The 72,089-nt window shown below is 40.7% G+C and overlaps 1 protein-coding gene across 1 annotated transcript; it reads right to left on the bottom strand.

Annotated features, from left to right (window-relative positions):
* Nucleotides 1-28,584: 28,584 nt before the first annotated feature.
* ZBTB10 (zinc finger and BTB domain containing 10) lies at nucleotides 28,585-59,092 on the bottom strand. The gene is made up of 5 exons (XM_059815339.1): nucleotides 58,148-59,092; nucleotides 50,044-50,941; nucleotides 35,650-35,823; nucleotides 33,350-33,525; nucleotides 28,585-30,580 (listed from the first exon to the last, which is right to left on the bottom strand). The coding sequence occupies exons 1-5, from the start codon at nucleotides 59,090-59,092 to the stop codon at nucleotides 30,275-30,277; spliced, it is 2,499 nt and encodes an 832-aa protein (XP_059671322.1). The 3' UTR covers nucleotides 28,585-30,274.
* Nucleotides 59,093-72,089: the final 12,997 nt, after the last annotated feature.

Below are 72,089 nucleotides of genomic sequence, written 5' to 3' on the forward strand. Positions count from 1 at the left end.
TATTTAGGGTGTAGGCTGGTAGGGGCCATGCCCCCCCTAAATCTGATTGCTTACCAACTTTTCAGAGGGAAAAAAAGTCACTATTAATTAGGTCCTAATTTTATTGGGAGATCTTGCAACAGTAATTGAGAGGTCTGCCTGTGGGCTAAAACAACTCTTAGAAAGTTGCAAGTAAGAACTTGATACAAAGCATTAGTATTGGAGAAAAATCAGAATTCCAGACAGGAACTGTAGACTTGCACATAGATGACATTGTCAGTTCTGTCCAGGAGCTCACAAGCTGGTGTTGCAAGTAACTTTGCTGGAACTGGAAGGCAAGGGCATGTCAGCTACTGGCCCAAAGACGGTTTTTAAAATCCATGCGACTGTAGCAATTTTTGACCTGGATTATAAGATATAAAGCTTGTTACTCAGCAAAAGGCCAATAGAGCAAAAGCAGATTAAACAGTTGTTAAGGCTTTTTTTTTTTTTTCCCTTTCCTAAATGAGTTATACACATCTGGGTTTAGTCCCTTTGTTCTGGGAGCAGTAACAAGTATTTGTCACATGAACAGATTCTCTACAGACTTCAGAAAGATAGTCTGTATTTAAAAAAAAATGCTTTTCCTTTTGTCTCTGCAGACAGACAGGCTCTCCCAAATCCATTGGAGCAGAGAATATAAAGAAGCTAGAGAAACAAGTTTGCTTACTGGAACTTGAGACATCATTTCTATATCCTTTTGCAAAATCAAAACTGAAAGCATAGGAACTTCAAAATGCTGAAGTGAATGTGTTCATCTAGGAAAGTATACTTCAGTCTCTTCTAGGGGAAAAATTATTCATTTGACTTACAGTAGGAAAAGAGGATGATTTCCTTTGTTTAAGACTCCATGGAGAATTCCTTATTTGGAGACTGTGTGCAGTTCCCCGTATTTGGGAGAATCTGTTTGCTGTTTCCTAAGGGTGTGTTCCTAACTGTGAGAACAGCCTGGATTTTAAAGGCAGAGGACTTTCTTCCCACTAGGAATGCAGTCTACCAAGCTGCTTCAGCTGCTTCTCTGTCCAACTGAACATTTGTCTTCCATTTGGATATTGAATTTAGTTATCTGTTTGGAGAATACAGATTGAACAACCATCATGTTATTACAACCCCTCTGGATCCTATACTTAAAACAGGCAGATAGTAGTTTTAGCCATCTATCTGAAACAACAGGTGGTTTGATTAAGAAAATAAAGGACATAGCAATAGATGAGAAATTATACAGCTGGAATAAATTAAGTGTCTCCATGCAAAAGTCTGTATTTGCCATGGCTCCAAGAGTGTTTTGCATTCATTCACAAAAGCGACAGGATAGGATTTTGTAGAATGGGGGTTTTATGCATGGCAGCAAACTAGAAAATGTCAGAGTGACTGGGAAAATTCCTTGGGATTTATGTTTTGAGTTAATGCTTTATCAGACTTTGCAAAAGCCAACCAATCTGATAGAGTGGTGAGATAGGAGTCAAGTCAGACACAAAATCCCTATTATGACATCAGTAATAACATTATAGCACCATAACTAGTAGCTTTGTTTTCAAAGTGGGCTGTAATTGTGCTCTGGGTTGAAATATAGTGTATGTAATTAGATTTTCCTGCAAAACTTGTTTCTGGAGGGCTAATATTCCCAGCTGCTCTGGGCCAAAAAAAAAAGAAATTCAGAGAAAAGCTATAGAAAACACGTCAGAACTCCATGCAGAAGGAAAAAAATTAAGTTGGCATTTTTCACGGTTTCATTAACCTGTAGGTATTTCTGACTTTTTCATTTTTGCATTGTCAGAGTACAGCTGCATCTCACTGCTCACCAAAAAATTGCTGGGGTCACATGTGAAACAACTGTTTGATCTTGCCTGAATTGCACTGAATATTGGCATGTTCTTGCTTTAAGATTTATATTTTCTCCTTGTGTGGCTGTGGCATTCCTTGGAGGGGATCTACGTGCCTAAGAGCCAGGTGGTAGAACCTGGGCAGATGGTATCATCTGGAAGGGCAGAGGGAAGTCATGCCAGTAAGTGGACTAGTGCAGGATTTCTCTTGCTAGTACAACAGTCATGGTCAAATGTCCTCTCCAGACATAAAGAGCTTATGGGACAGAAGAAGAGAAGTTACAGCTCTTCATCCTGTTCTGGTACCATTTTACCTGCAAAAAGGAAGCTGTAGGCCTTATTTCCACATTCTAGATGTGGTCAGTACCTACATCTAAGAAAGACACAGTATGGAGGCTGCGCATGGGCTGCACGTTCTGCATCCGGGCAAGTTTCTCCTAGTGAAATGAAGAGCCATTCCTGAAACAGCTGGGGGCCGTGCTGTACTGTCAGTCCCCGAGGACTGAAGGGGAAATTAGTCATCTACAGTGGAGGAGTAAAGATGATAAACAAAAGAAAAAAAGTCACATGCATTTTTTTTGTCTTTACTTCTAAACCTGAACTTTCTCCCGATGGAAGTAATGCAGCAGCCAAGGATTTTGAAGGGAGGAAAGACATAAAATCATTATTGTAGCTGACCTTAGCTCTTGCTTCACTCCTTTTCCATGGAGTATTGCTACTTCTTTTTTTTTCCTGTTGGCACATCAGATCAAGAAAACCGAAGAGTGTCTGTACTGCTGCAGAGAAACGTGAGACGTAAGCTACTGCCTCACGTTACCTGGAGCCCTGTGCTACAGGCCCACCCCATCATTTGGCAACCAGGCAGAGTAGGGCTGTAACCACCCATGCTAGGGGCACCATTTTGCCATTATAACTCTGTAGTTAAAATATAAATATGTTTCCTAGATTCCTCCTTATGATAGCATGAAAATCTCTGAAACTTTGCAGTATCTAACTGATACTTAAGTAGTCTGCTGCTTCCAGTAGGCAAGTCTCTTCATTACTAGTTCTTCCATTTTTTCACGCTTTCTCACTTTGGGCCCTTTAAAACACTTTTGTGATTTTGTTGGTTTTTAATGACAGCTATTCTTTTCCTTCCAAAGAAGTTGCATACATGAATTCAATGCAAAAAATCTCACGATGTAAATCAGTGTCATGGGTTTTATGAGTTTGTAGTTTTGGCAGTATTGGTGATTTTTGAAAAGATCAGAGACTTTCAAGTCTTTAATATACAACTGTTAATTAGATTCTGCTGCAATTAAATCTAAATAAAGATTTGCTGTCTAAGCTATTTAGCTCTGTTAAGACTGTTCAGCCATCAAATAAACCTGCTTTGTTGTTATACCCAAACAGCCCATATTGCAAAGATTCAAGAAAGCCTCTGGGACCATTGTTTCAGCTTTACACCTAAAAAAGAAAGCTAAACTTGTGTTATTCATCCAGTTCTGATCAAATCAACGTGAGCCTGAGCAGACAGTACTTCTCACGAAACAAGGGCTGAATATTCATTTTCCAAATTTAACAGTACTTCAGTCAGAAGTAATTTTTTAAACAGATATTTGTAATCTGAAGTGAGAAATGTGAGATGGCAATTAAGTCTGGCTGAACCGTAAGAACAAGCATACTGTCATAATGCTCCTCCAGCACTCCAGAAATAGCCCCCATTCAATTATTTTCAGAGCACATATTTGTGTGTGTGCTCTATTAGGTCTACTCATTTGGTCAAAGTTAGGAGTGTTAATTATTTGTCCATTTAGGCCAGTAATTCTGACATATGCTTAACAGTTTCCTCAGTGTTCATATGATCATCGTCTTTACCCTAACGTACCATCTTGAGATTGAAATGTTACACGCCAGCGCTAACCCAAAGAACAAATATAAAAAAATAATATGACATTTCCTGACAAGTTTTGGCAAAGTTGGCTTTAGCAGTTGCTGTGAGTATGAAAGTGTTTAGGAGATGAGCACATTTACTTGTTACCAGCTGTCATCATTGTTTTATCCTTAGTCTTGCACCATGGGTGTTTTTTTTCCCCATAAAACCATAAACTCCATCGTTGGAGTTAAGATTATGCAGGAATTCCACCTTTTCTTTTCTTTGCCATTGACAATTCTAATGGTTGTAAAGAAAAAGAAGAAATTGTATCCCATAAAACATTAGAATTTAAAAAGAAACAGCAATGCTTGAAGTTTCGTAGTGTCTGATTTAGAGAGGCCTGACTTACTGTGACTGCTCAGTACTGCATATGGCTACACGGGCACGATGATGGCAGAGAAGCCATGGAAGGAAGTTCACTAGTAAATTTTACAACAATTTGCAGTGTTTATATTTCTCTATATGCAATTTTCGTAGTAGCTAATTCTTAGGTTAAAATAAAGTTGTTGGATAAACACATTCCCAGGATTTCAGTAGAAGGTTTGTTTGGCATTTCAAGTCACTTCTCTGAGAAGCACTCACCTGTGACGGATTGCTATGACTACTAATTTATGTCTCAGCCTGTTCTACATTAGCTTGTCCTTTCCTGACTCCAATAATGATTTGTTTATTCAGTTTGTGGCAGATGTGCCAAGCTTGAGGATTAAAAAAAATGAAGAACTTCTCCCCCACACACCCCCCAGTCAGGTGCCCCCACACTGTGGTTATTTATTTTGGGAAACATTGTTAGGTTCTTGTATTTGCTTTCTGGTTTGTGAGCTTGAGGGTGGACCTGACTCACATTTTCCAAGCGCTATGCAAGCTGTAGGGCTTATTTTATTTTTTCTTTAGAGAAGTTCTCTTCTATTGCAAGCCCTCAATTCCTGCAACTCAAATATTGAGAAGGGAAATCTATTATAAAATGAGCTGCAACAAAACCCACAGAAGCTGGCATCTGCCCATTGTGCATTCCTTAAACAAGACAGAGAGTTCAGAAGCGGTATGCGGTGGTCTGTAGCAAGATGAGAACAGTAGGTATCCATATTAATTGTTGCATCAAAATACAGTGTTCTAGCCAGAAGTAAGAAAATTGCAGTTAGTACGTGATTCCAGTTATCATGTGGTCTTTGGAAAAAACAAGCCCATACTGCTCTATGACCAAGCCAACAATTCCCGAACAGTAATTTATAAAGAGAGCAGGCCAAAAAGACTACCGCCATCCAACGAAAACCCACCACTCATGCAGAACAAGTCTTGCAGAAGATGAAGGTAGTTTTCTAATTCTAAATACTTACAGCTCCCACTTGTACTAAATCTCTGAAGTGTAACTCCATGGCTTACCGGTATGTGACCTTCTTCCCCTCGAGATACACGTTCTGTGGTGGCTGCCCTCTGCTACACTGCACCCTCCTCCCCAACCAGTCTGACGAGGCAGTACAGTATCACCTCCAGTCCCTCCAGTCTGACTGGCCTCATTTATTCAGCAACTGTTACAGTTACTGTTCTTACAGTTCTGGCTACAAAGCTATTATTCTGTAAAGAATTTGAGAGCAAAAACTTTCATCCAAGCATACACAGTGAATTTCCACTCCCTTGGATGAAATAGCCTAGTAGAATTCATTCTCTCCCTTTTCTTGAGGTGCAAATGGGAAAAATACATTGCAATCTATCGCATTCAGGAAAATTGCTGGAGGAGATAGAGATTTTCCCTCAGCCTGATCCCAGTTACGTTTATTTTCTATTTTAAATGTGACCTTGTGTGCTTATAGCAGTTTCAATGCTTAGACAGCTCTGCCATGGTCCCAAATAGAGCTTTATATCTCCCAACTCCATTTTGTGATACTGACAAGTCTCATATATGGGCACAATTTTTATTTGGTGTCAGACACTCAGAGCCTAAAAAAAAAAGGTGCAGCTCAAAACCAAGTGAAAGGAGTGAAGCCTACATTATATTTGCCACCTGCACAACTAAGGCAGAAAAAAATCACAGAAAGCTCTGTGCCATGCAGCTCTTTTAGACTACAGCTCCACTAGACATGTTTTATGGCACACAATATGGATGAAACTTGGCAGAACCCAAAGCATTAAACTATTACAAATCCATTAGAAGTTCCATTAGAACTGTCATTGCTAAATCAGTTATTGTTTTCCATTTGCTACATTGATCTAATTCCGTGTAATTGCAGGTATTTTTTGTGGTCCTCCAGTATAAAGCCACATTAAAAAACAACCCTGTATGAACTGGTCTGTACTTCACATGGTTATGCCATAGAGCCATGGCATTAGGCATACGAGCCCATATGCTTCTTGGCATTTAAAGTAGGACTGTCATTCCCCATGCTTGAGGAGAGTAAATTTGTCTGTGTCAGCATGCAGAAACAAAAAAACCAGAAGTACAATACTGAGCATTGACTACAAAAAGAACAACTAGCCCGGATTTGGCTAACCTTCTTGAGCCTCCCAGCCACATACAATCTTCATACAAATCAATAGCCACAAGCAACATACCATATTTAGCTTTGCAATCAGGATGGAGAATGTGCTAGAAATGGCTCATGGGAAGGAAGTGATAGTGCTCAGGAGTCCTGTGACTCCACTGCAGGAGGAGCCAGGCTGGCGTTGTAGCTGGGTCTGGGTGCGATTATGCAGTGTGAGCTAAAGCCGGCATGGCTGATGCACTCCTTCCTGCAAGGTGTCAAGCAGTCTTGATGCTGCACAGGCCTGAGCTACAGCACGTGTTGGCCCATACGCAGGAAATGTTACAACTGCCTCTGGGTGGATTAAAGCCGATAAAACGTGTTACCAAAGACATTTTCCTCCATTAGTTGTTTTTCTTTTTCAGGGTAAAGCTTCAGCTTCGTATTTGTCTGTATCTTTCCCAAAGAACATGAACTAGATCACATTAAGCCCAAGTGGTCAAGTAGAGACATTTCATTAAAGAGGAGCTGCCAGTTTTAACATCATATGTTATATTTGCGAGCATTTTGAGACAGAGTATTTAGAAAATCCGTGGAAGTTCAGATATCCTCCTGGAAAATATCAGTTGGTTAAATTGTTTAGAGGTAAAAAAAAATTTTAGCACATTGCGATGCTGAGGTACTAAAAATATTTAAGGCATTTGAATAAATAGTGAAAGTAGAGGATTTTGCACATGAATGAAAAATGAGAAAAGAGAAATTATTAATATTCTAAAATACAGCAACAAAGCACATTAAGTAACTTAAATGTCTGTAAATGTAATAAGGACTAGATGCAAAAATAATAGGGTTTTTATGTCTTTAGAAACAGAAGCAATAAATGTAGATCTCTGTGATAGTACAAGGGGGAAATCAGAAAAAGCTGCTGTCTGCAAATCTGCCTCCCGCCTTTTGGTCTCCTCTTTCTAGTGCTAAAAGGATTTACCTATGCAGACACATACACACAGACATGTACGGTGACATGTTTACAGTGACTGCATGTTTAAGAAGTTACCGTCTTGTTAGCTGAGTCATGATACTTGTGCCTGCCTCTAAGTCATTGCAATAAAATTTAGTGAGACGATAGCATCACTGAATGTAACTTACCATCCCCTGATTAATCTTCTCTAAAACTCCTATGATATTTGCAAATAAACTGTATTACCCTCTCCCTGGTGGTTGAACTGAGCAAGTCTCGTTGCAATGCATTTTGCCTACTGCATGGGTAGCGGCAGCAGTGAATATCGGAAGCAACGACTTCTACACACGCATGTTCACCAAAGAAGCCAGAATATGAACCACAGTTACTGAGGTCTGCACATGCTACGCAGTTTTAGCTAGCACAGGCATGCCTACTGATGCTGCTGAGTGCTCCTTTCTTTGAAAGTTAAGCATACGCTCCGGTGGAGACTTAAGGCACCAGCAAACTGGTTCTGTAGTATCCTAAGAGAGTACAGTAGAAGAGATTGCTTTACCCTCGTGTCTGCAAAAGTTGCTGTCTGCCTCTCCCCAGAACAAGCAGAGCAGAACGAACTATATATTCCTGTCTGAGCTACTCCCATTCCTGGCTCTTTACATGAGTTTAACCTATTGTCAAGGGTGAGTTTATGCTACTCATGAGGAGGTGGCTGCAGCACAGCCATGAATCTGTTGTAGCCTGATATTCTCTCTGCTTGCTTGGGCAATACAAGCGCTCTGCTGACCTTAGCTATGATGTCTACCACCACTATGGTGTGATTCAAGAGAACTCATCTGCCACCTCAAAGCCCCTTAGCATAGGCTGGGCAGTTTGTGCCAGAGCTAGCATTAGAGCTGGGAGGCTCCTGATTGCTAGCCTGATCTTGCTTATGCCCAGACTGGGCCTATTGTGCCAAACTGCATTGTGGCTGTAGATTGGGGAAGCTCAAAAGATTACCAGTCATTTCACTGTGACACGGGTAAGGGCTTAGATCTCTAAAAGCACTTTTTAATCCCTTGGTGTAAGAGTTTGGTATTTTTACTGCAGAACATACTACTAGTACCAATGACAATGTACATTACAAACCTCAAGTTTTTCCCTTCCAGCAGTTATAGCATCTACTCTACTGATGGGAAACGGAAGCGGATAAGGCAATAATTCCAGTTCTGGCTACCTAAAAGCTGAAGTGACAAGATGTAAGCATTCGGGCTAATTTCTGACTATATATAATGCCACTGCTGTCCGAATCTGTTCACCTCTAATTAATTTTTGACAAAAGACAATTATCTTTTATAAAGCTTAAGCCTTTAAGCCTTCTTCAAAAGCAAATTTTTCGCTCATCAGCAGAATACATATTCTCCTTTGAGATGGGGACAAGATCATTAGCAGACAATAGCAGTGCACACAAATGGCAGACTGTTTTAAATTCACTGTGGTATTGTGAATTTAGAAATTTAGAAATAGTGTATTTAGAAAATAAATTACGAAATTGAAACTGAAGCTCTGATGGAGTTTGTGGTGGAACCAATATAACCAGCCCTTTTTAAAAATTATACATCAGAAGCTCCAATAAATATGTGTACTTTCATGCACATGGTTAACATGTGCACTAGGAAAATTGAGCCCTTCATCCAGATTTGGAGACAGCCACAGCTCTTTGTCACTGTTAATACAACTTTATAACAACACAATTAGGAAGATAAAACACCAGCATTTCAGATACCAATAATTCAGTGTATATTGCTTTTTATGGTACTGTAGCTAAAACTTAGAAAAGTGCGCAGGTAAGTTTCAAGCTTTGCTCCAATAATGGAAGCATTGTGAAAAGCTAAGAGGGAGCCTGGGCTTTTCTTTTATAAGTACTTGGCAGGTCATAAATAAAGCATGAGAAAAACAAAGGAAGTAAAATCGTGCCAGCCCCCAAAGCACCTGAAGGTTCATTTAATTGTCAGAAAGATTTTCCCAGTGAAGGGAAATTGCTTGTATAACGTAAGATGCAAAGCAATTGATATTGGCAGCATTCAGTTTGCCTGTGTATCTTGGGCATTTTGTTTTATTCTACTGTATCACAGGTTTTTATAATGTTAGCAGCTGCATACTGGAAAAGTTCACATTAGGTTAGTAATGAACACGTCCTTAGAAATTCTACAATTTTTACTGTTGTGGGGAGTCAAATGCATTATGATCGAAGACATATTGGCTAGCTAAGCAATTCTAATAAAAAAAACAGATGTTGCATAAGATACCTTGAGTTTGAAGTTGGAGTAACCTACATTTTTGTGAAAGGTACTTACTGTTGCAGTATGAACTGTTCAGCAACAGTGTTCCCCCCCAAAAAAAAACCCAACTCAAAACTGAGGAACTTTTCATATCAGCCAATTCAGCCACTTCTGCACTTGTGATATGTCTATTGGTTTTAATCCCTTTTAGTTTTACAAAAAATCCTCCATGTAGTTTATTCAACGTTAGGAGGAAATACTCAAGGCAAAAGATGTTTGTAGTAGCCTATTGTCTGTTGTATATACCTTGCAGAGCCTGATTCTGCAAAAATATCAGTCAAATGAAACTAAAACGAACCCTCCATTGTTAGTCCCTGAAAAAAATGCAAAGTGTTTTTAGCAAGTTAGTTTGCATAAAGACCCTAGATCATCTGGTAAGATAATTGGAAATTCAGATAAACAGAACCAAAATCCATACTCAGGCTACAGGTACAAAATTTTGTTGACTTCCAAGTGCAATGGAGAGCTAAACTAAATATCCTAGAATTGAGTCTGTTCTGTAGGCTTGTATTCTGATTTTATTTTTCTTACTGTGAATCTGCTGGTGTGCCTTCATTCATCAACAGCTCCTCCATGTCTGTCATGAGGTATCTGTGTATTTTGTACAATACCTGATTGGATCTACTTTGGATCTACAAGATCCAATAGAAAGACCATGTGATAGTTCAGGGCTCAATACCTTACAACATCTGTTTTCCCTGTGAAGTCCTAGGATTTGTTTTCTGGCAACGGGACAGAAATGAAACTCAGGAAGAAATACGAATGCCAGTAACCAACAATTTCAGTTCTCAGTCTAGAGATCCTACATAAAAAAACCTGACATTTTTGCATGGTCTTGGCTAAGCCAGTGGGACTTCTTTCTGGTGGGCCTTGAATGCCTTCCTGCCTTTAAAAGATGGAAGCTGTAATAACAACTTCAACTTGAAAAAGAACGAAGAGCAAAAATTAGATATATTTTTACAGTTATAATTTGATATTCCAGGACTGCACTGTTACCTAGCACACTTTCTAGAAGAAAGGCATGAGACTGTGCATGTGTAAGCTTCTTTATTAAGCATTTTATGAGCAGGTATGACAGACTTGACAAGAAATTAATGGCTAGATATGATTTTACAGCTACATGTATTTTTATAGTTTCCTGAAAGTTAAAGTTTGTACAGACTTGCTTTAATTACCTAATTATAAAACAATTCATAATGCCAACCAGCTATCAGTTGACATTATCTGTGTATGTCAGCACCAGTTTGTTTTGCTGAGCTTTTGCTTAACTCATGACTCCCTTTAATTATTGTACTCTATGAATCTATCAAAGGTGAATAATACAGCTTCTCCCACAATAGATATTCTGATATTTTCTGCACGTTACAGTGTTAAGAATCTAATTATAAGCAGCAGCCACTTCTAAAGAAATTCTGATCTAAAGAATTGGATGCCAATCTGAGGATTTCCTTGGCAGATGTAGCATTGCCTGACTTTGTGGCACTGTTTGCCACGGCTGACTCATACACACGTGAAAGTTGCTGTACCACATTGTTTTGTGAAATGAAAAATAAAGGATAGATAAAAGTCTTTCTTACTCTTTGGCCCAAGTAGATAACAAAAACCTGGAGTCCTCTAGATTGCTGAAGACAACTGTCAATTAGCTTTTCCATGCGTTGCTGCATACTTAATAAACCCTGTTTCCCTCAAGAGAGAACAGGAGGGACCATCACTGTACGTACCAGCATTTAGCTGGCACCAACCTTTTTCCAGGCCTTTCTCAAGACTGCACACCTGATGTCGCTGAGGGTCTTCACTAGGGCTCACTTGCAGCTTTCATCTCTCAGCTCCGCTGCTCTTTTGCCTCACGAACTTTCAGAAAGCAATAGATGCATCAAGTGAAACTGTTATCTGACCAAATACAAGGTGAGCTTTAGCTCCAGATTAAGACACCTCAGTTCAGGTGTCTACCTGTCTAAATAGGCTCAATGGAGTCTACAGAGTGATTCTGTTTACCCTAAAAGAGGCTCTCAATAGTTTGTCCGCTAAATGGCTTTTTAGTCTACATCTGAGCTGAGCTTCCAATGCAGTCAGTGTGCTGACTAGCTCTCCAGTGACTAATGGATGTATACCTTAGATGTAGATGCCTGCATTGGTTTCCTGGCATCAAACCAAACTCCATCCTACAGAATCAATTCAGCTGAAGTACCAGTTCTTCAAAGCATCTGTATAGAACTGGCAGATACCATACAGGATCTGTAAGTCACCCACACACTTTCTGACCAACAGCTGAAGACCAAGTGAGACACCCTAAAACATCTGAAACTGGGCAGCTGAACTGAGCCCTAGCTCCCATCATGCGAAAGAGGTTTCTTTTATAATTACTAAAAGAGCATAAGCACCTGCTGGTTAAGTTCATCTTGTTCTAAAGCAGGTATGTGAAATGGATGAGGTGAACATAGACTGTCAAGGTGAGGTGCAATCTGGTGTTGACATAAGTCTTGCATGTGCCTTTCTTTGGGTTGAAAGGCATGCCTGTGTTAAGGGTAGAGATTGAGAATGTTTCATATACATCATCATAAATTAAGTCTAGCAGCTACATTCCCCAATTCTAATGAAACTTGACTATTTCAGTCTTCCTAGAACATGCAGTTAGGTTCTTTTTACTTTAATTAAAACTGTTGCCTGCATGCTTTCTCTTTGTTCATTTTACTGAAGTTTATTGTTTGTTAAGAAGCCTGGCCCCCTTCCAGAAGGAAGCTTTGATGCCTCTCCTGATGGCACAACTTGGAGAAACACACAGAATTTTTATTCTTCATTTCCATCTTAGTGGCAGCAATCAGAAATAAATAACCTCCAGCTAAAACTTGGGAAGAATGACAACCATGGTAAGGTTTTAGGGAGAGAAAAATCAAACTATGTGAAAATGTCTGCAAAGTCTGTCAAGGATGTAAACATCATTCTGCAGACAGCACTTACCTGGGGCTGTCACAAATGCATTTTATTTATCAAGAGGATCGTTTTTTATTTATATGAATGTGCATATTAAGTAACATAATTAAGTACAGAGAGGTGAAACTGTTTGAAAACAGTCTAGCACAAGACAAAAGCTCAAAATCATGCTGGGCACTGTAAGACTAAGGCCTGCCATACTGGCTCAGACTGAAGATACAGATCTTCCCTAGTGTCATGCTCTCCAACAGCAACCAAAGGCAGTTGCATAGTTACAAGTGTAAGAGCAACATGGTATACGCCGTACTTCCCTGAAAGCAATAGCGGCTCGGACTGGAGAGTACGAGACAACACTGAATAGAAGACCACAATAGAGTGATTCAACAACATAGGTAGCTTTAAAATCAATACTGACATTTGATGGAAAAGTAGACTAAAGATAAATGGACTTTTTCATAATTTCAGCAAGATCATTTATAAAAAAGGGTGAAGGACAAAGAATTGGGTCTTGCTGCTACTTCATTTCAACACATATAACTGGGTCCATGCAGATTCCTGCAAATCAAATCTAATGCGCCTACTTCACTTCTTGACAAGGATCTAAACCAAGTGGGTTCTGAGGAGTTGCCTGGAAGCGAATAGAGTGGGAATTCAGGAGGATATTTATCTCTGAAAAACAACTAATCGTTCAATAAAAAGTCACTCTTAAAAGCGACTTAAAAAGAAGGCTCTGTAACATTCTTTGACACGTTCTAATTTAACTGCAAACACTGTGTGTTTTTCTTTCCCTCCCTTTCATTTTCCAAAGTGCTATTGAATATAGCAATTTAATAAAAATTAAATTTGATAATTCCTTGTGCCAATCTAAAGAACACAGATTAAAATCTATGCAACAGCTATCTGGATGACTCATTATTTTACACAAATGCAAATGGCAGGAAAGCTGTTATTAATGGAAGATGTTACACAGCTGAAGGTGGTTGATATTTCCATTCAATACATTTCTCAAAGAAAGAGAACAGCAAGAACTACACAAAACCAGTGACTACCAAAGAAAAAAAGAACACAGCATCCATCTTTTCAAAAATGAAGGAATATAACCTCTTTACCATAATTCCTAAATTAATTTTCATGGCTTGTTATGAATTGGAAATAGGATGCTCAATCTGAGGTCTACCAGCCAGCCTACTTGGAAAGCATTTGGAGAGCAAAGTTTTTCACCGCATCCTTTGACTGATTCCTATAACTATCTTTTTGACTAGATTTTTTTTTGTGGTATGGTATTAAAGCCTTTGCAAACACTTAAGACTGTCAAGCAATCCCCAAAACTCTGGATGCCTTGAGGTAGTAAATATTTCAATAAAAGTTCAGCATTCAGGTCTATGCACTAAATTTCTTTCGAACTGGCCAATATCTTTGTGTACTCAGTGATTAGTATCACTAGATCAGGCCCTCAGATGTTTACATAAATTAGGACCTGGATTTTTGAAGACACTTAAGATAAAAAACCTATACTCAAGTGCTTTGAAGAATCAGGGCCTCTAAACTGAAGTAAAACTTCAGGAAACTGTTCAATATATATTCATCAATGACCTGGATGAAGGGATAGAGTGTGCCCTCAGCAAGTTTGCTGATGACACAAAACTGGGAGGAGCGGCAGACACACCGGAAGGCTGCGCTGCCATTCAGCGTGACCTGGACAGGCTGGAGAGTTGGGCAGAGAAGAACCTTATGAAATTCTACAAAGGCAAGTGTAGGGTACGGCACCTGGGGCGGGATAACTCCATGCATCAGTACAGGTTAGGGGCTGACCTCCTGGAGAGCAGCTCTGTGGAAAGGGACCTGGGAGTCCTGGTGGACAACAGGATGACCATGAGCCAGCAATGGGCCCTTGCGGCCAAGAAGGCCAATGGCATCCTGGGGTGCATCAAGAAGAGTGTGGCAAGCAGGTCAAGGGAGGTTGTCCTCCCCCTCTACTCTGCCCTGGTGGGGCCACATCTGGAGTACTGTGTCCAGTTCTGGGCTCTCCAGTTCAAGAAGGACAGGGAGCTGCTGGAGAGGGTACAGCAAAGGGCTACAAAGATGATTAGGGGACTGGAACATCTTTCTTATGAGGAAAGGCTGAGGGACTTGGGTCTTTTTAGTCTGGAGAAGAGAAGACTGAGGGGGCATCTTATCAATGCTTATAAATACTTAAGGGGTGGGTGCCGAGAGGATGGGGCCAGTCTTTTTTCAGTGGTGCCCAGTGACAGGACAAGAGGTAACAGGCACAAACTTGGTCATAGGAAGTGCCATCTGAAGATGAGGGGAACTTCTTCACTTTGAGGGTGGCAGAGCACTGGAACAGGCTGCCCGGAGAGGTTGTGGAGTCTCCTCTCTGGAGATATTCAAAACTCACCTGGACCCATTCCTGTGCAATCTGCTCTAGGTGAACCTGCTGTGGTGGGGGGTTGGACTAGATGATCTCCAGAGGTCCCTTCCAACCCCTATCATTCTGTGATTCTGTGAAACATTTGATGAAGCTTCTTCAAATCAAAGAACTAGCATTTTAAGAAGTTGAAATGCATGATTCAGAATTAAATATTTGCTTTGGATTGTTTGCTTTGGATTTGACAATTGTCAAGAGTAAGTGGTAAGAGTAATAAATCTGTATAATATTGTACATGACCAGACAAACTAAAAGTGGCATATAATGAAGGGATGAGTGGCCAAGGCATATATAATTAATATAATGTGGACTGAGTTGTTGCAAAATCTCATGGCAATATTAAAAAACACGTGGGTTTAAGTTTTACAATTCTGTTACGAAGTGAGACAGTTCAAGATCAAGGTTTTTGTTTTCAGAACATCCCTTTGTACACGCTGCTCCTGGCTATCGCTGCTTTACAGTGACAGCCACCTTTCACTGGTCTACGTGGGAACCACAGATTAAGTTCTATAGGTTCAAAAAGATGACGATATCTAATGCTTTTCCATGCAGGCATAAAAAAACACTTCTGTCACATCCAGAGGTGCATAACTAAACTAAGCCACCGAGGCTTAACTGGGCATGCCTTGCTGGAGCAGGCTGGGGTGCAGGCACTATGACACAAGTTCTGGGTTCCCAAAAAAAAAAGCCCAGACCACTCTTCCCTCAGCTGAAAAACCTGTCAGCAGCGACACCTTCTCCAGCAGCGCCAGTCACACTTCCACAATTAATTCAACATCTGTTTGCCACTTTCAGTCAAACCTAACAGATGGGTGACATCAGCTGGGGGAAAAAAAAAAGAGACACCTCATCAGTACCCTGACTGAAGCACTTTGTGACGTATCACAAATGGCTATTATTAAAAAAAAAAAAAAAAAAAAAAAGACAGCTGTAGGGGGAGGTTATCTTTAAATTACACCCACTGATACTGTGCAGGTAGGAACAAACTCAGACTTTGTCTGTTTTTAATCCTGCGCCCCAAAGTTGTCCCCTTCCCTCTCCCCCTTTCTCCTCCCACCCAAACCCACTCCGTTGGCCTGGCAAAAGATACCAGCCTGCTTCCTGCGGCTGTAGGTATTCCGCCCTCTGTAAGGTAGGCATGATTGCTACCCGCTTTGCGTTATCACAATACAATCAATGTGATCTCTGGAAGGTGCCTGATTTGTTGCCACACGTTTAAAATATGTTTATAAAACCTGGTTGATGAAGTTTCCCACTTTGCATGATCAAAGTTTCATTAGTGATTTTTGTGAACACCAGAGTAATTAAAAGGCTGGTTTCCAAGCTAACCCTTGTTATGAGGACACACAATTGCATTTTAAGCAACTGGGTGCAAGAAAAATCAAGTATAGCTTAGTTTCTCACATTACCACTCATCTTTATTTTCCACTCTCAATATGCTTCACAAACAATAATGAATGCCTGTCAAAATGTAACTTTTACAAACGTGATGAAGATTTAATCAGATTGAAGAAAGATTACAATCGATGCTATTTTGAGAACTTAATGTGACAGAAAGATGGACAGTAGAAGGTTTCTGAAATGGTTTTGCAGAATATAAATGCACTCCCTTGTGTTAGGTGATGATTTATCAAAGTACCTTAAGTAGCTTGTTATCCTTTCCAGGACAAAACCTTTCAACTCCCAGAATAAGGAAGAAAATGGCTTGGCTTGAGACATGGTGCTTTTTCCAAGGGAAAGGATATAAAAGCTAACAGTTACGTGGCTTTTCTTCAAGAGATTTTTAAAATAAATAAATAAAAATTGGATTCTAGGCATGTTCAATCGAACATAGGGGCCTAAAAAGCCACTGAGTTTAGTCAGCTTTAGCTGTGACTACGATTTATTTTGCGATTGTTTCTGTCCACCTTCCCCAAATTGGTCTGTGATAAACAGGAAAGCAGGCACTCAAGTCACGCTAGGCAGCTCCTTGTGTGCACGACTCACCTGGACACTGCTTGCACTGCTGGCAGAAGGAGAAACCAAAGGTGCGCTCTCTACCAAAATTATGACAGCGGGGCATGAAGAAGTATCATGATTTGGTACCGTGTTCAGTCAGCGCAATTTCCAGAAGTATTTAACATACAGCAATGGAGAATGGCTAAGCAAGTATTTCCTTGGTGATGACAGCCGTTGCCTAGACAGCCTTCTTCAGCAAGATGCTCAGCAAACAGAGCATTCATAAGTGGACGCAATGTCGTACTTAATGTTTTTCAGAGGAATATTGGGACTTCCTACGAAAGCAGAAGCATCACAACACCCCATGAATAGCAAGGCATCTGGAAAGCTCTAGGACAGTTTTTCCCTCCACCATGTTAGAAAAAGGTCGCGATAATCACATCCACAACTTAGAGAGAACTAATCCTGCTATCAGCCCTGTCACTTTTCCCCTGCCTTAGTTACTGTCACTACTTCCAGTAAAGAGACTATGCTGCACCAGAAGAACAGTTCTAAAAGGGACTATAAAGATTTTAAAATGTAAAGAATCTTTTTTTGTTTCAGCTTCATAAAAAAAAAAAAAATTAAGCAACAGCAAGACATTGAAGCAACGCAAAGAAAATAAATGAAAATGTGCAAGACTGGAGGTACTGCTTCATCAGCAGGAAGAGAAATACTCCTCCAGCTCCCAGGCTGTGCAACATCACACTGCTAAAGACCTTGGGTGGGAGAAACTGCCAGTAATTACCATGGTTTGCAAATGACTTTTTTCGGTAATTACTTTGGAATTTAAGAAATTCTGTGTGTCCTCATTTTGGTCTTTGGTACTGTTGATGCAAGCAAAAGCAGCACAGCTCTAGGGTGACGTTGATTTGGGGCCATTTTAGCCATGTATAAGTTCTGTGACCCCATAAAAGCAGATCTGTAAACAGTGGTCCAGACTATACACATTTCAAGGAAGTTTTCCTTTGAATTAGCTCTCATTTGGTCCCATGGACAGCGAGGCATTGACAATTAAAGCATATCAGGACCACTCCTGAAGTCTGTCTTTGAGTTCAGTTTCATCCAAAAGGAATTCAATGAAGTGTTCAGAGAGGTCTGCAATATAAACTAAATGAGGGTAAGTGGGGATGATGGAGAGTTCGGCTTCTAAAGTGGCTTTCTGATCCAAACTAACTCACTGACTTGGATGCATTTACTCTGTTTTTGACTGACTGTACTGGAAAGCCATGCCTTTTCTGTATCCAAACATAGACTTAACAAGCTGAAATGTCTGCACCTTGATTCCACAGGAGACACAGGATAGCTCAAGTCTTCTGGTCTCTTGTCAGCCCAGAAATGGTACATGGCAATGCAAAGATGAGTGTTGTGTGCGATGTGAACTTCTAATAGGAGCTGGATGGAGGGTCTTCATTGTTTCTCCCAATGCCAGTCTCGGGGGGTCACTTTTTTTTTTTTCCCATAGACAGAAGACACCTGGAGAACTAAATTGCCTTTGCCTCGTCATCCCTTTGAGTTTGGGTGTTACTAACATGCAGATAGGGCCCAATTTATTCAGGAATACTAGCAAAAATGCCCAACCCTAGGGAGACTTTTTGTTGCTGTTTTGTTTTTAAAAAGACTGAGTGAAGTAATGAATAGCACTTCCCTGTTGCCACAAGGTGAAAAAATTGGATCCAAATGTGAAAGTTTTATAGTTTAATGAGAGTGTGATTCATGCAATGTTTCAGAACAATACATCATTCAGGTTTATAATTAGGTTTATATATATATAAAACAATGAAGATGAAAAACCTCAGAACACAGCTCAAAGAACTTTCCGCTGATGAAAAATTTCTATGCAACAACACGGCAAAAGATTGTAGATACGTAACAAAATAAATTGGTCTTTCGCAGTCTCAAGTACTGCAAGCCAGAAGGCAACTTGACAGTCCTTTTTTAAAGCAAGTTCATTCAACCCTCGGGGGGGGGGGTGTCATGGAGGACACTAGAGAAAAATAGTTTGAATTGTTTTAGCTGGAAAACAATAAAAATTGATCACAAGTATGTGAGAAACTAGGCATGCATAAATTTTCAGAAAATAATTTTTATTATTCTGAAAATAGATGTTTCAGTAATTTCTAAACAAGCTAGACCTGAATAAAAGCAGACTTGTCTTTTGCATAGCATCCGTGCCGATTCCCTCATTTTCTTTTAAACCACGATGATCTGACAAGGCTGATTTGTACTTAGATTTAACAACAGTAGTAGCAAACTGATAAAGCTTAAGAGTAAAGTAGCTTATTAGCACTGGCAGCTTAGCCAGCAAACATCATAAAAAGGATTTAAATCACAAACTGAATCCCCACCCCTTGCTTTTATCTGATAACAGCAGAAGATACAGGATACCAATGAATCAATCACATCAGTCACCAACTCTGCTAAAACTGACAAGAAGCAATAGTACAGAGCCGACAAAATCTGTCAATATTGAGTGTGTCATCCCCATCACCTACATAACGTGTTATCTCTATGTGCTGCTTTTGGCTGGGGTAAATTGTCTTCATAGTAGTTAGTATGGGGCTGTGTTTTGGATTTGTGCTGGAAACAGTGTTGATAAAGCAGGGATGTTTTAGTTACTGCTGAGCAGTGCTTACACAGAGTCAAGGCCTTTTCTGCTTCTCACACCACCCCACCAGCGAGTAGGCTGGGGGTGCACAAGAAGTTGGGAGGGGACACAGCCGGGACAGCTGACCCCAACTGACCAAAGGGATATTCCATACCATATGATGTCATGCTCAGTATATAAACTAGGGGGAAAGCTGGCCGGGGGACCGCTGCTTGGGCTGGGCATTGTTTGGAGGGTGGTGAGCAATTGTTTTCATTTGCAGCACTTGCCTTTCTTGGTTGTTGTTGTTATTTTCCTTTTCATTACAATTTTTATTATTATTATCATTATTATTTCCTTTCACTTATTAAACTGTTTTTATCTCAACCCACAAGCTTTTTCACTTTTACTTTTCTGATTCTCTCCCCCATCCTGCTGGGGCAGGGGGGGAGTGAGCAAGCGGCTGCGTGGTGCTTAGTTGCCAGCTGGGCTTAAACCACGACCCTCTATTAAAGGGTAAGAGAGAGCTTGGGATCAGCCTTGAAAAGCTGAACATACACCACCTTTCATGACAGAGTTTACCTGAAGCCTCAACAGCTGTCACACTCTTCCCTACACTATTTAAAGAAGGGTGCAAATTCAGTAACAGCAAGCTGAAAAGAATAACCCTCTCCCTGAAGAGAAAGTGGGACACCTGATGTGCTTGCATTTTGTCCCTCAGTGATGATGCTAAGGAGAAAACCAAAGACTACAGAGGACGAGCGTTGCTTCTTGGCAGAGAGCAAACAAGGAGGACACCACTAAGCTTTCAGAAAGCTTTCTATGTCACAAGGCTGGCTGGCAATGCTTTGCACCTTAGCAGCTCAAGCTTTAGCGATACCTTGATTTCTTCCACTTCACCTGCCCAAAAGATCTGCTGCACTTCTCTAACACAACTGCATTCTGTACCATGTTTTATTCATAATTACAGTTATGCCTGAAGGCACACACTTTGGCATGGAACCAGCAGAGATTGCTTCGAGGCAAGGCTGGTATCACATTATTAATATTAAATGCATCAATAAGATACTGCTTTGGCCATCCTGAACACAGAGAGGTCAAATGTTCGGGAATGACCTTTATTTTAGCACATGAAAAACAATGAGCAGCTTTTTTTTTTTTTTGAAAGAAGTTATGTAGAGTGTAAAAAATACCAAGTTTCAAACTATGTGCTTACCAAATAAGCTAAATATTGTATGAGTTGGACGTTTGATTTCGTACAGGAAAAACAGCTGAGAGAGGTGGAGAGCAGCTGCATTTCAAAGTAAAAATTCTGAGCTAGCCTCCATACAGGAACAAAGGAAGGCAACCTGAGCTCAAGCTTGCTTATCTGAAGTACCAATTGCAAGATGAAAGACAAAGCCCTTGTTGCATGTGAAAAGGTACTGCATATTTTATCTTTTATGTATCAATTGCATTAAATACTGACTACACACAGGGTGTCAAATAGTAGATTCTCAAATGCTCATGTGGAAGCAGCTTTAAAAAAAATGAACATAAAGTTGGGAATTTAAGACAGTTTAAAAACAAAATCTGACTTTCACATGGCAACAACAGGTTGCAGGCTTAATGCTACAACATATTAACAAAGCTCTTATATACTGTTAAAAGGGATGCGGTGTAAGCTCAGACTTGAAATATCTAAGCGCCCTAGCACAAAAGTTCAAATTCCAACAGGGCTGACTCAGTCCTTCCGCCTTCCAAAGTACATAAATCTAATTCCATGCAGTTTTACTGTGAAAGGAATTCTTAAAAGCAGGGGTCCTCCTCCCTGCTGTGCCGAAGCAGAGGGTTCCCTCTCCTGTGGTATTTTCTGTTGTTTCCTGCCATTCTTCATTAGAGAACTGACTGGCAGGCTCTATGTCAGGACCAGTGATCAGGTCGTTACTTGTTGATATTAAACATATTGCTTTGAGAGCCCGGTATCAAGTTATAGAAATACAAATGATTGCAGTAATTTACAATTAGTGCAATATAGTTCCAAATACTGGGTACATTAAAAACCCCGAACTACATTTTAAGGTACTTCACCTAAAGTGTTTTAAAAGAGTCCACCAAATCCAAAATTAAAAGCTATTGTTTGTTTGCTTACAAATAATTTATTAAGTATTCTAGCATGCTAGCAATCTTTGGGATACACCAAATTTACAGGCAATTTGTAGTCAGAGTTGTTTGGCCGATGTCCATGATGCATTCACTTTAAATATTTACTGTAACTGTTCTACCTTCAATAGGCGTGGGAAAGCCAATCATCTTCATTAAAAGCAAGGCAGCATCACAAAAAACCCCACACCTAGCCCAGTAGAAGGTACTTATGTTACATAATCTCATGGTTCTTTTTCCATTGTTTAATGTTTAATTATTATGATCACATTGAGAAAAGTTGAGTGTGTTTTGCAACTATCAGCTCATGTTGAGCAGACCCAGTTCTCCCTAACTCCATTGGAGTTCTTCCTACAGAACTCCTTTCCAGAGTTTTTGTGTCCAGCAAGGAAGTCAGTCCATGGATCCAGAGGGACAATCACTTCAGAGCCAGGTAACTGAAGTAGAGAAAGGTAATTACATGCTCAACTGAAGCATTCCAGCCTGTGAATAGAAAAAAAAAGAGTATCTGGTGCAAGATAAACAGGTAGAATTGTTTCTTAAAGAAGAGTTGTTTGAGATTTTAGCCTGTGATGGTAAAGAAGTGAGTCATCATCCATCACAATGAATACACTCTAAACATAAATCATTTGATGTGGTAACTTAAAACCACATTCAGTTTTAGATTCTTTTCTAAACCTACATCAAAGAGGAGGAACTTCAATAATTCTCATTAAACACCACATATTTACACAGGTACTCCAGTACTCAGGTTCTTGAATAGCGTTTTTCTCAGTACTTCAGAAGAGCTTTATGAAGCATCTCAGCAAAAAAGAAAAAGAGACAACAATGTAACTGGGGAAAGACATATATGGGGCAAAATAACCTCCCCAAGATTACCCAGCAGGCCACACCACAAATGGACAACAAAAGGGCTTTTAAAAAGCCCTATCAAACGCTGTAATCGGACTACACCACTTCGATGGCTACCGTTATTAAAGCAGTGCAAACAGTAACAACTGCAGCACTACCGTGAGATCATATTTTATTAACTTAAATGGTATATAAGCACCAAAATTACCATAGCAGTTCAGACTGACTAGTGGTCTCTTTATGCTACTATTCAGGTTTCAAAACTAAAACGCTTCAGAGGAAGGTGCAAGAAATTCCAAGGAAAAAGTCTGCTTCCAGTATAAATACATATAAGCCTTTTTCGCAGATTAACAGGTTTTTTTTCCCTACAAGTGTACCATGGGCACCATGCCCCTTTCCACATCTTCCAGACAGTAAAAACCATCATTCAATGAGGAATCCAAGGCAGAATAATACCTTTCAACAGAAAGAGTTATTGACAACTTCACAAACATTGTATATTCATATCTCGCTGTTTCTAGAAAGTGAGTAGATCCTCTGAAGTTTTACATTACGTTAAAGGAATGACAGTAAAGATGACTTTGAGATTACAACTCCAATAGTTTTGAAAAAATATAATTAAACATGGCAATGGTAATTTTTGCAAACTTAAGCCAGAGTAATGTTATGTATCCCATGCAGTTTATAAACATCTTGGCATATCAAGTCTCAGTAAGGTTTAAAAGCAAGCATCTTCCTAAATTCCAGTTACTCAGAGGTTAAAGATAAACCTTCCTACTCCCCCCTCTTTTCCAATTACCTCGATTTCTGAGAAAGATGACAAAAATGCATAGACATACTAATATTCTATCCTATGACCTCAGTGGTCTGATTTTTCAAGTGGATGCAGAGAATAACTTGCAGAACGATGGTATGACAACATTCAAAGAGCACATGCAGGTCACTCACCAAATCAGCGTTCCTTAATAAAAATAGTTACTTAAAGGATCTTTCAGTTAAAGCAGTGCTTCAGAAATGTACTTCCTACATTTCAGCAACAAGAAACACAACAAAAAGAACGTTCCCAGGTAGGATTTATTTCGTGACGCTTCTTCACTGATAACATTCTGCAATCTATACCCAGGAGGAGGAACTTAAGGCTTGTTTGAACAAGATGTAACCTAGGAAGACAGTATCTCGGGAGAAGGCAGCACACACTGACTAATAAAAGCTAGAGGCATTTTAAGAGTTAATAGAAGGATGCAGTTCCTATCAAGTTAACAAGTTTTGGCATTCAGTATCAATAAAATCTTTGAATGAACTGGACTAGTACTGTGCCTCTAACTCTACGAATTTGGGAACTAAATGCATTCAGGTGGTATAATTGCTTATATGCTCAAAACCAGCCTCTTCATTTGATTTGAAAAGAATTTGGGCTGTTTCTCAGTATAACTTTGGTATCTCTTCACAGTTAATCCTGTAGGCATTTTCAAGTTAAAGGGCTAGAAAGAGGTTGACTGCTTCAAAGTTTGATGTTAGGTCTATCTTTTAAAGGTCAGCATTTCAAGAGTTAAGGGTTTTACAGCAACATCAGCTCAACCCTGCTGCAAAGATAAGCATCTTTTCCTGTCCTTGATGAAGGCAGCTAGACTTCAGGTCCATTAAGCAAGCTGCTAGAGACCATTTCATTCAGCACTGGCTTTTTTCATGACCCTCCTACAAACTTCGAAGTTCATCTTCTACAACCGCTTGCTGTCCCAATGTTAAGTCCTATCTAATTAGATTGACTTTGATGAATTTTAACAAACATAGTTCTTCTCCTGCTGCTCCTTCTTAGCTACAAAGTTAATGCTATTCTGTGGAATCTGGAGCTCTTTTCCTAACGTACTTAGGCAAAACATAATAGTTTACATAAATTTAACAAGAAAACATCACATTACTATATAGCACTTAATTAACAAACAGAAAATACATTCAAGTCTTGAAACAATTCTCTGAGAAACACCATTCAGATAATTTTAAGAGTAATGCAGAAGTTTGTTCAATGGCCTACGAGTTATTTTCCAGGCTCTCCCAAACCCAGCTATTGTGCTCCACAAGACAATTTTCTTATGCGCTTTACCTACATATCAGACAGAAAGCTGTGCAGAGCCAGCTAATAGGAAAAGCTAATCAGACAGAGGCCTTAGTCTTCAGAAACCCCTAGTATCCAAGTCAAGATGTACAAGCAGACTTGCCTTTCCAGGATATGGAACCTAAAATTTTCTCTACAGGGCAAAACAGAAAAATTTTAAGTCTTAAAATCCTTGAAAGAACTGACAAAGGGCTGATCATTTTTTATCTGAAGGAACGCACTTGTGCATAACCTACCAAAAATAACAGAAGCCAAAGGATCAGTTCAAACAGACATCCAGTATTATTCAGTCAAGACACTTGAGAAACCCAGGTGAAAGCACTTTTTCCAATCATCTCAGGTTGGTGGGGCTGGAGAGAGGGAACAAAACACCAAGGCAAAGGTTTCGGGCATACACAGTACGACCGCATTTCGGGGGAGATCCAATCCTTCCGGTATGCACTAGACTGTCTAACGTACACCTTAAGTGATCTGCTTAATGTTGCGCTGAAGTTTGTCTAAAATCCGGTTTTATGTATACACATCTTATCCAGGATGCTGGTTTTTGGAAACTAGTAGTCTTAAAGTGATCTTCCTTATTATGAGCGAAGGTTAAAATACAACAATAAATTCTATTTCCTATAAATTCTATCCAGTATCAGAACCCAAAATTAAGTCATTTGCAGCAAATGACTGTATGTTATCACTTCTCCATCCAAAGAATTATCTCTGCATCTACTTGTGGAGGGTGAGGAAGCAGGGCACAGATAAAATAGATAGAATGAAATAGTTATTTTTAAAATTTATTTGCAGTATGGTAACTTAAAGACTGGTGCACATAGTATTAGAAGTCTTGAAATTATGTTTACATACCAATATGTTAGCGAGAAATTACTTATGTCTATATTCTGAAGTGGCTAATCCAAATCAATTCTGGTAAGCAAGACATTATGTATAGCTTATTTTAAACATTCACTTCAAATTGCAATAACGTTAAATACAAAGTACTTGTTAAGCCAATTTTATTTTCCAGTTTAAGTCATAGGATCCTTCTAGTATATTTTTACTTTTTTTCCCCCACATAGAAGTATTTTAAAAACCCGTAGTGAATCATGTGGGGGATCTTCAACACCTCAAAGGGTTCAGCTCGGCAATGCCCCTGCCCCTAGATTACAAACCTGTATTTTCTTTATTACAAAAGACTTATTTTATTACAGGTTTGTTAAAGGATACTATATGAAAACCAACTTACTTCTTTTCATCCATTATGTCTCTATATAATCTTTACCATATTGTTTAGTGAAACACAGTATTGTGCTATTAAAACATGTAAAAGGCAAATCTCAGTTCTAAGAAGCAAACATTTATCAAATAAAAAACGGATAACAGACTACATAGTGAAGAGGGATGCTAACAGAAGGGTATATGGTAAAATAGCTACAGAAAAGTACTCAGTGGTACTATCTCTGCAGAGCCTGAGCCACATTCTGGAGACACCGAATAAACTCAAAACTGGGCTTCTTGCATAGCTTCTTCATCAGAAGGTTGTCACCAAATTGTGCTAGAGAGAAATACAGTGAATTGTCCGAAACATTCAAGGAGCAAACCAGAGGAACTGTAACAACTGAAATCCAAAAGCCTTTTTCTTATCACATTGCATTCAACATTTTTCTCCTTTTTCTCTTTCTTTTGGCACAACAAGTTTTTCGGCCTGGTGGTGGTGTCAATTATCTTGCTTTCATTTCACTTGTTAGTTTCCAAAGCCATTTGAAGTACAAAGGAACAGCCAATAAGGTACAGTTCTTGCAAAGTGAATTCTGCATCTGTGTGGAGTCAGCAGACTATGGAAATATTTTAGAATAGTTGGGAGACTTGTGTTACTGAGCAGCAAGAACAGGAAAAGTCAAGTGAAACAAAACTTTAAGCAAGCAAACCACAGAGATTGGCCTCATTAAAGAAAATCCTATTATAAGCCTTACCAACTTAAAGCTAGCAGAAGGTGCTTTCCTGGCCTAACAGCATTACTGCTGTGACCCACAACTAGAAGTCTACCACATGCCAGTGTACTGGCCCCAAACTTTTCTTCACCTTTTCTTCAGAAGGAAGAGGGGCATGTAGTAATACCTGAAATCAGTGCATTTGCAGAAGTATACATGTCTCAAAAAGTAACAGTGTATACTGTAATTTCAACTCTTACTTCTTAGAGTGCGTCATTGTGTTGATAACCATGGATCATTTCTGGCTTTCAAAACTGGTTTCACTTCAGAAAATTGTTTTAATAAAAGATCTGTTTGCAAACTGAACTACGAAACTTTTCTACTCAATTGAAAAAAAAAATGCCATTTTTCATGCAAGATGCATCTGACATTACAATTGAAAAATGCTTGCTATTGCATTGTAGTAACACTGGCTTAAAAAACGCATTTTACATTGTCTGCCTTCCTACATCACACCTACTTTGACAGGGACTTCTAATCAAGGTGAATTTACCTACTGATTTTTCTCATGCGTCACAGTTCCCTGCCAGAAAGTGCTCCTTATGTTTATTTCTAAAAGACAACTGCAAGACACCAGAAAGCAAACAAAAACCCACAGAAAGGGGGGAATCCCAACATTAGAACTCTGTGTTTGTCTGTTTTTATAAACATACATGATTCTTTTCATAAAAATACTCTTGTGTGGCATTGCCCCAAAAAAGCAATTCTCAGACATTTGGTTTGAGACGTGTTTCATCAGAAGACAAAATGAAACACTGGGTATCTTTTAATTTTATAAGGAAGACAGTTTAAGGGCATTAGTCTTTCTTCTTTTAAAAAGGAAAAAACCCCAAAACCACCCAAACTAAAATTCACTGCCATGTTACTACAGCATAGGTCCAGCATCTCTTAAGGGGAAGACAATTTCTGGTGCAAACAGAAATCTTTTCCCAATTTTTATAAGAGTAAAGAAACTTGAGCTGTCCCTTTTAAGGCAATTCTTAGGAAATTTACTCTTATTAATTTAGTGCTCCCCAATCAAAGTAATATATGTAAAATAACTCCTGAATAAACAGTTCAGAAAATCCAGACCGCAGAAAGCATCCAAACAAGTTCTTTTGGTTCTCCAACACAAGAACAGTGGATCTCCATTAAACTATTTCACATCATTTGTTAAAGAGCTAACATCGCATCTCAATAGTCATCCCTCTCCCTCCAATTCTACCAAGGGCAATTACATGCAACTTTTAAAAGCAAGAAGTTAAGTATTACCAAGGAAACTATGATTGTCACAATGCAACAGAATATTAAGGCCAGTGAACAGTAACTGAGTATTTATAAATAACACTAATTTCTATTAAAGCCTGCTTTTCCAAATATAACCAGAACAAAAGCACAACAATTCTGTAGTGTACCAAGTGTATATTTCAATTTACTGTATGCAGTCTAACAACAAATTTGGTCATAATTTACCAGATATACATAAATGATTTAAGTAGTAAAAGAAGATTCAGTTCCAAGATAATAAGTTCATACCTTGAGAAAAAAAAACAAAACAAAAAAAGGAAAATACATTAAGAATGTAGAGCCAGGTCCAGTTTCTAAGCATTAAGTGAGCAGTATTCTAATAAAGCAGATTTAGGTGAATTTCAGATATATATATATTTTTATATATATAGACAGATCTACCAATTGTAAACTATGGTTTTAAAGGGGATAAATGGGATGGAAAAATCTTTATGCTATACTTACATATTCACAAAGCAGAACATTACTTTAACGTTTAAAATACTTTTTCATTCATATCATCTTTGCCCAACTAATTTCTACTTTGGACCCACCAGAATTACACATTACTCATTTCAGTCTAGAACAATGAGAATAAGATGTATTCTTCAGTGTAAAAAAAGGCACCCCACCCTCCCCACCCTCCCCCAAAAAACTAATAATCTGTCAGGTTTACAATGATGTGGAAACTACCAATGAAACAAGTGGATGATAAAAAAAAGCATTTTAATTCCCATATAACTGTAGTTGAAACTTATCTCAGCTTCAATCAGCAAAAACAGTGTCTTAACATTATGTTACTGTTCTACTGATGTAAAGGACAACAGTAAAGCTTGTCTCTTTAAATACATACCAACTTTGATCAGATGGAGCACCGTTAAGATTCTGTCCGTCAAAGCATAGTTCAAAGTTATCCACACAACTAGCATAATTTAGTTACTTGATATAAAATAGGAAAAAATATACTCATTTTAAAGTTAAACACAGCTGAAAAATATGGTGACCCTCAATTGGTTTTTATACAGTACTGTCACACTGGCCTAGCTATGTGTCATGATAAATGCTCTGCATATTTACTCGTTGTGACATAATAGTACATTAGATGTATTGTTCCAATGATTTTCTGAATTCATTTGCCTTACGCTAGACAACACACAGGCGTTTAAGATGAAGATGTAATGCCCACCCTCCCTATGAAAGAGGCCTGAAATCATTGGTACAATATTACAAGCTTAGGAAAAAAAAAAATCCACATGGCTAAAAAAATTCAAGTTTCAATGCCTCCTAGAAAATTTGAAATAAAAGAGTGTAGGGAGCATATCATCCTGAAAAGTAGACAACTCAAAGAGCATTATTTTGCTTTGGACTTTTTGTTTTTCTTTAAAAAAAAATTCCAGCAAATCAAGTCAACAAGTTAAAGGTAACTGGTTTATATTAAACACTAGCAACAACCCATTAAGTACAAAAGAATAAAAAATAGTTTGTGTTCATTTTAATGACAAACAATGGGCACAATAGCCTAGTGTCCAACTCACATCACATAAACTAGCCAAAAACCGGACAAGTAAGAAATTACCAACCAAAAAGTTGTTTAATATGACACTTTCTCCATTCCTTGTATTTTTATTTTGTGGGACTGAGGTATACACCAGGGAAGTCAAAACGTTTGAGAGGAGGGGGGCCTTAGAGGAGGGAGGAAACGTTACTTCAGATGCTTTTTAGCATGACTATCTCTTTTGACTAAGTGGCAGAAGAGTTACCCATGCTCTGATCAGTCTATTTTCATTATTGGCCATGCGGGATCATTTTGGAACTGATGAATCAGTAACAACCTTCTTGAAAACTGAAAACTGTGAAGAAACAGATGCTAAATTAATGCTATTATTGACTCCTCCAGTGCTTATCACCTATACCACCTGCCAGCATAGAACCAAAAGTTTCAAAACCAAATTTCAATACGGTGTTGGCATTATCTGTGATGCATATTTAAACGATTGGCTTTCACCTATCAGAGTAGGGGAGAGGTAAGGTTTGTATGGCAAAGACATGCTTGTGGAAACAAGAGCCACTAGCCCAAATTAGCTTCACTGGTTCACTGACAAAGTACAAGTGGATTTGGGAAAGCTGTCTTCGTATTTCCATACCAAGTTGCAATTTTCTTCACTCATGTTAACAGATACATGAATGTGTAACATAAGTACAGTTACTACTATGTCTGAATAGGACCCAAGTAGCTATATCCTATAAATAATAAAAAATACATTTTTTTTTGATAACTGACTGTAGATGTGAGGACTCTGTATAAGTCAACCAAATGGTTGTATGCTGTACAGTCCTGTGCAAATATCATAAAAAAATTAATAATCCTTTTTTGCTATAAGGCTTTGACCCTACATTTTTCACAGCAACATAACTACCATCCAGCCTGTACCATATTTCGCAAGCCTTCAGTCCAAAAATTCAAATAGTCAATCCATAGTGTCCATCTGCGGCACCCTGAAGTCATATGTTCTGTCAGTCATCTAAGGGCATACAAACTTCCCCGGATTCATCCCATCGAGACTGGTCATTCTGTTCTTCTACATCATCACCAAGCTCCTCATCACCTTCTCCCACTTCATTTTCCTCATATTCTTCATCCCTAGGGAAATCTGTGTCCTGCACCTGGTCTGCTCCCTCTTGCCCTCCAGGTTGAGATTTATCTGCACAGTCTACACAAACTCCGTAACGTCGTGATCCATGTCTTATTCCCACACTGGCTGCTAGCATGAAAATCTTCTTACACACCATACATTTATACTTTTTATCCTTTTTATGCACCTGTGGAAGAGAAATATTAACAGCTGAAAATACACATATCAGGTTGCATTTGCATACAGTACTAGAAAACTATTAATAATAATAATTACTCATACAAAAAATCATTTTTTGAATTCTTCCAAAAGATACCCCAACACTGTTCAGAGAAAGAGAAGTACTACTAGAGATCCATTTTGACTACATGAGCTATTGCTCACAACCAAACTACCTGCTTAGTGTTCAGCAGGTAGCTGAATAGCTGCCTATGCCATAAGCAGGTGAGTGTTCACGGTATGACTACTCACAAGACTCTGAAAGGCAATGAGAATAGCATAAGCACTTGTATTGCACACAGGATCATATCTCATTTAGAAAAATGCCTTTATAATTTTAAGTCCTAGAAACATCAAGAATAAGCAGCAGTTATTAAATTCTGTGTGAATTCAAAGAGCAAGATCCTTCTTCCATGACACCTCCCTCCCAACACAACCGAACCCAACATCATCTTTCCAGGTCCTTTTGGTGAATTTTTTGTTCTGTGTGTAGAGCAAGCAAGCTTGCGTGTAAAATTAGAAGGCTGCTATTGACTAACTTGCTAAACATAAATTTTAATTTGGGAGTATGTTACTTGTACAAGTAACTGAATTCAGCAACCATGTGTAATAGTTATCATCTTGGAATAAACTTGAAGACTTCTTTCTTCTATCTGGTGTCCCCACAACAGATTACAACTATGTGCTTAAATATCTCATCTGAGGTCACATTGAAAAAGTTGCCATTTTAGATAAAACAGAAATTACCACCCAGATGAGGGAAAAAAACAAGGTCAAGATACAAATAGTTGCTTTAGTCCCACTGTATAATCTGTACAGCTGATACTACATGTTTTTTCCTCAGCCTCTAGACTTGTTATGATAATGTTTCACACAAAACAGAATGTTTGAGGTGTTTGTTGATTGGGGGTTGGGGGGAAGGTGTTCTGAACTCCATCAGGGAGAGCACACTTCAGTTAAAGCACAAGGCCGAGCTGAGCTCCCTCTATAGCGATTTTCACCCCGTCTGACTTTATCTCCTTTCCTGGAGGGGAAAAAAATCTTCAGCTACAAGACCTGGTCAGATACTGCAGGACAGAAACCTGAAGTCCCACTCTACTCTTCCTGGTAGACTGACTACCGTCCATTGTTGCTATCTTCTCTGGTGAGCCACAAAGGAAGAAGTGAAGTAGCTGCTGGGACGTGTTACACAGTATCACCACCAATAAGGTGATAATAACCTAACCTCTGCCCAGCCACAGAGCTGCCCCGTATCATCTCCACTTCCAATCACTGCAGTCACCCATGTGCACTACAGAACAAAATGTCCTTCAGACTCAGTAACATCATAGGTATTCCCATCCCTTCAGGCATCTAAGCCTCCGCCAGGTGGTATGGGAGGAGGAAGGCAGGCAGCAGTATAGCAGGGTGAAAAGATGTGTATCTAAGATGAGAGAAGTCCGGCAGAACATAAGATAGATGCTGGTTTTAAAATCTACATAGGAGATATTAACATATGCTTTTCCTACCTGTAAAGCAGTTTAAGGAATACTTAAAATTACTACAGTGGTCTTACAAATATCTTCTAGAATTATATCCTGATATGACTCAGGTTATTAATTACTTTTAATAATATTACTGGCTAACAGAAAGTCCATTTCATGATAGCACAAGCTAGAAAGGAAAGTTAGGAAGACTTACACCAAAAGCTCTTTTCTGCATCCGCATTAAAACTTGGAAACTCACAACCACTTTTTCTACTCACTGAGGAACAAAAAGCCAACTGCAAGGAGCCTATGGAGACTTATGGAACACCTTCATGAGGGAGTAAGGTGGTCCATTGACCCTCAAAGGACTGAGGAAAGCTACCAAAATGGAGAACTGCAATTTACTCCATCCCATGTACTAACCCATTTTTAATATCTGCAAAACATGTTGCAAAATGAGTTTTCTAAAATTACAGCTTGGAGAAATGTTATTACCTTCTCACCACCAATATGATCTTGCTTTTATTACTCCCCTAAAACACACCTTGGATTTTATACAGTAAATATTATAATGAAGTATTAATTTCCTTACAGACTAGATACAAAAGTACCTGCAAAATACCCAGGACAGATAATACTTTCTCTGGATCCTCAGATAAACAGTACTCAAGTCAAATCCTGAGTTATGCAACATGCACAGGACAGGGTAAGCTCAACTGCTGATTATGGTATTGGTAGAATGCAAGTCAGAAGGACGTTTACTTTTTGCATCTCAGATATTCTTCATTCTTTCCTAAATCTTAAAGCAGATGCTATACCATAGCTTTGTCTAGTTGTGAAATAAGTATTTCAGAACTACCCCAAGATATTGTGCAATTGCTGATTAACAGAGCGTCCTCACAGAAAATGGTGATGCAGCATTATAGAACAATATGTGCTGTTCTACTGCAGTAACACTAAGCCAAAATTCCCCTTCGTTATCTACAGAATACTTACATATACTGCATCTCTTTATCACATCACTTTCAAAATCATCTTGAAATTATCAGAATTCCAGAGACTGTCTTAATTGATACTGCATTTTCCATTATGAATATAAGAGGTATAGTTACCACAAAGATGTTTATCTTCATCCATTTTAGATTAAGATAAAACAATTTACATTATGGCAAATCAGAGAACAGTGTTTCTCCCAACTACCAAAACATCTGAAAAAACTGTAAGAACCCACTCGTACATGTGCGTACATACACACACTTGAGGTTACCTACCAAGGAATGTCTCTTTACATGCTCTCTTCGAGTAAACAGCTTCCCACAGATGTCACAACTGAAAGATCTCACGCCTGTGTGAATGAGCAAGTGTCTCTTTAGTGTTCTTCTGTATTTGGCTACATAATTACAGTGTGGACACTTCAACTTGTTCATGATTAAAGCAGAGGAATCGCCTACAAGAAAATAAGCCATCAGGAGAAAAGATGATGAAACACAAAAAAACTATTTCAATATGTTCTGCCTGGTGCACAAAAATAAACAGGTGCCAAAACAATAAAGCACCCACATGACTTTTCATCAGCCAGATCAGGACAATGCCTGCCTGCAGAAACCACAAATACTGGTAGGTTCTGCATGTATGATCTTGCTAGAAAAATACCTACTTGTAACCAAGGAGTTTTTACTACAGAAGCACAGATCAATTCTTTGAAAAGAAGTCTTATTTAATGAATCAGAGTAAGTTAGCAGTATTCCATTTTCTAGAGGTCACCTATACCTGGAAACACTTTATTCTGGATTAGGAACCCTCAAGCTCTGCAGCATTTAGACAGTTACAATCTTCTCTCCCAATATTCTATTTAGAATTATGTGCAGGAACTGCCTGCCAAGATCTGACTCTACAAATAAATAAAAAAGAAAGCATAACTAAGCAAGAACAAATATTGACAAAAGGAGTAGGACAGTAAGAGGTAGCATAATTCTGAAATAGCTAAAAAGGGAAGTTATTGGTTCAGATCTTAGCTATTCTCTACCCAGTCTATTCTGGTCTAAGAGTAGAAAAAATAAAGAGAACAGAAAAAACTTCTGAAAGTAGCAATATCCTACTTCTTCCTTGTGATGGAAGAGAGCTATTTACATATCCTTGGACCAAGGATAACATAGCTTGCTCAAAGGATACGTGCAAAACAGGTTTACTACAGCTGCCTATTACTGCGTGAAATAGGAAAGCACAGGATGCTGTAACAGCTATGAGGAAGGCCACACAGGAATACAAGGATTGTTTTGAGAACAGGTTACTGACTCAACTTACTACAGGTGAGATAATTTATGAACATGATCATAATCATCTAGAAGCATCCCAGAAGCACTGGCTAAGACTACATGATCACATGCATAAGAGTTTCTAATGTTCATGCTGGCAGGAAGAAAGCAAAAGTAATTGTGTGTTATGTGCATGGACCTGCACACCTGTATCTAAGATGCCTCCTCCCAGCTTCGAAATCCATCGTAACATGGAAGTTCAATTTTGCTAATACTCAAAAGTTTGCTTTGATGTATCGGAGCACTCATGCAAGTTGCATGTCAACATAATGTCACATAATAGCTTACATGAAGAAAAATAAGTTCAAAAAAAGGTTTTAAATTGCAGTCTTATACACATCAACGGGGGTATGACGGACAGGCAGACATCAGGGCTGTAAGATATATGGGAATTTAATGGTTTAAGAACAGGCAGACCTCCTGAGACCCAAGTTCTAATCCCTTGCCTGCTAGTGAATTTCACCTTCTGATGACCCAATTTCTTCCACTGTAAAAACCAAAATATTTCAAGTAAACCATAAACCACATCCCAGTAATAGCTCAAAGTTACAGAGAAGAGGTAGGTATTACTATTACCCAGTCCTTAAGATCCTCTTTTTACTGAAGACTTTATGTATTTTAAGGATCTGGCATTAATTATTTTAGATGTGGTGGGATTTTTGATATGTTTTCAGACAGAAAAATAATTACACATAATTGCTTGCTTGAACTATCAAGAAAGGCACATAAGCTGCTAAAGGGTAGGTTATATAACACAGGTTTGACTGAAGAGGGCTTTAGTTATGGCTGCACTGAATTAAAAAACTTTATTGCAATGAAGTTTTTATTTTTAATAACAAGTAGTATGCTCTGAGATCTACTTTTAAAATTGTATTTAACTTCGTATCTTCATCATCCAAGTGTTCAATTTCAAAGCCCATTTATCTGTAGCTAGCTTACTAAGGGGATGGGGGTGGGGGCGAGCTATCAGATCATTAAAGGCCTCTGGTATCTTCATATTCAGGCACAATACAAGAGCTGATATAAACCATGTTCTGTTTTTACTTTTCCATACATCTGAATTCCTTTTTCTCCCTCCAAGAAGGTACTCCCATTCACATTATCCAGAAAGGCAAATGATATGGAAGAAGATTATATAAACACTTAATCTTATACATCTCTAAACAAATTAATCTAATATTACCAGCAGTGACACAGAAGATAGAGTACCCTTATCAGAGGCAAAAAACAATGTCCTCTCCATCAGATATACTTGCCATTTTCCCAAGCTTCTTTTGGCCAAGATTCTGGCAGCAGTCCGTACTTGAAGTCACTTGAAGTACCCGGCAGCAGTCCATACTTGAAGTCACTTGAAGTACCCGGCAGCAGTCCATACTTGAAGTCACTTGAAGTACCCGGCAGCAGTCCATACTTGAAGTCACTTGAAGTACCTATTACAGACACAGTCTTTCTTTAGCTTCCCGGGTTCTAACCAATCATGTTGTTTAGCAAAATATATATCCTTTTTAAACTGTGACAAAAAGGTTTCACACCTTAAAATAGTAATTATAATCTTTTTTCACAAAATCTCCAATACTGAAATGAAGAAATAACTGCATTCCTAATTTCAATGAAATTAGACCTTTGAACTACTCTCCATGGTACCATTTTTTCTCCCCATCCTGAGAAAAATTCAAAGCCTTTTTCAGACTACAGGAACTTTTATGGTAAGGGTATTTATTCCCTCACTATCATCATGACAGGGCTAAAAAGTTTTCTACCAGATTCTTTTTAAAACTGCTTTGTGCAGTGACTTCATCTGGTCTACCACAGGCAGTCCAGTTCGTACAAAAGTAAACATTTTCTACCGGAGGTGTGATTTTCTTCATTGCCTTAAAATATCTCAGTGGTATATAAAGTACTTTAAATACCTTTATTTATATAAAGTATCCTACAGCTATGTCTAAATCCTTTTTTGAATAATCATCTCCATTACTCTATAACCACATCAATTCAAGAGACCATAATTACTTGGAATATACTAGCTTAAAAGACTAGTTTCCATATTTACATTTGGTCTTTAGACAAACTCTTCATGCAGTTTGCGTGATCTTTGTAGCTCTTTTTCCTTTTTAAAGGAACAAAATCATTCGTAAGTGAACAGTGCCTTAAAAAGAAAAAGATCCTTGCTTGTTTAATTCTATAGTTTTGTAACAAGTAAGAATTGCATGAGTGAATATGGAATCACTATTACACAACACAGAGAACTCTAGTACACAAGAACGCTGCACTAGGCATTTGACAAAATCATATTTGTGGGGCAAAGACTCTTCTGGCAAGAGTGCAAATCAATCTTCTCCCCAATCCCCAAGACAGGAGTTTGCTGGAAAACATGAACTCATAAATCCAATACTTACCTCAGGGCACACAGTTGTTAAATAAACAAACTGCAGTGGAAACTGGCAGATTTCCTTTTATTTGTCTGGATGGTGCTCAGGTCCCTACACTGGATTCCCAGTGTCACTGTTATGAAGTCTTGAGAAGGGCTTCATAGCAAGTAGATACATTTTTACTTTCAAGCCTGACACTGTACATTTTAATAGTCCAAAGACTTTTTTCTTTATCCCTATATTGCTCATTCTAAGGATTGTTCTGGGAAGGGAAATTCTCTTAGTGTAAACTAAAATTTCATGCAGCTAGTGGTAAGCTGCATACTGAAACACTCACAACTTACATTTTTACTGGAAAAAAGTACAGATTACAAATCTTCACAGCATTAGACATATACAGTAGTTTCATTTACTGCTCAGGCAGTGTTACAGTTGGCAGCAGTGTTTTCTTCTGCAACATAAGGCAACAGTTCAAAAGGAAATCCATTAACAAATAGGAAGCTTATAATTCTACCCTATCTGTTAGACAATGGAAAATGATAAGCAAAGCTGGATCACAACTGCAAACTAGGTATTCCACTGGAGCTTTTAAAAAGCAGAGCTTGAGCAGACAAAGGAAGAGAAATCCACCTAGCTATTTTGGTAGAGAAAGATAAGAAGAGGGAAGGGAAGGTAATAAATCTCCCTCTCCTTTAAGAAACAAAATAGTGAGGAAAATTTTTTTTTTTTTTAAATTACTGACTCTAATAGCTGTTGCTATATCCAAAAGAGGCAAGAACTCCTTAAACTAATTCAGAGCTATGGACTCCAGCAATGGCATCTCATAACAGCTCAAGGAATAGAACACAGATACCCTATAGACATGCCAACTACACATTCCTTTGAGGTGAGCAGTAAAACTTCCTTCTGTAATACACAAGAAAGTATTAGTGAGGAAGCAGTTCTGGGCAAGAGCAAAGATGACTCGACCCCCAGGCTAAAAGCCTCCAAATTAAAGCAGGCTTCAGGATCTAGCAGAGAAAAAAAAAAACCAGCTTTCATAATCTGTTTAAAATACTAGACCTTTTATTTATAGGTGTTTCCCCTCTAATAGAACTGTCTTGTCTCTAGTGGACCAGTGGAAGATCAGTGATCAAAATATTTTAACCACCTTCCCCCCCCCTTATGGGAGGAATATCTGTAAGATCAACAGACCAAGCCTTTACTGCTCAGAGATGTAATGTATATGCTGTGTATAGGCAATATTGCATAGCTTCCTTCAAAAAAAGCGTATGTCAAAGACTGACTGTAAGTGTGAGTTGTACCAAGATGAGCACATTTATAACACTATCACTTTGACAGTTTGCCTGGATCTAAGAGAAAACAAATTGAATTTCATTAGGAAAGATTTATGCTCACAGCTGGTATTGAAGTTTGAGGGAAGTTAGGAGCTCAAATCCCTGCACAGATCTAGATCTTAGCATAAGACTCGGCATAGAGCCAACTAGAATTAAGAGCTGTAGTCCAGTGTAGATAACAGCTACTAAATCTTTCTACCTCCAATTTGAAGAGAAGACCTGCTACAACATGAAAGAACACCGGCACAGATACCACAAGAGATAAGACGTTGCTACATACACTTCAGTCTCTGCACAGTACAGGACTAAGTAGATCTTAATTAAACATAATGCTTATTCTTAGAATAATTTGTCGACCTAGGAAACCTGCTTTCTAAATTAAGCACACATACAACGTGTTCAAAACAACAAAACCAGGCATTTTTAATAATGGCTCATCCATACAGGAAAGACATGAATTACATATAGACTGGGAACTGGAATTGCAATACCTAGCCTCTCCTAGTTTCCCCAGGTGGACATATACCCTACAGTCATATAAGCTTCTGACTGTAGCTGAGCCATATATAAGATGTTACGGACCCCTGTGGCTCGTAACATCTCCTCCCATTCCTCTTCCCACCCAGGCTACTGCCCCTGACACCCACTTCCAAAACTGCAGATATAATCATCATCTAACCTGTTCCTGTCAACTTAAGCCCAGATGATAGGAGACTGAAAGCAACTACACATGCAGTTGTACTGGTCGACTGGGGGCGGGGTGCAAAGGGGCAAATATAGACAGCAGTAAGAAAGATTTTTTTTTTTTTTTTTTAAAAAAAGAGGGTAGTTACAGACCATTATTGTTTCTATCTCCACACCAGGTCATCTGACCACAACTTTTCTCTGATTTAAAGATACCTTTTTATAGTTTAGTTGATTACTAAAAGAGATGTAAGTTAATAATTCAAATGTCAATTTGCCTCCAGCATCTACCCTTTCTTCTACCCTGCATGGAGAAGAGGTTTCTATCAGTAACCTGATCTTAAAAAAAACAAACAAAACAACCCCTAAAACCCCACACAATAAATAAAACTGAATACAAATGAGCTGATTAACTATCAGCACTAAAATTCTCAAGATGTCAATTTGAGAAGAGATAAAGACAGTACAAAATACGATGAAGTGGTTGTGTAGGCTTTTACACAACTAACAAAAACTTTATGGAAGGATTTTATGTTCTACTGTATGTGCTGTCAGGAAAAAGGATAACCAGAAGTTAGACACACTGATTTTCAGTTTTGAAGGCAAGAGGTAGGGGAGGAGAAAGACAGAACGCATCCGAGCAGAAACATCCTTAGTTTGACAAGTTTTGCTCTTTTTCTGTAACCAGAAATACGCTGTTTTTTTGGGGAAGAAAAGGAGACATTACTGAGTAGGGGATGATCAAAAAGATTAATGAGAAGATCAACAATAGAAGCCATTGAACAGGTCATTATAGAAAGGGATACGGACAATAGGGTGTGCTGAGGGAGAAGATACAAAACTTCGCATTAGATACAGTTATCTTTAATTAACTTAACTTCTGTTTTCTTTACATATATTAGCACTAAAAACAGTGCCAAAAGAAGATGAAAAGGATACTACTATTTTTCCACCAGGTTTTCTGACACTGACTGCTCATTTAGATCAATTAAAAAAGACAGAAAGTAGACAGGATAAGCAATTAGGCCATAGTTTTCAAGGATTGTAAAGAGAGCAGTGGTAATCTACTGATACAATCTGGATTGCTATTAGAGAGCTGTATTTGTTACTTATGTTAGGTAACACGACAGAAAAAACAGCACTGCCAAGACTGACGTACTGGGAAGGTGGGGGAAAGAAAGTATGTTGTACACCATTTGTTCCCAGGGTATTACTCACATCTTTAACCTTGCTTCTGAAAAGGGGTCAAAGCATATTACTTCTCAGCTGCCTCTTGCAACGGAGGGCTCAGACAAATTTAAGACACTTTGCCAATGCAATCTTACTCATAAGTCTATGTACTGCTCCCAATTGCTCTTAATTTTTACTATGTCTCATTCATAAAAAAATTATTTATTGCCTTGACTACGGAGGCAGATCTATCACCAACTAACCCTGCCAGATGACCATCAATTGATGTCAAATATATCATCCACTTGCTTTTTCAACTTGCTTATCATACATTCCCTGAGAAACTCCTCCCTGAGAAAGGGGTGCCATTCACGTTAGAAAGCTATTCTGCTGATCTCTCAGCTACTATCTTGTGTTTCATTGATGTAAGAGCTTTCCCTCATCCAGATCATTTACTTCTGGGGGAGTTATTGTTCTCAGGGACTATCACAGACTCAAACAAAAACTTCGGTTTGAAGGCACCTTGCCAAGTTTTAAATATCTACAAGGATAGGAGGTTCCATAAATCCTCTAAGCAATCTGTTCCAACACAACAGCTCTCCTCATGGTCAACAGGTTTTTTTCATATACAACTGAAATTTCCTTAGCTGCAACTTGTGACAACTGACTCTTGCCCTTTCACTGTGCACCTCTGAAAAGCATCAGGGTTCATTTTCTCTATGACCCCCTTAAGGTGGTAGAACATGACAGACAGATCCCTCAGCTTTCTCCATACTAAATAAATTCAGCTCCCCAGCCTCTCCTTGAACAACATGTTCCCTATCCCCCTAACCACCTTAGCGCCCCTGCACTGGACTCCCTTCTAGTTTGCCAGCATCTTTCTTGTACTGGGCTGCCCCTGAACTGGGCACAGGATTTCAAATGTGGTCTTGCCGGTCCTGAGTACAGGGGTATTATTATCACTTCCCTCAGCCTGCTGGCTATGTTCTTGCTAATAACCACCACTGTGAGCCTAGCCTTCATTGCTCCTAGGATGCACTACCAACTTATGTTTAGCTTGCTGTCCACAAGGACCCCTTTTCCACAGAGTTATATATACAGCCACTCAGCGCTCAGCTTGTACGGATGCACAGGGTTGTTACTTCCAGATGCAGGACTTAACATTTGTCTTTGCACAGCATCTTGGGGGTTCCTGTGGCCAATTCCTACGGATTGTTGAGGTCCATCTGAACAACAGCCCAGCCTTGCCCTCTAGCCTATCAACCATTCCCACCAATTTGATGTCATCTGCAAACTTGCTGAGAGTGTCTTCTGTCCTACTATCCTGATCACTGATGAAGATGTTAATCAGTATGAGACTCAGTAAGCTATTTTCAGGAAAATAGCCCTTCTTGACTTCACTGTCAAGAAAATACCTTCATCCATAAACTTCTGGACTATGCTGTGAGCTCAAGGGCCAGATCACAACCACTGCAAACAAGTCAATTTAAGGTTGTACCTCAAGAGCTTTCTCAAGTAAAGTATTCAAGAGGTAACTCAAAAGACTTTCTAATATAAGCATTTCACATCCCCTTTTTGCCAAGTCTTGTATTTAAAGTGTTAGTATAAGTAGGACTTTCAAGGAGATGTAAACCTGAAAGGCTGCATGAAACTCCTAGAGACTGACTGGCATTTAGGATTAAGATTCTTCAATACAGTAAAACACACCAACCATTCTAGATACTCTGGTAACCAAACAAAATGTCTCGGCAATATGTTCAGCTCCTATTTTCTTGCTAACTCTTTGAAAAAGTGATTGTAGAACAAATCCAAGGAAGTAAGTTTGACTTGTCCTCAAAGCTGCCAGTTTCTCCCTAATGAAGGGATAAAAAAGCATCCAATAAAATAAGGAAAATTAAGTTTATTCCCATCTTAGCCCTAAAACAAGGGTTCTCTACACAGTAAAGCCATTAGTTTCTTTCTGCATCAGCATTAGAGAACTACTATTGCTACTATTTTATCAGCTACACATTGTAGCTTGTAAACATATTTTCTTAAAGGAAGAATTAAATGTCAGCTTGAGGGACAGGAAATAGAAATATCACTATGCATCATGATCAAAAGACCACTGATGTCACTGTAGTTGAGACAAATACACCAAAAACTGATATGGGTCTTCATTTGTATTTATTCTTATGTAAAGACATAAGCATAGATATGATTGCTGTGTAGACTGTTTCGGTCCAAACAACTTTTATGCTAAAGCAGTTGAAAGGAAATGCTAAGGAGATCTTCACTTCACATTAGCTTCTCTAATTGCAGGCAGTCTTAGAAGCAGTAGCGTAATTGACCAAAACCCTTGCGCTGAGCTGGCATCTCAGCATCATTCATTCCAGACTCACTTTGCCAAAGCCTAACTTTGTCCAGGAATACCAAGGATTTTGTCTTTACACTGGGCTTTGAAGAAAAGGTAAAAGACAGAGGCATAAATCTGTAAAAATACCAAAACAAAAGAAAAAAACCAACCCTTCCAACAACAAGAAAAGCCTCAGATACTTCCTTGGGAGCTCTGCATAATAAGATCTGGGAGTACGTGACAACTAAGCTTGCCAGACTGGTGTCATGGTCTCCTGACAAAGTAACATGCAACATTACACCCTAAAGAAAAGGTATCAAGTCAAGTCACAAGCAAGCAAATGTGTAAAAGATTGGAACTTTTACGCAGCTCATACTTTTCATACACACGACCTGACCATGAAAGACAACTGTTGCTTAACAAAGGGGGTTTTTTCCAGCTTTAAAGACAATGTTTTTAAAAATGTCCCCTCAACACCCACACCCCCCAAGCCCTGGGAATACCAGAAGCGATTAAAGTTCTGCAATTGTGGCTACATTTTTAACAGTAAAAATGGCAACTCTGATCTTGCTAACTCCCCTCTCCATTGTTCCCAGTATGAAGCTTATAAGTAACGAAGCTGCACCAATGAAGGCTAGTGGTTAAAGTGAAATTGCCTGCTAAAGCTGCACTCCTACCAATGCATGTGTACTGCAAGTACTACAATGAGCTTTAGGGTAAATGCATAGTATAAGCTTGCTATAATATAGTATTACGCATTTAGTATAAACTTTCTACACTACGAATACATTTCTGGTTAGATATATTTACTGATGCCTGCCTCTGGTACAGAGGCTGCCAGAAACTGGCACAAGTGAGAAATGCTGCCTGCCTCTCTCCTCCACCCCAAAAAATGACTCCAAGTTTGTATACAATAATTCCAGAATGTCCACAGAGAATAAAAGGTTGGGCAGCAAGCAAAACAACTCAGCAAGGACAGAGAACCTGAAGGAACAGTCTTTTAGACAAACTACATGCCACTTAAAACCTATCCTACTCAGCTACCTACACTGAGGATGATCTATCCCTCAAATTTAAAAAAACCCAAACAAACAAACAAAAACCCCAAACCACACAGCACATGAAGACTTGTAAGCCCAGAGTAACTGAACAGCAACTGATCAATTTATACTTCCATAAACTCCTACATGACAAAGTCACCCCAGCATAAGAGTGCTCTCATGTGGAGTTATGGTGGTGTAACTGAATTGAATAGGCCTACCAATGCAGAAAACCTACAGGTTAAGTAAGAAACCTAATGTTGTTCTTCTGTACCATATGTCAGTGAAGGCATAAAGGATATTTTTCAAAGTCCTTAGCTTCATAAATATCATATGGGAATGAACAGGCATGTGAAGACAAGCATACGGGAGATAAGGGGGCTGTGGATAAAAACAAGACTTTCTAGAGTAATTACTATCTGGAAATAAAGCTTTTTAAAGGAAGTTTTATTCTGATCTTCATGATAGTTTAAAAAAGCTCCACAATACTCTGAAAATCAACTACAATCCAAAAGGATCTCAAATATCCAGAGTAAAAACACTGTCACTGCTCAGCATGTGATAAAATTAATTCAATTTGACTTACTGAGCTACATATTTGAGATGCAGAAGGGAAGCTAGCTGAAGAAGTAGCACAGCTAACTTCTGTGGCTGGAGTTATGCCCCCCAAATGAATTAAGAAAATACACAGCCTCTGGTTTTCTTTATTTATGGAGTTGCTGCCATCATCATCACTTTCATAAATGAGGTAGCAGAAAGATCAAATCAGCACTTCAGATTGATAATTTTTCAAAAGTGAATTTATTGCCTGCACTTCAATTGTACTGAGACAAAAAAAAATGTTTTTCAGGCCAAAAAGGTCTGTAGACACCACATAACCATCTTTCCCAACCCATCTACCTTCCTTGATGGGTTTTTTTTTATTTTGGTAAAAAAAACCCTCCACAACAGTAATATGCAGAACATTGCTCAAAGCTGCAAGGTCAGTGGTTGACCATACCACAAGAATGTAGGTATCTACTTGTCTTTGGGATCAACTCCAGGAGATGTATATGTAATGAACGGGGAAGAGGCTGACCTTTGGATGTTGTACTCACTTTAGATGACTTCTAAAAACCTATGGGGCCTTCAATACCAGGTTACATAGGGTATGGGGCAAATAAAGAGGTTAAAGGTCCATTAAGCAATTCACAGAATCACAGAATGATAGGGGTTGGAAGTAACCTCTGGAGATCATCTAGTCCAACTCCACCGCCAGAGCAGGTTCACCTAGAGCAGGTTGCACAGAAACGCATCTAGGCAAGTTTAGAATATCTCCAGAGAAGGAGATTCTACAACCTCTCCGGGCAGCCTGTTTCAGTGCTGTGACACCCTCAAAGTAAAGAAGTTCCCCCTCATCTTTAGACAGAACCTTCATGGTATCAGCTGGAGATCTGTGGAAGACCTGAGAGTCATAGTACCAGGGAAGAGTAGGAAAAAAGCTTAATTTTCTTATACTACTTTTTTTAATTTGTAACTCAGACAGACAAGTGGGGTTTATCCCTGTAAGAAATATATAAATGTCCAGATAAGTCCATCAATCTTGATTTCTTCAAATACCAAGTTACCTTTCTTTATTCTAGAGTCCTGATCAAGTTGTGTTACGCTGCTCCCTCACGTCACGAGGAAAACTGTGACCAGCACCACATTTTTTGTAAGCAGGCTTAGCTGCTGCTTGTATCCTTGTGTAAAGTAGCTGCTTCTACAGCAAGCTGAATTAAATTCCTCAAGAACCCCCTACAAAATCATTCAGGAACCCTCTTGTTCCACAAAAGGGCTGTTTTCATCCCGCCCTTGTTATTCTTTCCCTCACCCCCACCCCCACCACAATACATGACACAGCATTATCTAGCCTGAAAATCACAGAAACACAGAATCACTAAGGTTGGAAAAGATCTGTAAGATCATCAAGTCCAACCATCAACCAACACCACCATGCCCATTAAACCATGTCCCCCAATGCCACGTCCACATGTTCCTTGAATACCTCCAGGGAGGGTGACTCCACCACCTCCCTGGGCAGCTTATTCCAGTGTCTCACCACTCTCTCAGTACAGAAATTTTTCCTAATATCCAGTCTAAACCTCCCCTGGCACAACTTGAGACCATTTCCTCTTGTCCTGTCACTAGTCCCTTGGGAGAAGAGACCAACACCCACCTCTCTGCAACCCCCTTTCAGGTAATTGTAGAGAGAGATAAGGTCTCCCCTCAGCCTCCTCTTCTCCAGACTGAACAACCCCAGTTCCCTCAGCCGCTCCTCATAAGACTTGTGCTCCAGACCCCTCACCAGCTTCGTCGCCCTTCTCTGGACACGCTCTGGACAGTGAGGGGCCCAAAACTGAACACAGTATTCGAGGTGCGGCCTCACCAGGGCCGAGTACAGGGGCACGATCACCTCCCTACTCCTGCTGGCCACACTATTTCTGATACAGGCCAGGATGCTGTTGGCCTTCTTGGCCACCTGGGCACACTGCTGGCTCATCTTCAGCCAGCTGTCAATCAACACCCCCAGGTGTAACAAGTGGTAACAAATAATCCAGTGGTAGCTTCATAAAGCTATTCGGATATTACATACAAGTCTCCTTAAGAATCAACACAGTCAGCTCTGGAAAGCAGAAGCAATACTTCACAGCTGTGTTCTGAAGCCTGAGGATAGGATGCTTGTACTCCAAAAAACAGGCCCAAATGGAAAACAAATTCAAGAAGTGATAAAAACTTATTAAAAACTATGACATTAAGAATATGATGAATTAGAATCACTGAGCTTTTATGAACTGGAAACTGACTAAGAGATGCTGACTGATTGCACTGTTATTTTCACCATGGTAAATGGTTAATTGTAGGATGCACCACGGCTGTAAAGACATTTTTTAGCTGATTATCAACTAGGAAGGAGAATAGTAAGTTAGGTGGTAACATTCAGTGTGAAGAAACACAGCTATTTAATTAAAATAGCTAAAACTGGAGAAGGCTTGAAAGCTTCACTAAGAGTAGGTAAATGAAGTAAGAGTACATGCAATTTAAAATCCATCTCAACTTCATAGAGTTTTTTGAAGCTCACCAAATTGCTACTTTTACAGGGAAGGTGTTAAATATAAACTCACTGGCAATGCAAGGTGAGAGGAAGGAGAAGCTGACATATCCTTATGGATGCCTGTAGGAAAACTCACATTCGGCAAGGAGCAGTTTAACATGTTCGCTTTCCTAGGGCAAGAGGGGTAGCAGATAATCAACAAGAAAAGCTTTCTGAACTATGTAATACTTACCTAGTAGTACCCAACTGGAAAGTCCATTTACTATATAATTCAAGGTAGTGGCTTTGGGATAAATTTTTGCAACGAGAGGAGTGTTCTTACACAGGCTTCCCTTCCACCTTATCTATGGTGTTTCATTCCCCTCACAAAAACACCAGACAACCCAAAACCATAATCAAGGACACAGCAACTCACTTTGCATGTAACGGGACATCTCATAACCACAGCTGGTGTTGGTTATACCCATCAGAACATGACAAAGTGTAATAGTAGAAGCTCATTCTTTCCCTTTTAGCCACCGAAGGAACAGCACACTCCCTAGCTTTCATCATAAGAACTTACTATACTTTCTCACAGCATAGTCTTATATCTATTCCAGAAGACATTTTCTTATGCATCTTTAACTCCCAGTGCCTACTATTTTTGGTAGTTTTTCATCTCCACAAGAAAATTAATCCACAACTAAAAAGTTACCGTATAACCTGCAGGTTACTCTACAACTCATTCTTGTCATTCTTCCAATTCGCCACTCCTCCCTCTTCCTCCTCCCTCTTGCGCCTTTTCTTGAGCATAGAGGGAACAACTGAAAGAACAGTGTTTAAGAGTGGAATCTACCTGCAGAGGGAAGAAAAAGCTAGCCAGAAGTAGAGGAGAAAGAACACTGAATGCTGAAGCACAGACTATGGGTGAAAGTAAACTATACCAAGCCCTACTTCCAGTATCTCTTCTTGTTTCAAACAATGTGCATGCACGTAAGAACTTCATAAAAGTAAAGGTCTTTTTATAAAAATATTAGATATGGCTTCCAAAATAATTCTAACACTGACAGAAAATGTCATTATTTAGTCGGGAACACTTATGTTGTGCTCTGAAAGTACCAAGGAGATTGTTACTTGATACTATTTTATAGTTCAATAAAATAAACTCCCCCCTGCAATCACAGAACTTTCAATGGTTTTGGACAGACACAACAGAACAAATTCAGTGTGCCCCTAGCCTCCAATACAGCTCTCTTCATCAAGATGTTGCATGGATCTATTTTGTAATTTAATTCTTTAGCACAACAAGTTACTGGAAATCTTGCTGCTTCTGTCCAAAAAAACTGAACACGGACTAAACTTGTTCAATCATTACTGCACTGCCCATATCCTCCATTATTTCTTCAACAAAGCTCCACAGCACATACCCAAATTCTGCAGAATGCAAACAGGTATTTATTTCTGTTGCTGGGGATGTCATTTAGTAGACATATTCTCTGTGGTATTTCCAACAGTAAAAGAGGTTGAATATCTACCCCATATAAACCAGAAAGAGCAATCACATGCTACATTGTGCCAGAAATTTGATGTTTGTGCAACTGACATACAGGTCCTCAAGCTCCTGCTCCAGACCCTCTTCTGCCCTTTTTCATGCCAGTGCAAGTAAGTACATATTATTAGCAAGCAGCGCAGCCCAGCACAGGTGGATTTGTTGTGCGGGTGCTGAGGAGTCAACACCCCAATATACACATCTAAAGGTGCTTTACTTAAGGCTAGATCTAACCTGGTGCTGTGGACCCTAGCCTGTTAGCAGTTGGCACGCAATACGCTTGGCTTCTGAAACACAGCTTCTATTTTCATTTCTGCCAGAAGAAACCCTGTGCAGTCTAAGAAAGCTTAGACAGTAAGAGAAGATCAGGAAATTCACTTTACAAGTGCACACTCCCAAGTTGAGCTGCAATGCTAAAGTAGACCTACCCACTGAATTCAGAGATAAAACTAGAGATAAGCAACCCCCCTGAAGCATTTACAGAATGAATGTTAGCTCTTCAGCACAGCTGCTTCTCCAGAGCTGCTTCTGCTGTGCCACACTACTTGCTAACTATATGGACATTATCTTGTACTGGCTGCCCCTGTTCACATGCTGGATGTACACATCCGTAGCTCCAGTCTGCATCACACTATATTGTCACATGTCATTGTGGTGCTCATGCATATGTACTGATATGGTGGTACAGCACAGCGTCACCACATGCCTCTGCTGGACTGCTGTTCACCTACTGCCTCCGGGCACCTCAGCAGCTGCCAGCCACACAGATGGGCATCTACACACTGCGGGTGGAGGGTAGAGGCATTTCAGGGGCCCAGCACAAATGGCCTGCCACTGCCACTACTGAAAGGATTTCTTTCAGCCTTGTTTTTAAACAAGCCTAGGCGTACAGGAAGAAACTAAGGCCGTCCTTCCTTCCACCAAAATAAACATAGGTTCCTAGACCCTCCCAAGGACACAGGTTGATTTCAAATCTCTTTTGTCACTGGAATACAAAAATATCCAGAAATATTCTATACCCACAGGTCTGAGTGCTGATTTCTTTTTTTTATTATTATTATTTATTTCCCTCTTAATTCTGTCTCTTGAATCTGGGAAGCAGAAGAGTCCCTTGATTTCTGAAGGGGGCATATATTTTAAAATGCTTTAGAAACAGACACATCTAAAGAACTTGGTTCCAGCTATGTCTCAAATCCACCTTTAACTTACCCCAATTTTCAAAGCTGCTAATTCATCTAAAAGTGATACAGGTAAACAGCAGTACTTCAAATATATACTTCAACTATTCATATTCTATAATAATAATTTAAAAAATAAATCCTGAATTTAACTACATTGCCCCAAATCCCAATTACACTGTGAGCAGTCTGCTTACAATTCTTTCTGTGACCACACTTGTTTAGCAAACAAATATTTAATCTTATTCTAGCATTTCCATTAAACATAGATCCTCAAGGAAAAAAAATCCTATGAATTGAGGCACTCTCAGGATATGTTTAAAGAATAGTTCAACAAAAAGATATTCCCTCTACTATATGTCATTGTGGCATCTCTTTCCAATCTGTTTGACCAATCTACTTTAAGAGTTTTTATTATACTTCCCACGATTACTCCATTTTGTAGCTTCCTAGATACCCCTACAATAAACAGCAGCAGAAAGTTGACTTCTGTTTCTGGGTGACACTCAGGTGAGGGAGATTACCACAAAAATCTTTTGCTAGTGTAGGGAAGTAAATTATAAAAGGCCCTTTGTCTCTGTGCAACCAGCTAACTTCATTAGCCACCAGTTATCACCCCTTGATTTTGTGCCTAATAGCAGCTACAGATTAAATGTAAAAATTCTAGTTTCTACCAGCTGGTAAGAATCCCCAACACAAGCGTCAAATGCAAACAGCACGTTACATACTGTATGGTATAGCACTGTCATCCCTTTCTCTAGCCAAAGATACACTCCTGTGCCTCAAGGTGGAGAATCAGATTACTGATTTACCAATCTGTGTGCTGACTTCACTAAAAGAATCTATCCAACATACCTTTATAAAAGTTACACTGTCATGTACCTCATTCGATAATTTAGTTTTCAAATGACGTGACTGACATTAAGCAATATTTACCTGCTTCTTCTTTAATAAATGACAAATCTTCTTCTGGATATGGGACTGATGGTTGCAACACTGAGCAATCTTCTGAGTTCTCTTCAGTACTAGGTGGTATATTATAAATAAATCTCTTAGCAGTTTGGTTTTTCCTTCTTGCTTTTCCAGGTTCTTGAACTGATTGTCCCTGTGTGCCCATGTCATTCCATACGAAAACTTTTCCCTCACCTTGAGATTCATTTTCGGCCATTTCAGGTGAGCTGTCCTGGACCCAACTGCAGTCATTCATTTGGTAGCTTTCCATTTGGCCCTCATCAATAGAGTAACCATCGTTCTCAGTTTTTATGCTACTTGCCAAGTTGGTAAGGTTTCGCGTTGCCCAGAAGCTGGCAACTTTCTGATCCCTTGGAGACAAACCATCCCTACTAACAGATCTTCTGTTATAATCCACCACAACGGTCTCTGGAGCTTCTGATTTTATACTTATGTTTAAGGCATCTTTAATGAAGTTGCGGCAGGACTGGACAACCTCCGTCATCTGAAGGTAGCTGGCCACTGACATCACTTCAATGGCATTTTGGCTCGTAAGCACGAGGTTACCAGAATATAAGAAGTCCAAGATGACAGAAAAACCTTGAACAGCAACAACGTCTAAATAGGTAACAGTGGTTTGGTTACGGCTTTCTTTGTTTGTAAAGCAATACAGAGTCTTAAAGAAGCGGCTGCCTGCAACCAGGATGTTCTTGTGAGCTCTGAAGACCCTCCCGCTCACCACAATATTAACATCACAAAGAATGCCTTTCTTCCTCTGCTCGTTGAGCTCCTGCAGGAGCTGATAGCAGTAAGAGTTCTCATTTGGCCTGCTGTTAAAATCACAGTATCCTTCATTATTCAGTTCGGATGGTAACTCCGATTCCTGCAATGAAAAAAAAAAAGCACAACCAGAATTAGCTCTTAATGAATGCTGTCCTTAGTCCTCCAACACTATAATAAGGATATGAAAATAATCTTAAGATAATGTTATTCAAATGATTTTTTTTTTAAGATTTATGTTATTGGTCATAAAGGCAGGCAGGAATATATAACTAAAAAAATATTTCTGAAAACTAAGAATCACGATCTCATTCTGCACCCTCCACCCCCAAATTTGGAACAAAAACATAACTGGCAGAATTGCCTTGAGGGCACAGGAAGTAAAATTTCGACCAGAAGTAAGGAAAGATTTAGCTGAGTGTGAAGTACTTGTTTTTCTTAACCCACGTACGTTGGAGGTTCAGGAGTCTCTCTTTCCAAAGATTTAATTAGATGGTTCTCACATATCCAACCCCTCCATTCTTCCCTAGAAATCTCCACTGAAACAGGTTAAGTAGAACCCTGATAACTGATTCAACATTTTCTCATGCTGAGAGATGACTACATAAAGATTAGGTCTGTATCTCTCAATCTATCTTATACGTTTTAAAGAAAACATATTACTGAAGTAGTTATAATAGCAGATATATTTCTTACACAGTTCTACAAATTAGGCATTTATTCCTTATTTTCTAACTGTGGCAGGCTTAGGATTAAATAGCTGTATTACATGACACGTGGACAGAACATTGCAGATGACCAAACAAAACTGAAGCTTCCATTACATTATTTAACCAAGACTTTCTTGAATCAAGCTTCATTGAAACTTTCCAGTGGCAACACATTTAACTGGTATATATTTATTATACAGACAGTATGTACTTATGTGCCTCTCTACAACCTTTTTAAGACGTCATCTCAAATGTGGTGTGAAAATTTTGCTAGAAGTAGTATCAGACAGTCCAAACAAAGAAAGTAGCTGTTATTAAAGATTAGTTCAGCAAGAGGCTGATTAGAAACAAGAGAGCTGAACTGGATTTTAGAGCATTTAGAAAATCTATAACCAATGTTTATAGACAATGATGATTCAGAGCTGCTACAAAGCAGCCGCTAGAACAAAGCAGAAAACAACAAACTGGCATATTTGAGACCATACTTATATTGATTGATATGTGCTGCCACCAAGAGCAGTGACGACAGAGTCTGTTTTATACTGCATCTCCAAGACTCTCTCTTCTTCCCTATCAAATAACGACAGTTCAAAACTGGCTGGCTCCAATATGGTTTAGGATGAGAGAAGATCAGATTTTTGCAAATCATGTTGTTGTTTCCTCCTCTCATTTGCTAAAACAACTCAGAGATTTGGGGGCTAGAGATACAATTAAAGCTCGACTGCCTCAACATTACAGGTTGAAGTCAGCATCAACAAGGTAATATTAATGCTGTCATAAGCCCATAATCTATATTGGGCTAAAATACATGTTGCAGAAAAGTACTACCCTTAATTTGGGACTATGGCAGAAACCAGCTATGTAAAAAACCCATCACTTTCCACCACACAGGAATTTTTAATGCATTAAATCAGTACTCACCTCAAGTTATAATCCCACTGTGGATCACTGGGATGATAACTGAGGCTGTAATTACATCCTCTAAAGTGGGATTTACATCCCTAAGCAGCAAATAATGCCCAGCATAAACAAAATAGAAACTGTACCATTTCAGCATCTCCGGCAGAGAAATTTCAGTTGATATCACATTCAAGTTGCTTCTAAATTTCTACCCTTCTCACAAAAACCACTTCAGTGGAAAGAAGAAGTAGAAATAAAAGCAATCAGGCTTTTATCTGAAAACAAGCAACAGATCTTTGTCCAACCTTGGTTTAATTTTTTCTGCGTGCTTTCTGGAATACCCAAGTACTTCTTCAGATCAGAGCGCTGGAACAGAAAGTATGTCCCAAACATGTGACAACTATGTCTATCATTCTTTAAGTTCTCAGCGGATTTCAGATCTGGACTAGTTTCTTGTCACTCCAGCAACGGAGCACCGCGTAGTTTCAAAATACCAACTACAGTAACTTTGGATCAGATTAAGATGAAAATTATTGTACCCTAAAGTGTTGTCACTCTAGTCAAAGTCAATCAGTGACTTGCATCTCACACAGTAAATGTTAGGTAGATGCTATGATAGCTGACAATTTCATTCTCCGAGATAACGACCACATTAAATTTAAAAATAATCTGCAGCGGTTCCTTTCTTTTTAAAGATGTCTGATTAAAGAACGGAGATAGAGTACCTTTTAACTGAGCATGTGTACATATCTAATCAAGCTGATAAAAAAAGAAATCAAGACTTACAGTATTTTTTTTGTCCCCCTAAGAAAACAACAAGCCCGCATGGTAAAAAGGAGCTGCAGATCACAAATGTGCTACAGAAACACAAGACTGAAGTCTTCATTATGAAAAGACCAGAAGGCTGAGTGAAAGTAAGGTACATTATGCAACTAATGTCCAAGCTATAGGGATGTGTGTTGGGGGAAGAGATCAGTTATTACAGCACTGGGTGAATAAAGTTTTTTAAAACTAACTGTAATATTGGAAACAACTGTTGAACTGCTACTATGGAAGTAGCTAACCCTAACGCCATGCCTCAAATGAAATGAAAGCCCCAACATCTGAACAGTTGTCAAGCCTATGTAAACTAGGTGTGATAAGCAGAACTAACATTTACTATGAGAAAAATGAAAAAAATTAATATCCCTTGGCGAGTTTTAAACATCTCCCCTTTGTACAGAAAAAGTACAATACAGTCCAATGGGAGGTAAAGTGCAGAAAATAATTACAGAAAATCAAAAAAGTGTATCTTTAAGCTTCTGTTACTTATGTTGTGCTCATGGCACGTCATCCTGAGGGTACTATTTTTCTGATGAGAACCACAAACTAATGATATTTGCTCAGACGTCAATTATATTTTCAGAATACAAACCAAATATCCCCATCACACCAAACTACCTTCTCCTTTAATAAAAAATGATCAGAAATCTAGAATAAAAATCAGGACTATTTCAGTTTTATTTGTAGAATCTACAGCATTGTAACTTTGAAAAGCTTCTCTCTGTAGGTGAGATTAAGAAGTGATCTAACCGAACAGACTCTGCTCAAGGAAACTAATATTGTGCTCAGTTTCAATTAGACTCATCTGAATACACCCAAGGATAAATGACTATTTCAGATGTATAATTCACTAATTAAACTTGCCTAAAAGCTAATACGAGCAGAAACAGATGATCAAACCTGCTACTAGAAACTTGCTTTTCTTTCTCCTCCTGTGCCATCAGCATACTCTGTCTCCTGGGAGCTAGAAGGGGCAGGGGGATGGGGGTGGGGTGGGTGGTGTTAGGGAAAAAAAAATAAAAACAACAAAACCAATCTAACCATCTCAGCTGCATGTATATGAAAAGTAGTTATGCCACATCCTTGTAATCCCTTCCCCATTACCACATCTTACTCTACAACAGTTTCCCTATGCCCCCAAATTAATTCTTATCTTGAAAAATGGATCCTCTAACAAAACTGAGCTATCAGGACCTTCTTAAAGCACGTGCAGCTACAGAGGAAAATTATCTCAAAAGACGGTCCTATCAGCTGCACACATGATGCTCCACTGCCGTTTTACATGCCATAGCATCGCTTACAGAAAACTCTGCAATTGAAAACTGTTCCATTAAGTGCCTAACATCCAATTGAGTAGTTCAAGGTCTGGTAAAAACACTATATAAAAATGCAGTAAATGATAGTCCTTACTCTGAAGGCCTGACTTTCCTCCTCAGCTTTTTTGCTCTGCTAAGAGTAATGCAAGAAGTTAACACTATAATGCAACTCCTACATCTGAAGCACGACTTCTATTCATCACTGCTCATACAAAGCAAACAATTACAGTTCACATGGAAAAAATAACACATCAAAGGCCTTCCTCCTTTTGGAGAGCTTCTGCTTTAAACCAACATGCCTGTTAGGCTGGAGAAAGCTTTTCTGGCAGTACTTCCAAAGCTCAGTTTCAAATTATGTCCAGAGAGAAAACATTTTAAGCAGCAGCTTTGAGGGGGGGAACCCCCAGCAGCCAATAAATCTGCATCTCACGGATCTAAATTCATCAGAATTAAAATCTTCTGCAGTGATTTCCCAGCAAGTGTCTATTTCTTAAGATTTTTGCAATACAATAGTCCATTCATTAAAAAAACAAAGGTAGTTTCAAGCTGATTAGATCTTTCCTTAAGCTTTAAAATAATCTCTCTCCATATTAAAAACTACAATAGAAAAAAAAAGGAGTCAAGATTTTTGTCTTCGAAAGAAGCACTGACTAACAGCTCAATACCCCTGAATTACAGCAGCTGCAACCACTTGTGATGTATTTTGGCATTCCAAATTAAATGTATCCCAAAAATAAACCGAAATCATCACTCATTGCTTTATGAGTGTAATATCCAACAGACCTATAGAAATTTCCACTGCTTTACTGTCTTAACACCTACAATTTCCTTTTCGCACTCGAACAGTGGCACCATGCCATATGTTTATTAGCAGCTGCTAAACATGCCCTGCAGTTGAAGCTTGTCAAGTCAAGAACACATGTGTGTTGTCTCTAAGACAAAGGCTGAAAGATGTCTCCCAAGTTTCATTAAATCTAAACGGCTTTGCTGCCTCATTATGTATGTTGGAAATATGGTCAGGGTACAAATTACATACTTTTGTTCCAAGTTCCAAGTATCTGGTATCATGGCATTAAGGAAAAATGGGGCTATTGTTTTGGTATTAATTTAAACATATATCAAGACAAATTCAAGTGCTATTAAAAGTGTGAAAGGATATGAAATTAAACATAAAAGCGGAAAGAAAACAGAGATTCTTAGATTTGTGATAAAGCAAGTGTAACCCAAAAGCGCACCACAAAGAAAACGACATTGACTCTTGAAAAACTGCAATTCCTTCCCTTGTAAGAAGTTTTTAACTGGAATGTAATTGCACAGGGATGCATCCAGCACTGTTTTCCACTTGAAAACACCAATCTCTGTACAGCTACCTTACAGAAGCTTACTTTGTCCAAACTTTACCTTTAATATAGTACAAAAGAACCACTTACACATCTCATCTATCCTACTGTTTCATTTATTAGTAGTTACTAAAATACTTTTTCTTAAACTATCAGTAGTGTAAGAGCAGAGACCCATTTTTATAAAGATTCCCTTGACAATCAAAGGTTAATCTTAAAATAAATACTTACATTAACTTTTAGGCTACTGTGACATGCAAACCAATATTCTGTCCCCCCTTCCACCGTCCCACTATTTTACAACAGACTGGGAATAGGAAGATAGAAAGAAAAAACTAGTAGGTTTAGTGGGAAAAACTGCTTGGAATATGCTTTATTTACACATGACCTAATAGGAGTGAGAGAAACTTCCAAGTGTGGCATGAATTAGGAATATCTAGTGACACAGGAAGCTACACAGTGACAGGACATACCTTTACAGAGTAATCACTCACAACTCAAAGTTAGAAACTAGGCAACAAGATGGTAAGGAATATACTACAATAACTTTAAACAAAAAGACCATTTTCAAAGGGGTAAAAGAAATTAAGAATGAAAGTTTCAAAATTAGAAACAAGTTATTTAAGGCAAGTTTGGCTAAAATACTGCAGAGTGAATAGCAAACCCCAGGTTGGAGGAAACTGGTAAATAGCCATGAAATGTCTGTAACAGCAGCTGCTTTAGAAATACACTTACTGAAAAGGTAGTACTACTCATCTTGAAGGTGAACATTGCATTTAAAAATCAAAAAATATTGATATGTGGATAATTGATGTTTATGCACTGTAAGGTCTTCCTTGCAATCCTGCAGTAGCTTCACATAAAACTTGCATTCCTTTTCCAACTAGCTCTAAAAAAAACCCCAACCTACGTTCACCTAACATTTTATCTGTCATCCTGATATCCTACCCAAACATTAGAATAGCAGCTCTTGTCCAAGGTACCCTGAGCTCCTTAAAGCGCTCACGCAATAAGGTCAATTTAAGTACTGCACTACAATTCGGAGTCCAGATCCATCTATACAACCAGGACGGGTGTTTAATTAAACCTGAGCTCTAAATAGCGAAAACGGAATGATCGGGGATTGATTCCGGCTCACAGCTCAAGTTCAGCCTAACAGTTCAAGTGCTAGCCTAACCTGAAGCACATTAGCTTGTGCCCGCTGGCAAGTTTAACGCCAGCTAGGCGATCCGAGCGAACTTCTGCAGCGCAGACATCCTTAGGAGGAAAGGCTGCAGAAGGCTGGCGATTCAATACGAGTATTCTTTGGGAGCTTTTCAACCACGTATGTTCTAGAGTTAGCCCTGCCTTATTCCTAAGAGCAGCCAAGAAACACAGTAATTTTAAGTTCAGCAGGGAATGTGAAGAGTTTCACTAGTCATAAAGCATTAGAGGAGAGCTGGCGTATTAACATGGCTTTCAGGAAACCACATGTTTATCTCAAACATACACCGAGCAGTTGCCGACTTCTTGTAAAGTAACTCAATCTAAAGCAACACAATCGGGAAAAAGATTTAAACGAGGTGGTCTTGACGACACAGAGTTACCCGATTAATGCACAGGGACCACACCGTTAAGAACGTCGGAGCAATTATAATTTCATGCTGGCAAGTACCAGTTTCACACGCAGTCGTTAGCCGGACACTACCCTCTCTTCGCCGGTACCGCAGGAGGAAGTTGTAACGAGTGTTTTTAAATCAGTGCAGCAACACTGGTACTCATACGCAACTTTTTCCCACATTGCCGGTTTATCTTCGCGAGATAAACAGATAAACTAATGAAAACGGCACTCGCTACCTCCGAACGGCGAGGCCACGTTAACCAAATACAGCCATAAGCAATAGTTCGTGCAAACGCTCCCAAGCTGCAAAACGGCAGCGCTCACAGCGCTGTGCCTGCCCAGATCTAGCGGGACAGCCACCCCAAATCGGAAAGCGGACTCGCCTCCCGCTCCGGAGACGGCGTGCGAGAGCAGCACGACGCGCCCAGCCCGCCGGGCAACAACAAACACAGGAAGCCATTTAAAGACGTTCACACACGTGGGCAAAAGAAAAAAGGAAAAAAACCCCACAAAACACAAAAAACCTATGGGAAAGGGGCGGCCGGCCTCCCCCCCCGCCCCGGGGGACGCGCCCCGCCACCCAAGCCGGCCCAGCGGCCGCCACCCCGCCGCGTCCCCTACCTGCTCGGCGCTGACGGGCTCGTTGAGGCGATGCTCGGCGGAGAGGTGGTGCCGCAGCAGCAGGGCCCGCTTGTAGTTGCGGGTGCCCTTGCAGAGCTCGTCGTGCCCCCCGGGCAGGGCCCCGCCGGCCATGATCAGCTCGGGAGGGGCGGCGGCGGCCGCGGCGGCGGTGCACCAAGCGCAGGACATGAGGCCGGTCTCCTGGCAGTAGTAGAGCCATGGGAACTCCTTGAGCCAGGAGCCCTGGAAGGAGATGTGCAGCTTCTGCAGCAGCGACTTGGGCCTGGCGAGCGGGAAATGCTTGATGCTCTCCCCCTCCCCCGCGCCCACGCTGCTGCCCTCCGCCTCGTCCCCTCCGTCGCCCCCAGACCGCCTGCTGCTGCTGCAGCTGCCGCCCTCGGCGCCGCTGCCGTCGCCCAGGCTGCCCCCTTCGCCGTCCTCCTCGTCGTCGCTGCTGTCACTCAGGGAGCCCCCGTCCTGGACCAGCTCCTTCCCCTCCAGCAGGCCCTCCGGCTCCAGGCCCTCCGCGCCCTCCAGCTCCATCTCCTCGTCCGCCCCCCGCCCATTGAAGTGCTTCCGCGGCCAGGCCGAGGCCTCGCAGCCATTGTTAGCGGCGGAGGGGGCGGCGAGGAGCCCCCCGCCGCCCCGAAAGGCCAGTGTCCGGCGGTTTCTCTCGGCGAACATGGGGCCGGCGGTGGGAGGCGAGACCGCCTCCTGAGGCAGCAGCAGCTCCTTCTCGTCGGCGGCGGCCTCCAGCTCCTCGGCCTCCAGCCCCTCCAGCTCCACTTCCTCGTCCGCCCCGCGCCCGTTCAGCGGCTCGGGGTCCTGCCGGTCCCAGGCCTCGGCCGCGCCGCCGGCCCCGCCGCCGGCCGTCGCCGCCGCTGTGGCGGTGACCAGGCCGCCGCCCCGGAACGCCAGCGTCCGCCGGTTCATCTCCGCGAACATGGCGCGCGCGCGCCCCCCGCCCGCCGCCGCCTCGCGCCCCTGGCCCGCCGCTCCCCGCCCGGCCGAGGGCTCTGCCCGCGGGAAGGGGGAAGGAGGCGCCGGCTGCCGTGCGGGAAGGGCGGGGGTGGCGGCCGAGAGAAACCAAGTCCGGCCGCTCCCCCCCGGCTCCGGCCTAGATCACCGCCGCAGGCTCCCCACAATGGATCCGGCTCGGCGGCGCTTCCGTCCCAACAGGCCCCGGATCAGGTCGAATGGCAAATGAACAACGGACTGCTCCCACAATGCACCGGGAGAGCCACCGCAGGGGAGGGGGAGCGCGAGCGGGGGGCGGGCAGGCGGGGGGCCGGCGGGGCGGGCGCGACAGCTGGGGCGCGTCACGCGCCCCTGCACCGCCCGCCCGCCCCGCCGCGCGCGCCCCGCCCCGCCCGCCCCGCGGCAGGGAGGGGGGGGCGCGCGCGCGACCCCCTCCTTCCCTCCCCCCGAGGGGCCGCGGCCCCCCCTTCCGCTCCCCCCGGCCGCCCCCCCCCCCACCCCCCCGCGCGCACGCGCAGGGGGCGCCCCGCGCGGCCCGAGGGGGTGAGCGGCGGCCGCGGGGCGGGGGCAGCGGGGCGGCCGAGCCTGCCGGGGCCGCTCGGCGGGAGGGCTGCGCGGCGGAGCCGGCGGGCGGCAGGCGTTGCGCCGGCGGGGCCGGGCGCGGCGGTACCGTTAGGCGCGGCGCAGGCGCGGGCTGCCGGGCGGCGCGTGCGGCGTGTGCGCCGCCCGCACGTGCCGGCTGGGCGGGTCCCGCTGCGGGGCGAAGGCTCGAGGCGCGGGGCGGTACCGCCGCGGGGCGGGGGGTGCAGCGAGCTGCAGCGCCGTCCCGCCGGGGGGTCCCGCCGAGCGCGTAGGAGCGCGGCGGGGCGGGCTGGGAGGGCGCCGTGGGGGAGCTCCGGCGGCGGCGGGGCAGCGCTGCGGCGCTCCCTCGCTTCTCCCCACACCCCGTGGCACGCGGGGACGGACGAGGAAAAGCGCGAGAACTTGTAGGTCGAGATGCAAAATGCTTCCGTAAGTGGAGAGGTTGGAAAAGAAAGAAGGAAAACGGTCAAGTGTGGCACAGGCGGTCACTCTCCACCTCTCACCGGTACAGACCGACCCCCGGCCGGTGCCTGAGGAAAAGATGAGCGACTTCCCTAAATCCCCTCTCTGCTCTGCTGTGGAGCATGATGTTAGGCAGCGCGGGGTCTCTCCGCGGTCAGGTGCGTCACCGTCCCGGCTGTGTCACCTCCCAGCCTCCTGCGCGCCCCAACTGTTCACGGGGGGCAGAGTGAGAAACAGAAAAGGCCTTGATGCGGTGCAAACGCTGTTCAGCCATCGCAAATCTAAACCACAGCCCCCTGTGTCCTGCTACGAAGAAAATGAACTCTGTCCCAGCCAGACCCAGTACCAGAGGTAACAGCAGATGTCGGAGAGGGAGGGCTGCGGAGTCTTCCAGATGAAGAAGTGCAGTGTTGTCGCTGTCGTGTAATGTCATATATTCAGCCATAAAAAAAAGATGTTCCTCTGTCTTGGCCTGGAAATACGCAGGGCTCTGGGAGAGCTGACTTTGACTTCAACTTTTAAGAAGAGATTGCAAGAATACTATAAATGCTGTAAATACTGCTGTAAGCAAGAATGCTTTCCTCCTTCCAAAGGGTTACTTGGGAAGAGGAGACCTTTGGCAGAAAATTAACTTCCATTTCTGCAAAGAGTAAGAAAATCTTTCTAAAATTCTTGGGGGAGTCGGTCACGGAGAAACAGATAGTGTAAAAGGCAGCATCAGGTTTCCAGGAGAGGAGCAAAGATGGTCTGAATTTAGGCAAGCGGGCGGAGGAGCGATGGGAGATAAAGAATTTTTGAATTTGCTGTGCCTCAGTGGTGCACAGGGTGGAGATAGCGATTCAGATCTGGGTCCATCGAAGCAACGGGTTCCCATGATACAGTCTCCGTAAAATGCAAAACAGACCCGTATTTCATAAAGTTTTGGGCTTTGTAACGTATCAATGTTTTCGCATTCTTGTGGCACTTGATCCTTGCCTGTCAGCATTCATCAGCTGACCAGCGCCTCAGCACTTACCTACATTAACATTTCTTACCTGTTTGAAAATTACACTGTTTTTAAAGAAATGTTTGGTAAGATTATTTCTTACTAAATGTCTAAACTAGCACAGGTTGCAGGAGTGTGTGCAGAAAAGCTTAAATTAAGAATCCCTGCTGGGATTCACATTTACGGAGCCGACTTCTTGTGATCTCGGGGAACGTAACCTGCACCCAGGACTGGTATGTTTAAAACCTACCCAGTGGACATCCAGGAATGAGCTGGGGTAAGATACGTAGGAGGAACAGTAGGATAATGAGCTATAGGGTTCCTGTTTTGGAGTGCAAAGAAGTGTCATTTGATTGCAGCAGGTAATCTAGAGTGCTAACGAATCGATACAGAATCATAAACTAATTTAGATTGGAGGAAACCTCCAGAGTTCACTCAGTTCAAGGCAGTGCCAGCCTCAAAGTTACAGTCGGTTGCTCAGGGACAACGCCTCAGACTCTCTGGGACTGTTTGCTGAGAAGACCTTTGGTAGTAGCTCCTCCCAAATCATCTCATCACGCTTTTGCTTTGTCAGCTTGCTACAAGAGATTCCACTGCTGTGCAGTGCACTCAACAAAGGGAACTTAACCGAATCGATGTGGCTAATTTAATTGGTCTCTAATGGCTCTGTCGCACCAGAATTGAGGTTGTATTGGTCTATTTGATAATTCCATTTTACTGAGAGTCTTCATGGACACAGGTCTCCCCAGGTAATCTTAACTTCCGCATAACACTTCTTTGTCACTGAGTAATTCGCAAAAATTTCAAACCACTTAATCTTCATTGCAGAAATTCTTGGTTTCAGATGCTTTGCTGCAAGTGAGGTTTTATATTATATTCATGATGGGACTAAATATTTCAAAAAGCATCCCGAGATGCTGTAGCAAAAATAGGTTTATTTTGTAGAAACATTAATGTGCTGTTTCTTCGTCAACTGGTTTTCAGTTCCCCTGACAAACCCGCATGCTACTAAGGTTCATAGTTGAAAAAAAATCACTGATGTGCACCTCACGGTAATTTTTTAACATACCTTTTTCACCCATAGTCTCTTGAGAGTCTGTAGTGTTTACTGTCAAAGTTCATATATTTGGAAAATCTGCTACAATCTCTTTCCTTCTCCATTCTTTGATGGGACAGCATAGGAGAGAAATCTTCAGTGGGTAACCTGTCCTATAGACAGCAAATGGTGTTTTGTTCAGTCTGAAATCTAACTCTCCAGACGCAACATGCAGCATCCTTATTTCTCTGGTAGTCCTTTGGTTCTTTCTGCTTCTTTCTCCTGTGTTATAGAAAGACATAAAAATCTCCCATGGTTCATTGGGAAAGAATTATAAACTGATTTGGCTTCCTGCAAAAGAAAAGCTGGTGCCTCACACAAGAGAGCAGAATTAATAATTGATGCATCATGATAATATACACTGCTTCAGTGTGGCCTTTTGCTCCAAATCTAGAATAACCCAAATCTAAGCCATGCAGTTGCCAGTCACTGGTAGTACTTTGTGCAGGGGACACACCCTAGGAAGGCATCAGTTGTCACTTATTTTGGTTTTCCAGGATCTAAAAGTCCGATACTTAAAAATAATTAAATGGGCATAATGCTGTGGAAGGGAGTGAACATCGCGTAAAATCCTTTTTATCACTCCAGCTGTATATATATCTGGGGAGAATGGTTTATAAAACTCCTTTGTGGGTGAATATCTCTAATCAATTCCAAATTTAATATTACTTAAAACTCATTCCACCAAAGCATTTAATTGTGTGTTTGCTGAATTAGGGTTTCAATGAAACAATTGCAAGCTCCTACACAAAGAATAGGGTCTTTTGCTTTTAGATGGTAAAACCTATTGTGCAAGACTCAGGATTAAATTCTCATGCTTGTGTGATGCCTGATGTAAAGTATCCTGTTGATTAGGGACAGTGTGTTATCCATAGGGGTAGTGAGCTTCTTACACACATCCAGTGTCTCCTTTTGTTGCAGTTGAGGAGGCTATTTAAAGTCTGATTTAACTTACAGAAATGAGTGAGAAATAGATTGTGCCCTGAGAGACATTGTGCAATTCCAGTGTATACCAATCGTAGCCTTCTCAGCAAAATACTACTGATACTAACAGCATGTTATCTCTGGAAAGATTTGTGTCCCAAAATTCCTGCTGTGACCTAAGAAACACTTTCATGATGGGGCTGACTCTTCCAAGATAGCTTCTGAAACCGATGGGATGTTGTCTGATCCCTAGAGCACATCTCTGCGATGGATGTTCATACAGTAAAGAAGATCAAGACTTTTTTTCAAAGGGAGTTCAAGTTCCACTAACATGGGGTTTGTGTTACTGGAAATCTGCATTCCTGGGCATATGAGATTTTCAGTTCAAATGCTCCTGCATATTGAGGCATTTTGGAAGCTAGAAATTCACTGATAGGAGAGGAGGGTCTTTCGTCTCAGTCAAAAGCATTACTCTGCAGAATAGGCTGATCTGCTGTGAGGATCACACAGCAAAGTGAGTGTGTTGGAATCAGAGCTTTGTTACTGGGGCAGGAGCAAGTGCACATTTGTCCTGATATACCAAAAGTGGAAAATTAGGTTGTAGCAGAAAATAAATAGTATAAGGCGTCACTTTGTAGTATGAACTGTGCTGCTCCACAGAACAAGTACCAGGAAGAGAATACGATGATCGAAGCTCATGAGGAAGGATTTGGAAACCTCGATACCATCCCTAGTCTGAGGTTATGTTTACGCTGCATGCTCAGGTGCCACTGAAGTAGACGGACTGAAGCAGATCTTGGTGGCATGGGTTCAGCCGCCTAGGGAGCACTGAGTGTCTTGGGAAGGCTTGTGCCCTGAGGTTTCATTGCTGTCCAGCCTGGCACAGGCACATCTATTCAAGTCGCAATCCTTACTTTTGACAGTGTAATTCCCAGTAACAGAAACTCACACATTTGTAAAGTGTCAGCAGAATGTTGGGACTACAATCAGTAGCTGTTTCTGTAGTGAACTGAATTCAAATTGAGTTAATGCAGTTACTCTTCTTGGAATACCTTGTAAGTGATATTTGGCAAGGTAAATCACAACCTTTTTCAGGTCAATTACTTTATTTTGCACAATGACACCTTGTGACCTTAGACAGGTTAGGAAGGTATCAAGAATTGAAACATACCATCCATTGTCTGATAACTGTTCCCTTGCATGCTCTTAGCACACAGCACACAGCGAGTATGACCTAACGTGCCTTAACCTAGCCCATGGTGGAAGAATTTTCAGTGTAATTGCATTAACTTTGTATTTGCTGCAGAACAAAATATACACGTGGACAAGTGTTGTGCATGTAAGATGCTGTAGCTTGTGTGTGCTTGTAAAGCTATGGACAGACAGTGTGTTCCAGATCTAACTGTGCCATTTGAAGATTTTGCCAGTTTGCACCTACACACTACCCCTTTGAGGCTGTGGTTACTACTGCCATAGCTCTGCTGGTAAAAGGGTTTGTTTAAGAGCTCTTTCGTTTGCTTCAGGCAAAGCGAGCAGGTTGGTTTAAACCCTCTTCGTTGACTAATCCATCTGCCTTCTTGGAAGCACATGAGGGAGCGCGCACTTAATTCCTTCTGCCAACAGAGCTGCGGGGGTGGAAACTCGGCAGAGGAGTGGTAAGAAACAACTGGAAGAACGATAATGTCACCGACGGGCACACCTGTCTGCGAGCTGGGTGCCAGTGCATGACTTACTACTCCTGCATGCGCTGTGGGTATTATAGCTCTCCCAAACACGTCCATGCCTTCTCTGTTACACATTCCTGGCTTAATTATCTTTTATATTAAGTACTTTTATATCGCTCTGGCAATGCAAAACAATTTGAAAGCATCCAGAGGTCTTAAAGCCTTCTTATTTGGCAAAACAATGTGAAAAGGTCTAACAGGTGACTACTGATGGCTCTAGTCCTGCAGAATTAAATCCGTAATTTTCTTATACAGAACCTCAGCTATTCCTTTAAAGGGTGCCACGGGGAGCCCTGGATGCGGGATGGCACTGCTGCCTCTCAGACAGGCACGGTCCATTTCGGGGCTGTGTCTCACACTGATTTTACACTTCTGGGGGAAGTTCACATCGTTGAGTGGGGTCCAGCCTTCATTCCCAGTTTGCACATTTTCTCACAGTCGCCATGTGCGTGACTCCCATTAATCTTAAACCTGGAGGGGTCCAGTTGCACACAGGTCTTTGAGAAGAGTTTTATCTGCCTGGCTGTGAACAGATGTCCCTGTCACCAGATCTTTCCAGGTGTGTCCTTCCTGTTGTAGACCCTTCCTCTCTGGCTGCACCGTCACCTTGCCAGGAAGAGCCAGGGGACGTGTAGTGGCTTCCCTCCTTTCAGGGATCCCCCCTGCTGTCTTTGGCAAACTGTTCCTGTGTGGCAGATTCATTGTAGAGTTTGTCTTCTGCTGTTTTCTTCTCTCTTTCAGTATCTTTCTAATCTCTTTAGCTTGTCTTTTCTCGTATTTTCAGGTTGGGGCTTCCTTACTAACAGATTGTGCTTTATTCACTGCTGTTGTTGCTGTTACAGCTACTAACTATATTGCTTCTTTTGGAAGAAGTTCTGCTTATTCTGACCTTCATAATGTTGTAGCTTCATACAGTTGGTTTTTGTTGTTTCTTTTTTTTTTCCTTCTTTTTATTCTACACATAGACAGGACTGCTATTTGTTTTAGTCAGTCACCTGCAGCCTAAATGAAAAATACGTTTTTTCCCAGCAAAGCTCTTGAGCATGTGTTTACCTCTAGATAAGTGTGTTTTCATGTGCTTCCATGAAGAAAGGACATAGAGATTTGCTAAAGAGATACTTCTTTTTTCTGAAGTAGCACTGGAAGAGCTGATCTGAAGCTTACTGCAGGAGGCGAAATCTCCTCATTTCTTGGGGCCAAGTGCTCAGGAGATGGAGGGATTTTTTTCTGTATTCCTATGGCTACAGCTATGGCTACAGCTATGGCCACTTTAGCCTTAGCAAATGCAAGGCATTTCCTCTTAGTTCCAGCCCTCTTTTGAAGTAGCCTGTTTCTACCTAAGATTTGTTAGTCTTTCTTATTCACATCTTTGTGATCCTTTTGTCTGTCATTGGGTTAGGTGTCTACTCTGAATGGAGGTCAGCTCTGAAAGCCGATGGATTTCAACCTTTACCTGACTGAAAAACTAGTACATTCTTGGTATTTCATGTCTTTTGTTTCTCTGATGGTCCTCCATAATAGTCCTGTATTTTTCAGTCTGCAGCTAGGACAGATGTGCTTTATCAGGGAGTGAACGAGCTGTGAAAGATACACTCTAATCAGGAAGGGAATGAAGCTCCTCTTCGGGGTGTTTAAACAACTGCACTTTCCCTGTGACTTTGATCAGTGCCTGTTCAGTCAGGTTACAGCCTCCTCCTGACGCTCTGACAGCTGACTTCAGGTAATCCCATTTATCCCTCTGTTTTTAGCCTACTTTCCATCTCTTGTTTTTCTAGATGATCTCATACATTTTTCTTATTTCTAAGTCTGCCAGTGGGCTGATCATATTCTCTCTGTCTTAAGTTACCAAAGTTCATAGAAAGCATCTATCTCCATTAAACCTTCCTCATATTCATTACTGAGCAGTTATTACCATTATCATGGGCTGCAGAATCTCAACTGAGCGGAGTTAGTCCATGCAGTGGTGAACAGAGTGAGACGTGAAAATTTTGCTTATTAAAATGTCCTCCTTGTAAGACAATGTTTGTGAATCCCTGTCTTGGGAGGAGATAAGGAAACAACACAAACTGATTTATTATGGCACACTTTGCTAATCCTGCAATTCTATACAGCAGCATAATTATAACTATATTTGCTGGAGGGAATTCAAGTGATTCCTAAAAATATTTTTACAGGATATCTTTAATCAGTCAGAAAATCAAATTTAAACCAAAATTCCTTAAATTGAGTGAAACCTGTCAGCAAAGATGCTCATGCCAGGTCAGTAAGGAAAAGGGTTAGCACTCTCAAACGTTCTTACTGATGTACTCATTATAGGATGTTGCAGTTTCTTGCCAATGCCAGACATGGTCATGCAAACCTTTTCTTCTGGCAGTCTTTGGCAGGCAGTGCACAGGCATGGCTGCAGTGCAGCTGCAGCGTGACTCAGGCAGGGACCAAGGAAGGGGAAGAGACTCAACTTTAAAGCAGGTCCCCAGGGAAGGAGGGGCAGCCCTGGCCCACGCCTCCCTGCATTGCTTTTGGGAAGAGCTTTCCCCAAGGTCACCAGCTGCTTTATCTCTGAGTTGGCCCTGAGCCCAGGCAGCCAAACCCCTGGGAGGGTGGGAGGGGGCTCAGGGCCCTGACACTCCGTTTTGTCCTTACTGAAGTCCCCTGCTCGCTTCACCAGCCATTCCCCGACCTAATGCTCCCTTTTCTTTTTTCTTTTCCCAAAGGAGGCTAGTGCAAGCAAGGGAAGGAGTCCACAGCAACGCTGACTGCCTTTGCACTGCCCTCGTGCCATCCTTCTCCCTAATGTACATTTCCCCAAACCATCAAAGCCCTCAGCCTGCCAACACGCTCCTCTCCAGAGTGCTGCACGGGTTCCCACATCCAGTGTTGATGACCTTGTGCCTATTGCATTCCCCTATCCAAATTATAATGATAGTAGTAATACCCGTGGCCATCTTGGATACCCCGTTTAGTGCCTGGGAAAGAGTTGCCTAAACACTAGTGGCTGTTCCCTTCACCATGGCAGGGACCTGGAGCATGTCCCAGAACCATCAGCACCTCTGGTGCTTGTCTGAAGTATTCATGCTCAACAGCCTTTATTTTCCTCCTCTTCCTCCTCTTTGTGGTATGGATGGGCTGTTGTCCTAATGTATTGAATCTCAACGGCCTTATGTTGCTGTGAGGAACGTTGTTGCCAAATGGGTGTTTCAGAAGGGCATGTCTATTGTCACTAGGAACACATACCCCCACCCCCACCCCGTTTTTGTAATATTGCTAAAATACGAGCTCTAACGCTTTTGAAAATCCTGGTTAATCAGGAAAACTGCAGGCTTACCTCCGTGTAACTACTCAGGCGTTTCTGGAAGTTGTAAGTAAACTGGAAAACATTTCGTTGTTTTTGTGTGTGAGAGAATGAATGAAGGTATAGTACTACTGACATTAAATCAAAGTGGCTGCTTGACTTTCTGTAAGTGTGTTCTGTAAGCGTATTTTGTAAGTGTTCCTAGAAATCAGGCATATATCATAATTGAGTTAATTATGTCAAAGTAGAGTAAACAAGAAAAAGCCCTGCAGACACACATATGCACATGGATTTTTAAAATTACAGTTGGCACCTTTGTAATATTTTGATTTAATCTGGGGAGGCTACATTTTCAAAACCAGGTGCTAATACCAGAGCACTTAGCGCCGGTCACCCAGCTACGTCAACACACTCATTTTGGCAGTTCCGTTGAGTTTTCGAGGACACGGCATAATGGTATCAGCTCTTGGGCCAGAAATCTCAGCAAGACAGAAAAAGGGCTCACATAAATTTTTTTGAAGAATTTACGTGTCCACTGTAGTTTTGTTTGTGCAAATGCACAAACCTACAGTCTGTTCAGACCACAGTTTGGGAGCAATTCTGGGTTTCTTGCTGATATCCAAACAGGAGCTCATGAAGCCGGCAATGTTTAATTATCTGTTTGGCCAGGAGACTCCTGTGTTGGCAGATCTGTCATGCCCTATTCTCATATTCCTTCCACCTCTTGCTTAGACAGCAGCTACACGCTATTTCTGCAGGAGACTCTTGGCACCTGGGAAATCCATGTGGTATGGGAAGGTTGTAGCGACTCTCCACAATGGCAATGGTTCTTTTAAGTATGCTTGACAGCTCTTTTCTATTTTTGCATTGGCTGATAGAATAGGGATCGAAACTCAGGATCTCACCCTGTGTTGTTAGAATGCGCTGTCATCAGGGAACCACTATCTAGAACAGTGGTCTCCAAACTTTTTTGATAGTGCATCCCTATCACTAAAAAGTTTTTGAGCATGCACCCTCAATATACGTATATTTACTTATTTATAAATTATATACATGTACTACTGCACTAATATATTATGTACTTTATAAAACATACACAAAGATAGAAATTAAAAAAGTATAAGCTAAAGATGAAATAAGCACTTTAAAAAAACCATTTATTAGCAGTACAGAATGTATTTTTTTGCTGCACCCCAATGGATTGTCCTGCACAGCCCCTGCATTGTGCACACCCCACTTTTGAAACCACTGATCTAGAAGATGGGCTGAAGCTCAAGGGGAAAAAACAAGACAAAAATCAAGGAAAAAATATTTACTCTTTGGCCTTAATGTACTCTGTGCACAGGTTAAAGACTTTCAAAGTTTGGTCCAAGACTCTGGAATGAAGTCCCTCCGGAGCTGAAGACTATCACAAACATCATCATCCAAGTGCAAACAAGATTTCTTTAACCTGCCTTTATGACATAAATATATTGCAACATACACATTAAAGAAAAGCACCCAAATTATCAAAGCAGATCTTTCTACAAACCTCTCCCCTGGGGCAGAGGAAGGGAGAACAAACGATGTGTTGCTTAATGCAGTACTGGAAAGCAATTGGGTATTGCTGCAATGGGGTGAGAATCTGAATAGTCTAGCGTGTGATAGAAAACTGTGTTCATTACTGTTTCTACTCAATTAAAAAGCTGCACCAATGTGAATTAAGTGTTAATTTCAGATCAACAGGCATTATATATTCATTTTTTAATTGGATACTACTTGTTCAGGATTGTTCTATTGTTTTCTTCCTTCCGCAATGACGTCCTGACTGTGGAACCGTGAGTAAATTACTATAAATCATTGACTGTAGGTGTGGCTGGCTGTAAAATAAACTAATTTCTTGAGATCACTTCAAGAGGCTTTCTTGGGCCATATTTCAGTAAAGCTGGATTGCTTTGTTGGCACAAATCTAAATATAGATCAACCTGTAAATTACTTGTTTCCAAAACTGGTTCAAAGAAACATTCTGAGTCAGAAATACAGTTAATACACAGGACAGTGAATCCCAACCTTCCTGGAGGTACACCACTGTTTTACTTGAAGTGTGAAGTTTATTTCATCCCTGGTGCCTGGCTAACTCTCCTAGTCATTGAATGAGTTGGGATGAACCTGGAGTCAAGACTTTCTTCGTCCCTGTGTCCCCTTTTTGCACAAGGGAAAGTACTAGAAAAGACAGGCTGCACGCTCCCACCTCATTTATAGCAAGTCGTTCACCCAGGATCTAGTTTCCAGATGCATGTAGGAAGGGGAAGAGACTAACTTCATACTTCATTCACTGCTTTCCTGGTTATGACAAGAAAGCAGTCTAGGTTTTAGAAGTGTTTAGGGCTGGCTAGAAACTTGTGTTTTACACAGGAAAATGTACTTTCTGAAAAAAAATTGGAACTTCTATAGGCAATTTTTATTTTGTCATGATATCTCCATTTGGCTCATGTTCCTGGGAAATTACATCTCTCACTGTAGCACAGTGCTTTCCCTCTGACTGCCCTGGCTGGTATGTTATGGAATATGTAGTTTGACCAGCTTGCCATGCCTGTGGGAAAGAATGGGGCATCTTTACTTGAAACAACAAGCTCTTTCAAGCTATGGAGCTTCACCACAATGAAAGTTTAACATTGAACTGGAAACAAAGAATTTTAGCCTTGCTTCAACATGATGTTTCGTAATCAAAAGCTTTGGAATTTGTGTTCTGTGCTTCCCCAGGGTGTACCTTGAAATAGTACCTTTAAACAGTCAAATGCAGCTATTGGTATCTTTGAGTGTGGGAGAGTAACCATTGGTGAAAAATACAAACAACTTGGTTGACTAGTATAACAATAAATAAAACTGCAGCAGAATTTACATCTATTAATAGATAAACCTTTCACTTAACTTTTCTCAGGTATTAAATGCTCCTTCTGAAGCTCATCTGAGTATGAAGTAGGGCGTTTTAGTAACATTTCCATGACGTGTTGTGTAATAGCTCAGTAAGAATACTAGCAACTTGCCTCTTGTCCAGTCTTTCATAAATAATGCATGTTTTGTATCGAAGCCAATATTTTAAATCTACAACAGACATAGAAGTCACAAACAAATGTTCGTGTGGGAAAACAAAAATGCAAGATTAATTCTGTTAGTATGAACTATTTGAATCTTGAATATATTAAACCTTATTTCTGAACAACTGTTAGCTTTGAAAGTAAAAGGTTAAAGTAAAAAGTAAGCTGTGGTGTGTTGGCAAGTAGACTGAAAGATTTGTGACTAGAAGAAGTATGACTTTCTAGTATTTCTAGAAGTGTGTCTGAAGAAATTAGTGAATATTATTGAGTGTTACCATACTGCTCAAATGGCTATTACAGAAACATGTCTTTTTTTCTGAAATTCTTGACCAAAACATCACCACTAGCCTTGGTTGGTTATATTTCTCAATTAACAAATGCACTTGATGAATTTTTCTGCTCTTTCGTGTGAATTAAGTAATTCATGCTTCTGCAATGTTTTCAAGACAGAACTACCTACTGTGAACTACAGTAGCCCATGACTGTCTCTGAAAATCTAATCAAAATTATATTTGGCATAACTAATCTGTAAATGACACTCAATAGTAGTAGGATTTTACACAATGCAAATTTTGCTCTAGACTTCTGGAAAAGAATCATTGCTGAATGTTCCTGAAAATCTAGTATAATTTTGGTTTTACCCTCATCTTAAAAAAAGATCATATTGTCAAGTTACATAGGAAATTAAAATCATACAAAGTTTCCTACTCTTGCTCCCTCACCTACCAGCAAAAGTGGTTTCGCACTTATTACCAGAAGGCTTTTGGCCAGTGTGTGCAACCCAATAAACACAGATGCAGACTCAGTCCTTTGAACTGAGGG

Source organism: Gavia stellata, chromosome 3 (genome assembly GCF_030936135.1).
Source record: "Gavia stellata isolate bGavSte3 chromosome 3, bGavSte3.hap2, whole genome shotgun sequence".
Lineage (NCBI taxonomy): Eukaryota > Metazoa > Chordata > Aves > Gaviiformes > Gaviidae > Gavia > Gavia stellata.

What these genes read in the sequence shown, in the direction of transcription:
- ZBTB10 (XM_059815339.1), bottom strand. Translation starts at nt 59,092, where the DNA reads ATGTTCGCGGAGATGAACCGGCGGACGCTGGCGTTCCGGGGCGGCGGC. An exon ending in AAAAGAAGCTTGGGAAAATG is followed by an intron (nt 33,526 to 35,649) that starts GCAAGTATATCT and finishes ATTTTCTTGTAG; the next exon opens with GCGATTCCTCTGCTTTAATC. An exon ending in ATGTAAAGAGACATTCCTTG is followed by an intron (nt 30,581 to 33,349) that starts GTAGGTAACCTC and finishes TCTCTTCCACAG; the next exon opens with GTGCATAAAAAGGATAAAAA.